Genomic DNA, 72,089 nt, shown 5'->3' on the forward strand with positions numbered 1-72,089 from the left:
GTGTAAGACAAAATATAAAATGATTTCAAAAACTTCCTGTCAGACAAGACTGAAACATATTCTCGGGCGGTGAAAGGGGGGGGGGGGGGTGTATATAAATATCGTATTAGCAAGTCGACAAAAACCCGTTATCTTGGATAAGAAACAATTAAAATATGATTGATAGAGACTGAGAGATAAATCAAATATATAAATGAATGAATAAAAGAAATAATGACTAACTATAGTAACGATCAACAGATTCTCCAATTTTCTCTGCCCTCGGTAGTTTATGAGGCAAGTGCCACAATGTAATTAAAAATAGATTTTAGATCCGCTCGCATACAAAATACATCATGTATCTGCACTTACTGGATACGACCAAGGGTGTTAAAATGGCTTCGAGGACTACAAATGTATCGGAATTTGTCCAAGTGGTTTTAAATGACGGTTTAGTTTCGATTATTTGTAGATTTTCACTGTTGAAAGTCCGTCTGAGAGAAGTTGTTGAATAATTGCTCGAATTCCTAACAATGCCCACCTGTTCTAGATACCCTACTTAAATGATTTGTCCGGTCTGCACGTTTCTATGGGCGTGGCTTGATCATGTACGGAGATCGGTAAAGTTGACTATTAGTCAGCAACTTAAAAGGAGAAAAGTTGGCAACTAGAACCCAGCTACTTGAACCAGGAAAAGTTAGCTACTAATAGCTAGTTACTAGTAGCCAGCTACTAAAAGTAAGAAACGTTAGCTACTCGTAGCCAGCTACTACAAGATATAAACGTTATAAATACTGATAGCCAACTACCAAATAAAGTTTACCGAGTTTGAAAATTATTATCTATCAGGTTTATTTCTAAAGATGGCGAGGAGTCGTATGAAGTTCCAAACTTCATGCTCAATTTTCCCCAATTATGTAACTTTCAAATGCAAAATACGAATAAACATTTCCAGTTGAGTGTTTACTTTGAAAATGATACGGATTGAATTCAGACCTTCATTCATTTGATATACCGTCCATTTTGAGATATCACCTACTTCTACAATTTGATTCGCGTTACCCTGAACTTTCAACATTTGTGTGAATACCGTAAGGAACTTTGTATTAGATATCTGACGAATTTACGACTATACATATGACAAAAAGTGATAAAGGGTTTCTTGATACGCCACACATTTTCAGACGTCTCTCATAAGGAAATCAGCTACAGTGCACTTATACACTTTGATTAGCGGTACATTGAAATTTCAAGATCTGTGCGAGTATCTACAGGAACTCTGTGTTTATATTTTTATTTACAACGATATGTATGACAAGTAGTGATATATTGGGTATCTTGATATGTCAAAAAATTCAAATATCACGCTTAAGGAAATCAGCTACTTCATCTTTTGATTCCAGGTAACCTGAAATTTAGTAAAGATGTGGAAGAAAAACTACCTCTAATTATAATAATTAAAATTGTTTAATTAATTCCAATTATCCATCACCTGATAACTCGACCACCTGTTACACCCCCTGGATCATTGGCTCTGTGATTTTTATCCAACTCATCAACAAACTGATAAACATACTCTCTGCCAACATCATCTCTAGCAATCTTGAATATGTCTTTTGTCATTGATCTCAAATTTTCTCTCCCTCTTCTGCATAGGTAACGAGTTATTTCAAACCAAACCTTTCTCTGTACACCATAGGGAGTGTTTATATCAAATACCGAGGTGTCCCCTCTGTGCAATTTCTGGAGGTTTTTCTCAGAAATAGGAGGTTGATGGTTAGTTTCTCCAAGCCCTTTTTTCTTCAGATCTGTAGAAACTGCTTTAAAAGTTTCGTTACTTTCATAACATTCTGAGTCTTTTATGATGTCAATGTTTCTTTTCTCTTTTAGAAAACCTTTTAACCCATATCGAATGTTCTGTAATGCACTTTTCTTGAAAAGTCCTCCTGATGTTTTCCTGGCACCAACATAAAAAGATTTCAACGCTTTGTTTAAATCTTCGATTGGTAAATCCGCAGAATTCGCTGTCAAACCAGAAAAATCCACCAAATAGTCACGGAAACACTTCACTGCTACTTTCGTTGCCTTCTTTGTGTTAACAGCGTCCTTTTCGTTCAATAATGAGAGATGAAGATAACGAACAGTGATCAATCTCATAACTCCTATAAGCAATACATAATAGATAGTTGGGCAAACACGGACCCCTGGAAACACCAGAGGTGGGATCAGGTGCCTAGGAGGAGTAAGCATCCCCGGTCGACCGGTAATAATGCGAAATCTTCACTACCAGGCTGATGAAACCTTGCCATATTTGTTGTCGTCTGCGTCATTCGTAGCAGTCGGGTTTTTTCATTTAACTGGAAAAGAAAGTGAAACAAGATATATCCCAAGGGGTGGAACACGACGTTTTGTTGCAGGGCAAACACGACGGTCATGAGATATTCTCGGCCAGTCAGATTCTGTTTTACTAGTGATTCTTTATATGAGGTATAATATACTAGTTTATGCTTACACTGCATCCAAACCAGGATTGTGAAAATAATTTAAGACAAGAACCAAGATGGGACACCGGTCTGAAGAAACCCCAGCCTAATTGATACATGTAAGTATGGAAATGACCGATAGAAATAATTTAGTAATTGGGTGGTGACAAGGAAATACAGTCGGATATTTCCAGATTGAAACGGACGATATAGACATTAATTTGGACCATGAGCATGGTTGCGCGGAAGATGGCATCCAAAACAACACAGGTGGACAAACTATATGCTGGTGGGGATATATAGCCTAGCAGATCTATTTTATCACGAAATTATGAAATACCATCGCATCGAAGATTGTTACATCTGGAACTTAGGAGATTTAATATTTATAGTACGTATTTGAACTATTGAATGAGTCAAGATATCTAAGTCTGAGATTTATTTTTAATCTGAAGAAAATAAAGAAAATGTGTAGGTTACTAAGAGGTTTTGACGAATTCAATGAATTGTGGGCTCGAGATCATGACATTTTAGGAGAAGATGAGGTGGAGATTTATTTACATATTTTTCATGGAATTGATGCAACTGATTTCCAGTAAGAATAAGACAAATTTTTATTTTCATTTTGAAGATTTTGTATGATGGCAGAAAGAAAGTCTCTAGCATTCAACCCCAGACCTGTTTACCCCGTCTGAGTGATGTCAGTATTCTAGAACCAAGTTTTCAGTATTTTGAACACTTTGTCAATATACACATATATAAGTTGAATATAACAAAACGTGCTAAGCGAGTTGTTAAACCCTTGTTTATATGAACAACTTGTTGTCATATAAATAGGATGTTGCTGTTTACTGTTGCAGTTACAATAAACGGAAATAGACTACCTTTAAAGGCTAAACCCAGGAAACCTGCCATGTACTACAATCCTAGAGACCGATCATTAGATCAGCGTATTATCAATACCTTTTTGATCGCAAATAAAAGATTTGAGTTGTTTAAAGTTCATAACTTACTTGTACCCAATCTTAAAACGAATCTGACTAATCTTTAGGCCAAGTTTCACTTAAATCATGCCGCGCTAGTCATTGACGATGTTCGTAACACACACGCTACGCTTTCTAACGTCGAAGTACAGAACTGCAACAAACAACATGGTAATTTCTGCACTATCGAAACATTATTTTACCCCGCTGCAACTTCTAAAGCATGCATAATCCAAATATTTCAAAAAATAACGAACGGAATGTTGCTCTGTTTCTTTAGATACGTTTCATTGGGAAGGATTTCCAATCAATAGGTAAGTAATAATGCCAAGATGAGACAATAACAGATAAAGATGAAAATAATGAACAGTGTCGAATCTCATAACTCCTTTAAGAAGAGCAATATGGAGAGCCGGACAATCACGGACCCCAGTACACACTAGAGGTAGAGCATATGGCAAATGACACTTCCCAAAATAGATCCGCATACGACAATAACTAGAATTCAAAATTCAGAGTTGTTCCCGAACTGTACGCGCTAAATTCTCATTCAATACATTTTGTTTTGAATAATTTGTATGTCATTTGTTCATTGTCATAATAGCTCCTTCCATACCTATAATTTATCAACAAACAAGAGGCCCATGGGCCTAGAATCGCTCTTCTGATACATTGTAGAACAGGCAAAAATTCTCACAAACCAAGATTCACCAATTAACAAAGTTTGATGACGTTAAGTCAAATAGTACCTGAAAATTTAAATGTAACTGTCCAAAAGTGACCTACAAACTATGAAGACTCAAGATGCATCAACTGACAAAGTTTGATGATCCTAGCTTTCATAGTGTTCAAAATATGCATCTAAAATTGAAAATGTGAAATTTGAATGTCTGCAAAAATCTAAAAGTAGGTCACTGTGACCTGTATTTTTTTAATAAATATGTTTCGAGGCCTCTAGACGCATCAACTTACAAGGTTAGATGATTCCAAACCTCTCGGTATCTGAAATAACAACCTAAAAAATGTATTCATAAATGATTAGCCATAAAATTCAGAAAGTAGGTCATGGTGACATACTTTTCACATGACGCAGTTCAAGGTCCCATGAATCATCAACTGACAACTTTTGATGATCATAGGCTCAAAAGTGTCCAAGATATGCATCAAAATCCATTTAATAATAATTACCTGCGAAATTCAAAAGTAGGTCACCATGACCTACTTTTGAGACAACATGATATTAGGTCGTAAGATGCATCAACTGACAAAATTTGATGATCCTAGGCCTTATACTAAGCAAAATATCAAAGTTTTAACAAAACAAAATTTAAGGTCAACTTTGAAGTGACCTTGAGTCCACACCCTTTGCCCCAGGATGATGCCTTGAACATTTTTTTTTTATCTACAACCCATCCTCATCCTTATGCATAAGCTTGGTGATAATTTGCCCAGTGGTTCTTGAGAAGAAGATTTTTTAGAAACCACTAGTTTTGTTTGCATTTCCTAATTGTCTCCCCTTGTTAAAGGGCCACTATCCTAGTTTTAGTACAAATGAAATCCCTAGGGTAAAGGATACCCTGTGGCAAATTTGACAAAAATTGGCCAAGGGGTTCTTGAGATATAGCCCTGTTCCCAAAAAGTTGATGCACATAGACTTGCTCAAGTCTCTATGTTGTTTTTATTACATTATTATTATAACCCCCGAACGAAGTTCTGGGGGTATATAGGAATCACTCTGTCTGTCTGTCTGTCCGTCCGTCCGTCTGTCCGGGTTTACGAGAGCTACATTGTGGGTATGAATACAAGTACAAACATGCTCTGTGGGGAAAATTGGAATTGTGGGGATATCCCCACATGGCGGAGTGTCTGCAAATGAATTGTGGGTATGTTTTCTCTTCAGAGACAAAGATATCCCCAGAGTGAAATGTCCAATGTCCATATTCAATTTTGTCTATTTCAAAAATTGTCTGTATCGCAAGAGTTACTTCCCCCTAGACCATAAAATTGTGGTTTTCGGATCTCTTCGGATTTATACATAGTACGTAATTTCTGCATCGGAGGACTTCTAGCCTTTTCAACGACGTCATACTGTGCGCATGCCCAGCCTGTATTTTTTCCAAATGGCGCCGAAACTAGTTCTAAAGGTGAGTGTTGAAATGAAAAAAGCAAATTTTAAGACTGTTTATTTGAATAACATTGGCCAAATATTTATTGCTTAAATAGTATAAACCTTTGTTCCTACATATGAAGATGTACATGAAGTACTAAAGCACATGGAATGGCGAACTTGACGAAAAAATTATGGCACGTGTATAAGTGTAATATTTCAGAACATATATAGAATTGGTTAAAAGGAAATTCGTTTCCTCAAGTAGTGGAAATTTGTTTCCTTATATCTGCCTTCAATTGGTATGACGGAGATCGTTTGTTTTCTGTAAATAGCATTTCAGAGAAAAGATAGCCTAGATTGCATAATGACGACGAAAGACGCTTCGCTTTGAGATGTTTCGCCCCTAGACGTTTCGTACCGAAAGTTTATTTTGAAATAATTACTCTTAATTGAGAAGCAATTATCCATATCATATTAACGTTCAAAATGTCTACCAGGTACCTGACATGAAAAAATCTCCGATCTTCAAAACACCTGAATTTTCTCTCTAACAAGTATGCGTTCACTGGTCGCACAGATTTTGACAAAGTCGCGTCCTAAGCAATCACAAAATTTTGAGGCAACGTTCCGTCTCTTCCACTGGCTAATGTTACTTTTTTCCATTTCAAATTAAAAAAAAATCAATTTTAGTTGCATTAACTATGAACCTTTAGGTAAAGTGTTTGTAGGTTTGTGTACATAAAGGTAGGACTAATTGAAACAAATGCTCTAGACAAAGAGAAATGCTATTGTATCAGTATAATGCTTTGAGGTAATGAGAAGTAGGTGATTTTGTTTTTGTTCATAAAAAACTGATGACCTGACACTAAAAAGTAGAATTTTTTGTTACAGTCATTAAGGGTATTCCGAATCAACTAAAAAGTAGAAGGGTATTCCGAATCACCCCGTGTTTCCCGACTCTCTCGGTAATTTACGTTATCACTGTCCTCGCACGACAGATCCACACATGTGACAACTAAACAGTCATAAATAGCATGGTATATACTTTTTACATACGAAAAATAAAGGGGTTAACTTCATGCATTAATTAAAAAAATAACAATTTAATTATTGGTTAACTTACTATTCTAATCAGAAAAATGTCAGTGTTGAAAACGTTGCTGTTTTTCCTCATTGATGTCGTTGCATTGTTGGTGTATGAAACATGACATACAAGGTATTGACAGAACTGCAATTTTATCAGCTTCCATAGGCAATTGTTTTTGACAACACCTCAAAATTATAGAAGTTATGACCGCCTTTGTAGCCCCCTACAGTTTAGTGTATTTTGAATCACGTGTGTACATGATCAAAGCCAAATAAATTGCACATGCTGCACACTTGTTATATACCAGATATTTTTGTAACATTGGTTTTCTTAAATGCAAGGAGTTTGAAAGTGATGATATGACAAAGCAAAAACTATTAAAGACTAGCACGGGTATATGTATTGTTGATCAGCGTTGATCCTTTTATTATACAAATGCAAACACGTGTACACTAGTACTGATGTACATGTACATATATATAAACGTACAAGTATGCATACAGTTATATGTAATTCTGGATAATAATTATTGTTTTAATATCTAAACATAAGTTGGTTTAATCAGAGACATATATGTCTCTGGTTTAATTCATTTTCACACATTTTTTATTATCGTCATTTGATTATTATTTTTTGCATCCTACTCAAGAGAAATTATGATCAAGTATTGTATTTTCAATGATGATTGTTTGCCTATGAAATAAAACTTCGCAACAGTTAAAAATTTAATATAATTGTAATAACAGGACAACATTTTACACTCAAGTAATTCCTGTGACCATTGTTTTGTTCGTAGGCTAATTGCTTTTCTGCGTAATCTGCTTCTGACAATGCTTTTTTATAGTGCATACGGAGGGGGACTTTATAACTTTAAAATACATAAGAAAAATCAACAAGTAAATTTTTGTTGTTGTTGAGACTTTTGGTAAACATTACCAACTAATTCACCAATTATAATGTTGTTATCTGGCCGTTTTTCACCTGTTAACCCGATGATTCGAAATACTCGTAAGTGACCCGCAATGCACTAAAAAGGTGGTGTAAATATAACCCCCTCAAGGTCACTGTGTTGAAGATAGACTCGTCTAGTAATTCAGATCTGATTTTTCATAGAACTAGCTTTCATTTAATACCAAACAACCAGTTGTAAACTTCTTAATCATATAGTTTGCAGTCAAAATGTAAAAGGTGATTCAGAATACCCTAAATGACTGTACATAAATTTTTGTTTGTGAAAGTTTAGCTTGACTGTCTCGAATACTTTCTGTATAAAATTCAAATTTTATCTAAAATTTAAATTTCTTTTCAGGAAAAATATGGAAAAGTTTGAGCTTTTATCTTTTTTGATTTACTTTTTCTTCAATTTAGTATTGCGTGTTGCTTGTGTTTTTTTCAAGTACCCCATTCTTTTTTACACTTCTCTTGTTTTGGATGTTCTTTTACTTTTCTCTTTTGGTGTTTATATGGCATTTTTATATTTCCAAAGAGGTAAGAATTTCCGAGTTATTTATGAAAATTTTAGACAAATGAAACTATAAATATTATACTAGCATTGTTATTCCTGAAATGAATTGCTTTTTTTTAACGAAATTTAGTGTGTTAGATCACATTCTTGCTACTAGTATCGCTGATTTTTTAGGGCCAAAATTCGGATGCATTCCCAATTAAAAATATGCCAGGGCTGTATTTTCCCCAAGATGTATTGGAAGTTTTCCCAAAGAAACGCTAAATATGTAATCAAATTCAGATTGTCTATTGCATGTTTCTAGATAAATTTCAAGAGGGTTTTGTAGATCAGCCATGTTGGATTCCTTCATACTCAGATAATTCCTATTGTTATTTATATAAGTAATAAGATAATTCATACAAAGAATAATCTTGATTTGTTATAAACAATTGTTTGTTATGGTAATAAAAAGGTTAAAAATTCCCAGATTAGTTAAGTTTACACTGAAATTCTCAATTCCGAGAACCCCAGCCTTAGTGTTTATGTTTTGAAATTTTAATTCACTATGATGTAAAGCCATTGTTGTAAGATTAAAGATGTATACCATGGTCTCTTTTGCAGACCCCTCTGAATAGAATATTAAAGTAAAATTTTATATTATTTAATATGTATCCCTTACCTTGCTGTATGTACAGTATAATACTTGTAGCCATTTGCATTAGATCTATACTCCAGTGATTTTAAAGTTGAAATAGATAGTACCCACTTAGTTAATGTTATGCCTGGAAACTTTCGCTCATCCCCAGTATGTAATAAATAGATACATCCCAAATCATGAACAAATGTTTTGACAATGACGGACAGATTCTATTACAGCAGAGTTGTAATTGAAAAGTTGTTTCTGCATATATCTATATCCAAGTGGAATTGTTGGTTCTTTTTTTTAACAAATCTTTTTGATTTTTTTCATGTTTGAAATTATATGAATTTGCTTAAATTTTATTTATAACATTTAAACACAAACAGGAAGTAATTTGATCACATGTCACATTATTCAAGATGGAGGACAATGATTTGCCATGTGCAATCATTCTATTTCAGTCACATCTGGATTCCTCTCAAGCATCTGCATTTTGTTCTGACATGGATATAGATGTTTTAGAAATTGATATATATGGATATAATTGTTTGGCGTTTTTCTCACAAATGGAGTTTAGTGCAGTTTTATTTTTTTGTAATCTCAATGGATTTTATATTCATAAGTACATTCAGCAGTAAACAACAGTGGGTCTTAAGGTAAGATGGTAGTTAATTTTATTTATCATGTTTATTGGCATGTTTTTCAATGCAAATGCAATATTTCAACACAGGCATTCAATAGTAGACCTAGATTGACCAGACCCACTCTCCAAGTCATTTTAACCCCATAATAACAGACACTGTCACTAAACACTCAGCGGACTCTGATTGACAGGGATATTTGAAGTTTGAGAAATGAAGGTTTTACTTCTAATGATATTGGTGACAATGATCATAATTATGCTGATCTTAGTTTTTGGTGTCACTCTCCTTTTTATCTTCTTTCGAAAGTGGACAAGTTTTTTTCAGAAGGTGGAATGACATTATTCAGTGATGAAGAGATACTTTTCTAAGAATATTTTTCCTGAAACTTTTTTTTTCTTGCTGTTTGAAAGGTAATATGATGATAATATTTTTATGGTTATTGTAATTCTTAAACATTAATGCGTACTTAAAACTAATTTTAGTAACTTTGTAGGACTTGAATGTTAGATTCTCTTGACATATGATGACAGAGAGATTGGTCCAAAATGGCAGGCATTTATTTTCTCACAAGGATAGACAAAAATTCCCACAGTGACAGACATCATGATAGGGAAACTGAGATCTGATGGTAGGAAAAAGGCCAAAATGAAAAGACCCAGAAAGACAGACAAATTGGCCCACAAAAACAGACAATACTTCTCACAAGGATAGACAAAAATTCTCACAGTGACAGACATCATGATAGGGAAACAGAGATCTGATAGTAAGAAAACCCCAACATGAAAAGACCCAGAAAGACAGACAAATTGGTCCACAAAAACAGACAATACTTCTCGCAAGGATTGACTAAAAGACCCAGAAAGACAGACAAATTGGCCCACAAAAACAGACAATACTTCTCACAGGGATAGACAAAAATTCCCTCAGTGACAGACATCATGATAGGGAAACTGAGATCTGATAGTAAGAAAACCCCAACATGAAAAGACCCAGAAAGACAGACAAATTGGCCCACAAAAACAGACAATACTTCTCACAAGGATAGACAAAAATTCTCACAGTGACAGACATCATGATAGGGAACCAGAGATCTGATAGTAAGAAAACCCCAACATGAAAAGACCCAGAAAGACAGACAAATTGGTCCACAAAAACAGACAATACTTCTCGCAAGGATTGACGAAAAGACCCAGAAAGACAGACAAATTGGCCCACAAAAACAGACAATACTTTTCACAGGGATAGACAAAAATTCCCTCAGTGACAGACATCATGATAGGGAAACTGAGATCTGATAGTAAGAAAACCCCAACATGAAAAGACCCAGAAAGACAGACAAATTGGCCCACAAAAACAGACAATACTTCTCACAGGGATAGACAAAAATTCCCTCAGTGACAGACATCATGATAGGGAAACTGAGATCTGATAGTAAGAAAACCCCAACATGAAAAGACCCAGAAAGACAGACAAATTGGACCACAAAAACAGACAATACTTCTCACAAGGATAGACAAAAATTCTCACAGTGACAGACATCATGATAGGGAACCAGAGATCTGATAGTAAGAAAACCCCAACATGAAAAGACCCAGAAAGACAGACAAATTGGTCCACAAAAACAGACAATACTTCTCGCAAGGATTGACGAAAAGACCAAGAAAGACAGACAAATTGGCCCACAAAAACAGACAATACTTTTCACAGGGATAGACAAAAATTCCCTCAGTGACAGACATCATGATAGGGAAACTGAGATCTGATAGTAAGAAAACCCCAACATGAAAAGACCCAGAAAGACAGACAAATTGGCCCACAAAAACAGACAATACTTCTCACAGGGATAGACAAAAATTCCCACAGTGACAGACATCATGATAGGGAAACTGAGATCTGATAGTAAGAAAACCCCAACATGAAAAGACCCAGAAAGACAGACAAATTGGCCCACAAAAACAGACAATGCTTCTCACAGGGATAGACAAAAATTCCCACAATGACAGACATCATGATAGGGAAACAGAGATCTGATAGTAAGAAAACCCAACATGAAAAGACCCAGAAAGACAGACAAATTGGCCCACAAAAACAGACAATACTTCTCACAGGGATAGACAAAAAATCCCACAGTGACAGACATCATGATAGGGAAACTGAGATCTGATGGTAGGAAAAAGGCCAAAATGAAAAGACCCAGAAAGACAGACAAATTGGCCCACAAAAACAGACAATACTTCTCACAAGGATAGACAAAAATTCTCACAGTGACAGACATCATGATAGGGAAACAGAGATCTGATAGTAAGAAAACCCCAACATGAAAAGACCCAGAAAGACAGACAAATTGGTCCACAAAAACAGACAATACTTCTCGCAAGGATTGACGAAAAGACCCAGAAAGACAGACAAATTGGCCCACAAAAACAGACAATACTTCTCACGGGGATAGACAAAAATTCCCTCAGTGACAGACATCATGATAGGGAAACTGAGATCTGATAGTAAGAAAACCCCAACATGAAAAGACCCAGAAAGACAGACAAATTGGCCCACAAAAACAGACAATACTTCTCACAAGGATAGACAAAAATTCTCACAGTGACAGACATCATGATAGGGAAACTGAGATCTGATGGTAAGAAAAAGGCCAAAATGAAAAGACCCAGAAAGACAGACAAATTGGCCCACAAAAACAGACAATACTTCTCACAAGGATAGACAAAAATTCCCACAATGACAGACATCATGATAGGGAAACTAAGACCTGATAATATATTGACCCCCAGGGGTAGTTTTGGACCATAACACGGGATCAAAGTTTTACATAGGAATATATAAGAAATATCTTCAAATTTTTTTTTGAATCTTCTTTTCTAGAAAAGCAAAGTCCTGAGTACTCATATAGATATGAAAGAACATTCAGATAGTATATATTCAAGTTTGTTGAAATCAAGGCCTCCAGGTATAGGAGGGGGTCACATTATGAGATCAAACTTTTACATAGGAATTTCATCAAAATGGTTAAAGAAGGTTCCATAATGGGGATTCAAAATTTAACATGGAAATGTATAAGATAGAAATTGTCTTCTGAAGAACATGGGGATAAGATGTGTAAAATTAATATGAAAAGAAGGTAATATATAACAGTTTCAATTTTGTTTGAACAATGACGACCCCCCCCCCCCCCCCCCCCCCCCAGTTTGGTATTTTTGATATACATATAGTAAAGCTAGTTTGTTACTGGATCAAAGTTGGAAGTGGTGCATGCTCAGGTTACAAGCGATGTGGTCCCTCGGCCTCTTGTTTTATATCCTTAACCAATAGAAAACTCATCCATGAATATTCTATGAATATAGATTAATTTAGTTTAAGTGGATTGCAGTACATATGATATATATCCGTGAACTAAAGATGCATTCGAGTCTTAAATATTTCTGTATATGTATTATAGTTTGATTTAATGTAACCCACACCACAATTGAAAAAACAGAAATATAACTTGACCCACAAGCTGTGATTTTTCTACAGCTTTTTTAATTCCGAATTTTGGCCCTTTCCCCTAACTTGCAAAAATTACAGATTTTTTTCCAAATTGAACATGTAACACCCCCCCCCCCCCCCTTCAAAAAATGTACAAGAGACAGAATTAGAACAAATCAATACAACTTGATTCATAGCTTAACAGTATTTACAATAATACTGGATTTCCCCAATTTGACCAAAACGATGGTAATTTCTTGCAATTCAAAGGCCACAGGCTCCTGCTTGAAAATGAAGAAAAATCGCTGCCCACAACAAATTCCTGATTAATATGACAATATTGATATTCTTCTTAAGCAGGAGATAAAATCTTTTGGAATAGTAGAATTCTTGTTTTTGTAACCATTTTGGTTTTGTTATTATTAGGAACAATGATTTTAATGTTAATTCTTTGTTATTTTTAAGGAACTGAACAGTGATTACTAATTATGCCAGAAACAAGGAGAAAGAGGAAAGGTACATAGTAGCTAAACATTTTTTGTCTGGTAAAAAATTCATGTTGGTCTATTAAAACTAGTAAAATTGTGTATGTATCATTCAAACTGTAAGTAATAATAGATTAATTGGAACATGTCAGGCCTCACTGATTAATTTTGACAATTTTGTTTACAAATGGATGGTGTTTAGAAAAATGCAATTATGTGCTTATTCATAATTAATTCTTTCCCAGTGCCCTCCATAATTTCTTGCAATTGGATTTTGGATTGTGTATAACTTGGATGTTCTGAGGCCAACAATAAAAATGATTTGTTTGATGTACTTGACCGACCCATGAAAATCGCCCCTACCCAATAATTTATTTCGGTACTTTGAATTTTTGATTTTTTTTTTGTTTCCAGGGAAATACACATTGTTTCATTTTAAAATAATTCTTTAGGAATTTTTTTTGAAAAACGTACAGTGAAACTTGTCTAATCCAAATGTTGTGTATTCCTATATCTTGCCTTATCCGATGTAAACTTGTCCAATCCGAATGTTGTCCCTTTCAGGAAGTTACATTGTTTAAAATGTTGTTTAATCCAGAATGTTGTTTAATCTGGCCAATTCCTATGGAACCAGTGGTGTCTGGATTAAATTTGTCTTGTCCAGCATTTAATGAAAACATCAATAAATTTCTAAGTCTGCATTTTTTTGTGAAAATAATCAATGTGTGTTAGATACTGCAAAAAAAAAAAAAAAAAAGAATACCCAGCTTCCTACCCACCTTGAAAAATGTGGGTTGGAGTACATCAATCAAAAATATTTTTAATGATGGCCTGAGTTGTTGCATGGGAAAAATCACATATCATGATATATATATGCTCTGAATCTTGGTCAGCTAAACAGACAACTTGGCTAAGTCTAGGCTATTAAAATCAAACATCACTATTTTGTTTGATGAACAGAACAATGAGTGAATATTACTTCTCAATATGAATGTCTAAGAGCCCCACTTTTTTTCTTTAATTTTTTATACAATATATATATATGTATATTTTAGAGAGTAGGAAGACTGAGGTGGTCACCTATATTAATGGTAAGTGTTAGGGTATTCTGAATCACCTTTTACATTATGATTACATCTCATGATCTTTTTTGAGCTCTTGATAATACAATTGATCTAGAGTATTGTTATAATATGATGCTTCCACGTGAATTCTCAGCTACATGGTATTCAACAAAAGCAACGCATTAAGTTAAAGTCCATTGTATTAAAATCGTAGTTAAGCATAATTGAACATCTTTTGCTCTTACTGCACTATCGAGATGTGAAGATACTGCTTAAGGAAGTTGTAATTTTTCTGTGTAACTGATTAAGATAAATACAAGCATTTGTGAAATTGTTCATTTTACAGGACAAATTGTATATTGCTTTTGGAAAGGGATCTGGTGGCCTGGTTTAGTAGAAGAGGTCATGAAAGAAGATGTCTACCAAATTTCTTTCTGGAACGAAGAGGAAATGTAAGATTAAGTTTTCCCCATTTTATATAAATTTCTTTATTTTCTTATAAAATGGATGCAGATTTGTTTTGCTCAAAATGTATGTATTGAAGCTGTGTGTAATTTATAAAAAAAATTTAATGTTTAAATAAAATGTTAGATTTTGGGTAAACTTGAATTTAAATGTACCTCAGTGCTTGAGCAGAATTGACAACAAAAAAATGTTGAAATTCACTGCATTAATGATAAAGGCTACAAAATTTCAAAAGTTTTGCTAACTTTTTTGAAGTTTAAGTATCCATGATAGAGGAAAAATTCATCTTTGCTAGTAAAGTGTTTTCTGATCCTCACAGACCCTTGGCATATAGTGCTTTCAGAAGTCCAAATTGCTTACATGATCTGAATTCATACAGATATCTTGCGTCACAGACAAAAAGAAAGAGTAAATATAATTGAAATATATCAGGAATATTCAACAAGCAGGTAAAGAGGGATGTTTAGTGTATGATTCTATCTGCACTGTAGACACTGATCAAATTATATGCACATCAAAGATAAAGTTGGATGATACCAGTGCTATTTTTAGTGTTTTGTAGGTAATAGTGTACACGTGAATTTCATTCTGTAGACTATAGAGTTAAGAGAAATCCTGAGCGGAGACATGGTTACAGTACACTTTTTGATTAGCTGAACAAAATCAATCAACTCCTTTCACATCAAGAGGAAATAAATCCTGAATTTTGATAGTAAGATAGGCCAAGGGTTTGGAAGGAGTTGGAACATATCAGAAACACTTTGCTTGCAAAGATGCAGGAGTCTGGAAAAGTGTATTACTGAAAATTCGATAATTGTCCAAGACATGTACTGATGCCATTTTTCACAAGTGAATGAATATCATTGCAATTTCCAGTTGACATTGTTAAAAAAAATCTTTATTTTCATTGGGTTTTTTAAAATGTAATTTTAATGTCTTTATTGAGTTTTAAACTCTTTTTCTTGCAACCAAAAGGTAGACCATGAGTTACAAATTCTTGGTTTAGGTGTTAACGATCTCCAATCCTCAGCAATGTTTGATAACTCTAAAATATCTGGAAATTATTTGTTTGTATCATAGATTTGGCTTTTATATGGAAAATTTTAATTAATCTTGCAGTGTTTATATTACATACCATTATTCAACAAAGTCTTTGGCTAAGTGGTATCACAGAGATCAATAAAATATCATGTATGAAGGTTATGGGTTTGAGCCATGGATGCACCAATCAAAAGTTTTACACAAATCTCCACTTTTCATATATTTTCCCATTATAACTCAGCTGTGCAAATTTGCCTACTTTGTAAACTGCCTTGACCGTATAACATTTTTAAATGATAACGATACTTTGAGGCTGAGGATTGGGGAACCTTAAGTTCTTTCATGTACAAATAAATTTATTTTGGTGTGTATACACAATTGCAGAATATGTCTGTTTTTCATATCTGTAGGATAACTTGTAACAGCAACAATCTTCGTGACTTTCAAAGTGACTCGGATTTAATTGCTTCAAGCTTAAGTAAATACATTTGGTTAAATCAAGTTCTTTTGTTAGAATGTTTTATTTAATTAAACAAAATGTCCAAGAGATGGATGTTCCTGTTTATTCATTCTTCAACAGCGAAATATTGTACTTAGTCCATTGAGTGAAATTCATTTTTTCACACTCAGAGACAAGTTATTTTCATTATAAAAAAAAAGACTCCCACCCCCACCAACCCCCCTTCCTCAATTTTTTTTTTTAGAAAAAAAAATTCCGATAAACCACTAAGTAAAAAATGTTGGCCTATAACTACCAATTTAAAGTTTCACCTAATTGTTAAAATCCATGTTTTCAATTTTCGATCTCGCAATGGTTTAGCTATGACATCTGACACCTGCTCAGTGAGGCAACGGGGTCAAAAAAGACAAACCCAAGAAAATGTAAAAAACTGAAAATTTAGTAGTCTGGGTGGAAATTGAAATAATTTCACCAATGGGATAGGATTTTTTCCTCTTATTTTCATGCATGCTACTATCCTAATTGTGAAATAAATTCATCATTCACCTAAAAAACATTGAATGTAGATAGTCTCTATTGAAATGTAAATATTAATCACACTGTTTGTTATTTTCCTACTAATGCATGCTTTGGAGAGAAAAAAAAAGAAGAAAAAAAGGCAAGGTACGACAATGAGAAAAATGAAACTAAAGTGTGACAGGATATATCGATATAAAAAAATTGCATTGTAAAATTTGCAATTTTTCTCTTTTTCTTTGGGGGGGGGGGGGGGGGGGGGGGCTTGAATTTAATGATTACTTTCAATCATGAATCTTGTCCTGGCAAAGCTATGGATTGTCACATTCATTTCAGATAGACTTTTTAATTGAATAGGGTTAATAAAACCATCTTGTCCTACCTTGTTCCTATGGGAATGTGGTAAAGAACTGTACAATTGATCCTCTCAAGTAATGATGGATGAGTGATTATAGTTAATGAGTTAATAAAAAACACAGAATTGTTTAAGACTAATTTTTGTAATGATTTAAAAGTACTTTAAATGCAGGAAAGTGGTACACCTTGGTGACTTTAATGAAAGACCATGCTTTCCCCATCCTTGATTTTCATTAAGTGGTGATCACTACATATTTTGCACATGCACAAATTTAATTTACTTGTATAAATAATAAAATTACAAGCATGTATGTGTATAATGTAAATGCAAGAAATTCACGATACTATTAATGATTTCAGGAAAACTGAAAAGACAGACTGTTTTAAAAGAAAAATTTATACAAGACGTCAATCATGCAAAATCCTTAATGAATCAAAAACATACACAAAACTCAACAGCAGGAGAAATAGAGCCAGTGTGTGAGGAAACTCCCATACCAAGTACAGAACTACAAGAGTCAACATTATCCACCCTAGCTAAGACACCCATAGCTAAGACACAAAACTCGACAGTTGGAGATATGGAATTGGAGATAGTATATGCGGATACTCCCATACCAAGTACAGAACTACAAGAGTCAACATTATCCACCCTAGCTAAGACACCCATAGCTAAGACACAAAACTCGACAGTTGGAGATATGGAATTGGAGATAGTGTGTGCGGATACTCCCATACCAAGTAAAGAACTACAAGAGTCAACATTACCAACTACCTCTGGTTTAGCTGTTAGAGATGAAAAGTTACTAAGAGACCTCCTTCAGTATGTGGATTTCAGTAGTGATGAGAATGATTGGATTGATGAAATGGATAAGGATGATTCAGAATATATTCCATCTGAGTCGGACTTGGAAGAGAGTTCTGATGATGAGAATATATCCTCCTCAACTTCTGTTAAAGGTGTTACCAAAAAGGAGAGTTCTGAGGATGATATGCATGTAATTTCATCTACAACAAATTATGGCACAGACAAGGATCTAGTACAGAATTCTGACAGTGAGTCTGACACCACTTGGGCCATTATGTAATCCACAGGCACATGAAAATGACAACAGTGTATCTTCTTTGGATTCTGATAGTGACATGGACATCGTTGAGGAGGAAATTATCAGAGACATCACTTATCCGCAAATCTTTATCAGAAAAATCATCACTTCAAAAACGACAAAATGTGGAAAGTTAAAGAAATCTGATCGTGTTTACAATACTAGACATTTCTGTCCATTTTGTTTTAAGTCTGTATCCAATTTTGTACAACATTTAAATTCTAAGATACATAGTGAGGAGCCAGAAGTTAGAAAAATGAAGACCCTTGTTGGTAAAGAACGCCAGAGGAAAATTACCATGTTGAGGAACAAAGGAGACCATATTCAAAATGGAAAAGCAATATCCAAAAAAAGGGGTGAGATAGTTCTTGCAAGAAGAATAGGACCAAATGAACACTTGAACATTTCTGAATATGGCCCTTGTCCCCTTTGCTTGGAATGGCTTAAGCTGGATGTTTTGTATAGACACCAGAGTAAATGCTTGGAAGGCTCGTCAACTCATTCTGGTCATTCAGGCTCATTTCTGTCTTAGGGTAACATTATGGTACAAAGTGCAATGATTGCTGGAAGGCTGACAGAGACTGCATGTAAAATGCTTGTTACTGAAGTTTTCGCTGTAATGCAAGATGATAAAATTGGGAATGAAGCTAAGAACGACAGTCTGATCATTGCCCTTGGCAACCATTGGTTCAAACGAAATGTAGGCAACAAACTAATGAGGAAACATTATGTCTCTGCAGTAATGCGACTCACAAGCCGCCTCCTTATTGAAATAAGAAACTTAACTTCATCAGAGAATAGACTAGAGCACTATCTGCAGCCCAAATATTTTTCAGAAGTGGCACTGGCAGCATTAAAAGTGGCTAAACAGGATGTTGATAACAATGACAATTTGGAGGCCCCTTCAAATGCCATCAAACTTGGCTATCATTTGAAGAGATTATGCAATTTAAAACTTGGCTTGGCAATAAGACAGGGCAATGATGACAAAAGGAAAGCATAAAAAAACTTCCTAAAGCTAATGGAGTTAGAGTGGTGTTCAAAACTTGCAAGAGTCAATCTAGGAGAAAGAAGAAGAAATAAGAGAGTTGAACTTCCTCTGCCTTCAGATGTAAAAAAAAACTTTCTGAACACTTGAAGACTGAATTGGAATCATTTGACAAGGGAAACCTCACATATGAGAATTTCAAAAAAGGGTCAACACTCGCTGAGGCAGCCCTTATTACTTATAACCGGCGGCGTCCAGGGGAAGTTCAAGCGATGAGGTATTTATAAATGCATTTAAACAAATTTGTAAGAGTATGATTAAAATGAAATTTGGAATTAAGTAAAAAATATTATGTTATAATGGACATTGTCTGCATACTACTATTTTTAAGCTTTGAATAGGGATTAAAGTCAATGTTACTTATAACATTAATATTTAACATAGGTTCCCTTGTCACTTGAGGGATATGACATCCACTCTCTTTGCAAGTTTATGAGGTTAAACCATACATTGTATACATTATCATTGAATTTACAGGTTGATTGATTACCAGAACAGGAAGACTGGCATTGACTCTGGCGTTGGAGAGGAGATAGTAAAATCGCTTACAGAATTTGAAAGAAAACTTGTAGAAGAACAAGATGTGGTTGAAATAAGGGGAAAGGTTAGTATCGTATATATGTTAGATGTGGCTGCAAAATGTTCTGAAGAATTTTAAAAGCATGTTGTGTCTGGTGCTAGCAAATTCTTTTTTTTTGTTGCAATTTTTCAGCGATTTGTAGCTGTAGATATTCAATGAGGACATGAATGTTTTGATAGTTGATGAAGTCAAATATGTTTCATGCAATCTTGTACATGTATTTTTCATTATTCTCTATCAGTGTGGAAAGTGTGTTCCAGTGATTATTCCAAAGCATGTACGAGGAATAATGGCATATCTTTGTAATCTTAGTGTAAGAGGGGCTGCAGGAATACCAAGCTCAAGCATCTATATCTTTGCAACAAACAGTAAGTTTAAGACAAGTTCCAATTGATCTGGAATTATCTTGTTGATATTTTGATGCTTCACTGTGAATATTTATTCTTTTCACGTAGAAACTTAACAAACAATGAGTTCATTTTAATAATATAAAGAGGAGATTTTGACTATTCTTAGTTAAGAAATACATGGTAAAGTTAAGGGGTAATCTATAGGGAAAAATGGATGTTGGGGATGGAGGCTGTAATAAATTATGCTATTTGCATGTAATGTGTCTGTGTCAATGTCCAAATCCCCCCCAACACATTCAAAATTGAATGCATATTTATTGAGACCCAGGGATATTCCCTACCTAGAACCTTAGGAAGGGTCAAATATACTTTCTATTCGATATGCTTTTAATCCTTATGCCCTCGAAAAAGTGATAGTTAAGGCTCTTGACTCTCTTGTTGAAGTCAAGCACAAAAGTTCAGAAACCAAATGCTTATAACATTCTTTCCCGTTAAAAGATACAGACATCATTGAAATTAATGAATAATGAATATTATTTGTAGGGGCAGGTGTTTTACGAGGGTATGATGCAGTACAATTTGTGACACAGAGTGCTAATCTTCAATTTCCAGACCGTATAAGAGGAACCAACATGAGGCGTCTCATGGCAACTTTATGCCAGGTAAATTAGTTTTCTGTCACTATTTAGTTCATTTTTAAACTATACGTCTTGTGCTAAACAGTGTAAAACAAAAGTCTTGAAAGTGTTTAACATTTCTTTATTACCAATTTTTTGTCGCGTGAAAGTAAAAGCAAAGATTGAAAAGTATCTTTTTCATTTTAGGCCTTGGATGTGACACCTCAACAACAAAAGTGGATTGTTGATCACATGGGCCATACTCTAGATGTCCACAATATTCACTATAGATGTACATCAGACATAATAGAAAGGGCAGATATTGCCAAACTTTTAATGCTGATGGATAGAAAGCAGGTGGGATACTTCAAAAACAAAAAGCTGGAAGAAATCAGCCTTGAAGGTAACAGCTTAGCAGCTGTTTTATATTACATCACACAGAGAACCATGAAAATTTATCCCATTTACGTGACGAATTTTGATAATATTCCAAACTTTACATGGCACATTTTTCTTTTTTCATGTACGCATACTTCTCATTGAGTGAGAAGAATGTTCAAAATGATATGACCTAACAGTGTTGGAAAGATACTAGCTGATTCCTTTTAATCTCAGAATTAGTTGAAGAACCAGATGAACCAAATGACATACATGTAGATGAGAATGATGATAGATCTACAGAAAAGGATGAGTGTCAAGCACAGGAAGACGAGTTTATCCCGAACCTGTTGGAAGAGGAGGAAGAAGAAATTCCATTTGGTAAGTTATATGAATCCATGATTATCTTTTTTGTGGCCCATCAATTCTTATCTCTGGCCATCTATCCATGTAGGCATGTGTGTTTTTCAAACAACTATTTTGAGAATATTCATGCTAGCACTGTAGTTGGAACGTGACCTTTCTTAAGCCTAAGAAAAAAATGTTTATCTATGGTTACCTGACCAACCCTAATTTTATATGTCAACCCAGCTATTTTTTTAGATGTAAAATCAAGAAATTGCATGTTTATGTTTTCCTTCAAACATGATGGTTTATAGGTTGTAAGGTCACTTTTTAGTAGCAATTTTTAGAGCTGTCAGGTAGATTGCAAGAAAGAATATTTCATGACGAGAAGAGGAGAGCTTCAAACTGTCTGTAGGAAATTGTATGTCAAAGTTATGCCTTAACCCTTTAACGCCCAGTGACACCTTTTATGTGCCGATGTGATTAAATTGGGGGCGTTTTGTTGATAGTTGGAATACAATGAAACAAATCATATTTTCTAAAAGTAGGGTAAAAACTAAACAATTTTTCTACTCAAAGTTTTTCTGTGCGATGTTGGGAACTAGTTGAAAACATGCATTCAAAATCGCACATCGTTACCGGAAAGTAGGAAATTTAAGCCGAAATGACAAAAATTGTGTTATATTCTGTTAATAAAATCTTTTCTAAAAAACAAAATATTTAAAAATGTATATCATATTCGGAAAGGTTGAAACATTTGCTTCATTTTTTTCTTAAGGTCTTATTTATGTACGGGCAAGTGTCATAGACTTATTTCTTCATGAAAGTAATGCATTTTATAAGTTAACATTTGACATTAGCGTGCGTGTGTATTGCGCAAATAGATTATATAACGATACATAACTATATTTACGTGGAAAAACTAAATAAATTTATAACGGTAAATCTGTGATTGGGTTTTTGTTTTTGTTTTATGAATTAGAGCTACTGTTTTACAACCTAAATACAATGTACATTTATTTCCCTATGTAAGCGTGTCCGCCTTCAGCCTAGGTATACGTGTGTGAACAATGGCTAATAGTACCTTAACATTCACGGATTTTTCTTACGGATTCTTACGTATTCCACAAATCCATAAAAGTACACGGAATGTTACGATTTAGACATGGATACCGACGAGTGATTTACGAATGCTTGTGATTGACTACGAGTCGGAGATCCGTAAGGACTCGTAATAAAAATCTGTGAGTGTGAAGGTGGTATAATGCGCACATAATTTGTGGGGTTTTTTTCTCTCTATCTTTTTCACATACATGTCCGCATTCAGCCTAAGTATATATGTGTGAAAAATGGCTAAAGCGCACGGGATTTGTGTTTTTTTTCTCTATCTTTTTCACGTACATGCACTATATAATCTAGAAGAATAAAGTTTTGTTTACATTTGAGTGTCTCGCATGCATGAATTTAAAAAAAAGGTATATATGTATATTTTCATTAGATGAATAGGCAATAAATATGATGTAGGCTATGGAACGGACTAAAATGTACATTTTTATAAGTTAATCATTACGAGCAAGTTGTCAGTGTGTGCTAGATGTAAGTATGTATACTCATTTAAAAATGTTAGCGTTTAGATTATGATTTTTCCGTTTATTTGCAATAATAATCTGTTAGAATTTAAAGAAAAATAACTTCAGTACAAGTAAGTCAAATGAGTTGTTTTGACTAAATATTTTCATTTCTTGTTACGTTGTCATGACTGTAACATAAACAGCGCATAATTTAATCATGGAGTATAGCGCTGAAAGCGATACAGGCTCAGTTTTGTTGTCCGTTGGGTCAACGTCAGACATTGGTGTAGATGACTACAGTTATGAAAAAGTTTCTATAATAAGGACAATGAATCAGAATATATAGAAACACGGTCACCAGTGTACACTGGACAGTCATTTGAGTGATATTACGGACGAGGATTTCTACTTCTAGTCGCATCAACTCCATAGCGTAAATATTGTAAAGTTCCATGAAGATGTTGGTCCTTCTCATGAACTTGACTCCTTATATGAGGGGGCGTACAGGGGGTGGTCCTCTCCCCCTCTCTTCCCCTGAATAGTGATGAATTGCATATTCATTTGGGTACTAAAGCGTATTGCATGCCAGTTTACTACCCATATGCACGGCATCGATTATGATACATATAGATATAACAGGCTAACGTGATATTGCAAATGTATTCTTTATATTCTGTATTTGTTAATTGTTTCTTTTATCTGTGAAAACACAATGGGCACGGCATTGAATACGTATAGCCGTTGATGCAGATTAGATGTGAAAAAGGAAAAACGAAGGAGTTATAAGAAAAGAAGTATAAGAACCTCCCCACTAAACCTCTTTCTCCTCTTCCATGCACCTCCTTCCTCTCATTCTGTCCGCCTCCTCTTATATCATGTATACTGTTACTTTCTGCTGATATTACCTCTTGCCAGTTTTGGGGAAATAGCCAAGGATACAGATATGTAAGGAACAGAAAGCAGATCGAGTACAGGACAGCCTTTCCCCAACTGGACCCCGACAAACGAAATGCATATCTTTGATGGGAATTAACCAATTACCCGATATCAAAATATACAGAGACATATAATCATTTCTATGATATGTACTGGTCAGATGACAATGCATCGGTAATTTTTTTTTAAATATTTTATGACAATGGCAACATTTTTGATAAAATTTCCGTTATTTGAAAAAACACCATAAAACACACACACACATACACGTGATTATACAGCATAAAATATGCATATATGTCAATACAAAATATTGCAAACATTTTGAATTATGTCAGAGAAAAAGTACGATTGTGTACGGCGCCGACGAAGACTTTCTGATCTACATATAGTACTAAATAGTGATGCTTTTAAAAGTACCCTTAAAATATTAGTAATCAATTATCACTACATGTAAAATCATGCAAGAAAATGTACTCTATTGATTGAATATTGTTTAATGTCCCTCTCGAGAATTTTTCACTCATATGGAAACTACTTTGTAAAAAGGGATTGTATTTTGTACGGTACATACTCAGTACACAAAGACCTGCAGGATAACCGCATTACGACATGCAGGTATTTTATACAGGACAGCCACGTGCATGTATGTAGCATAATTTTTCAACAGGGGGAGGGGAAGCCGGAAAAAATCCCTACACCATTGTCTAAATTTCTTGACGAGCAAATAAAAATAAATAAATGGATAAATGAATAGATAAACCAAAAACATTAAAAAAAAAATTCTTCTTTAGGACAATCAGCACTTAAATTCTCCAAACTCGGGGTGGGGATGCGGGAGTAACGTGTTGCACGTTACTCCCGCATTTCAGTTTAAAAAATTCCGAAAATAAATTTTAAATTCAGGGGTGTGACATGTATTAGCGCCGACTCATCAATAATCCCAAACTTCGACTTCTTAAAAAGGGGGAGGGGGTTGCGCACCTTTCAATACATGTACACAAGTTCAATTCATAACTTCGACTTTACATTTTTATATTTCAATACTATTATAAAATATGGGAGGGGTCACCAAATATATCTTTTAACATTAAAAGGTGTTGAGAAAAGTTGGGGGGATGGCAACACCCCCTCCCCCTATTCCACGTGTCTGCAGGAAACACGTTTTATGTTCTATGGTTGAACACCCCAGGTACCGTGAAACCTCACAGGCATTACTCTTTAATGTGATTTCTCACTAGACGTTGCCCAGTGTCTGATCGGAAACTTCTTCAGTCCGATGAGAAACGGCTTGAATGTGAGACACATCAGCGAAAAAAGCGTCGGTGCCGATGGTGTAGTTTTCTATGCGTGATGGAGGCGAGACAGTGTACGCATTATTTTTATAATATAAATAGAAAAAATTCAGTAACAATTAATTTAGATCATATAACGCTGTAAATATATGGTGCACTGTTTTATCAATATATTCACCGTCGCAAACCGCGCCTAATGTATATACATACGGTACTCCCGGACTTAGTAAGCGTGACTTGCGCGGATGCAATGTACATGTATTTGGCTTATTGTATTATAAACGAACTAAGCTATTGACGCATTTATGATCTACTGAACAATATTATATTAGAATTTGGAGAGGAAAGGTATTTAATTTCTATAGGTATATGGTTGTATGTATTGTAGGTTTATAAATCTTGCGTGTATATTTGAACTTGTACTGCTAGTTTTCATGATATCATTACGTACATGACGTAAATATTGTGATAGTTTATTGAACAATTTTTCTATTTCATGGGAAGAAAAGGATGAAAAACTCATTTTAGCGATTTATGGGTTATTGTGTTCCCATGGCAACCATAACATCAGATCATACTACATAATTGAAAACTTAGTGTAGCAGTTTACTGGTCAATTTGTATTTTCATGTGAAGGAAGGAATGAAAAATCAACAACAAAAATGTACCGGAAAAAAACCAACACCATATTTTTGCCATTCATGGACTCATTTAGTTGCCATGGTAACTGTAAAAATTCGTTACACTGCATAATTAGAAACTTATTTTTTCATTTCGAAATTTTTATGAGTTATATTCTAAAAATATGCGTAGAGAAAGTTTTAATTTTCATTAAAAAATTTCTTCAAGTTTTAAGGAACATTTTACAATAATTACAGGCAGTCTACTGTATCTTATGCGCATCTTGTACTTCAATGTTTATGTACATATATAATTATATTTACAATAAATGACAATTTCATGAATGCATGTAATACATGTATATGAATACAACTATTCCTAAAATTTATTTAAATGATGGCTGATAAACATTCAATTTGTGTGTTTTAGATGACGAAACAGGTGAAAAAACACATTTTTGGGGATCTTTGGGGTATTTTTGTTGTCATGGCAACTGTTACACCACATTTTAGTGCATAATTAAAATCTTCAAGATTTTTCCTTTCAGAATATGCATAGGTTATATTACGAAAATGTGACTAGAAAATGCTTTAATTTCAATTTGAAATATTTGTATCTGCTTTGAAGGAAAACTCTAAAATTTCTGGTAGTTAAAGGGTTAATGTAAAATAAAGAAAATTTTAAAAAGAAAAACAAAATTTTACCTATTGATCCAATTTTTATTAGCATGTAATAGTAAACAAATATATTTTTCTTAGGCCTTATTATTGATTTTTGCAACATGGGATGGAAAGACATGTTCTGTTGCAAAAAATATATTTATGAAATTTCTGTCCTCTGTCATGGAATCAGTGTGCGCCAAAAACTTTTTTCGGCACTATCCCAGTCGGGCTAGCAATGGTAAAATTTTACTACCCCGAATCGCTTTCTACTAGCCCCCTTAAAAGTGTGAAAAATAAAATGACTCAAGAGTTTTATTTCATTTAGATTTAATCAACAATGCTCATTTTTAATTTTAAGAATTAAACTTCTATGGACCGTCTGTTCTGTCAATTTATTGTCACATCCTGGACACATCTGTTCAAAGATATATTTGATCCTGTAATAATACTGTCTTTGCTTTACATACGGATGTAGTGTCATCACAATATCTTCATAACTGAATCATGGCTCACTGCCCTTCCCTCTTTCCATTCGTTTGAAACTTGCAGGTTTTATTATAGTCCAAAGCATAAATACTTGATGTCAGTGACAGTCTCCGTCTATACTTTTTCTTCCATTCTTATCCATTTAAATATGGCGACCGGAAACAACAAATTATAAATAACAAAACCAAGCAAGGAGAGATAGACCAAAAAAATCATTGAGAGAGTCGTATCAATCAAGATAATTTATTTTTTAGACAAAAATGTTTTTGACATATTTTTTAATTATTGAGAAAGAAATGAATAAATAATGAATAAATATCACGAAAAATTCTACTAGTCCGATCGGGCTACTACCGACCTACATTTACTAGCCCGACCGAATTTTTACTAGTGTTCGGGCATCGGGCTAGTGCTTTTGGCGCACACTGTGGAATGCGCATAGGGGTATGTTGACAGGGGCCAGCAGTATTTTTATCTTCATTGTGTTTATGTTGGTCAATTTATTAAATATTGATCAACAGATTTTAATTGTCAATTATTCCACAACACCTACTCAGATGATGAATTGTTAAAGTAGTTGACTGATGCATAAGTTCAGCACATGTAAGCTTCCTGTAGTGATTCACCTTAATACTGCTGCACTTTCAGGACAGAACTGGCAATCATAATTAAATTTGCTAAAAATACAGTCCAATTAAATGCACTTAAGATGGGATCAGAAGCCCATCCTTTACCAATATCTTCTTTTTACTTCTGACTTAACACCTATTGTATGATGTAACTAAAGACGCATGTTGCATTATCAGGTGACTGTTAAGCCTATGGGCCTGACGCAATATTATGAATTGCAGTTGGTAAATAGTATTCGACAAACCTACCATTTTAATCAGCCTAATGATGTGAAAAATTGTTTCAGAGAAAAAGTCAGTCAAGAGGAAAAAGCAAAAAAGTCTGACTAGGAAGAAATGGACACCAGCAGAAAAGGAGGAAATCAAGAAAAGATTTCTTGCACAGGATAAGTGTCCTGGTCAAAAAGACGTCGAAAAAGTGATGGCAAAAAGCAAAAAATATGGGGGTCTACTCCATGCACGACCAAGGGACAACATAAAAAAAAGTTAGCTGTATGCTTGTGAAAGCTCGTAGAAGGAATAAAGATGTTGAATGACATTTTAATTCTTGCAGAAAAATTTCCAGATTCACAGTATTTCGCGAAGAGTTGACATCAATTAAAACTGGTGTTAAAACTTTAGACAAAATGAGAACTTTTAGACTACTATATCTACAGGCAGAACTTAGATATTCTGGGTATTCCAACCCACTGTCTCCTTAATGGCATAATTTTTTACTTAAATACTTTGTTTTAAGTTTTCCATTATACATATTTGCTGTTTGGGTCTCGCATATACATCCATTATGAAATGTCGGTAAGTTTGTATATTTTAAGCAAGAATGATGACAGGTGTTCAGAAGTCTTTTTATATCTGGTTTGTAAGCATCCAATTAATGCTTTTGGTTATGCTTATTGCTTTTTCATCATTCTTCAATTTCTTGTACATGTGTATATTTCAAATATCTGTAATACACGAAAACCTTAGTTGAATGGTTATTTAATTACATGGGAAGAGATTTCAAGCAGAATCTTACTTTTGTAAAGTTACTGTTCTCATTGATATCCTTAGGAAATGGTAATTAAGGGGAATATCCTTACTACAGGCATTTTTTACTTTGAAGGACTGGAAATACAAAAGAGGGGGAAAGAAAGAAAGTATATTCATGTAGCAGTGTTGTAAATAAATTGTGGCAGGTACAGATTTTTGAAGTGTTGTTTTAAAAAGATGTTACTTTTTTGTAATGTTCAGAACTCTTCTGATTTGATGAGAAAATCAGCCTTTTAAGGAGATTATACCATTTATAGAATTAAACAAGATAAAAGTATTATTAACATTTTTCATGCGATACCATTAATATGGCGGGGCATAAAGTGTTTGTCATGTCTGTCTTTCGTCCTTCTCCTGTCTGTCCTTCCATCACACTTCACATTTTGCTCATTTTCAAAGATTTTTATTAATCTTCATATGCTGATACATATTTTTGAGAGCTGTGCAACTTCATCTACATTTTTTGAGCTTGACCTTCACTTTCATCCTGACCTCACTTTTCTTAAATTTAATACATGATTTGACTAGAATCTATCAACTGTGTCCAAATTGTTTTTACCTTGACCTTCCCAAAGACCTTGGACTTTATTTTTTATTGTGTGTAAATCTCGGTTTTAAATAACCTATTCAAGATATTTTCATCAAACTTCATACACTACTACAAATTTTCATGTTGCTTTATTAATGAACTCATGTCCAATAGATATACTTCTTGTTTACCATTGCACTTGCAAACAGTTGTTGACAGTATGTCAGTAAATGGTATTATTAGAATTAAGTGAGTGTGCAGGCTCTTCTGGGTAGCTGTTGTATTGTTCATACTGTATGGCATGATTTGTGAAGTAATGAGAGCATGTGAAGTATAGTAATGGCATGTGCTTCAAATACACATCTTTTAGGTCTATGTATGTGGTCTTTTGTTTCCAATTTTCTTAAATAAAGAATTGTATTTCTGAAAGTTTTTCTGTTATTATATTTGAATAGGATTGATTTTTTTTCTTGTATATAGAATACATCCTGCATAGTGGCACAAGTTTAATCTAATTATGCTTGCAAATGTGAAGGCACTTGTGTTTGTAGTCTGCACTTTATGTTATCTCATCAAAGGGCTTGAACAAGTTTCTCTGCTTTAAAAACGTTGTGCTTGCATGCATAATATGTAGCTGTTTACATTTCAAAATTTCATTAAAATTATATCAAACTAAGACTTGTCTTTCAAAGATGTGAAAGCCACATTTTTAAAGAAAATTGTTCAATAAAATTCAGGTGTATTTGGGATGGAGCAACAATAAATAAGAGTTTAGTAAAGAAGATAGAACAAGGTGTCATTTTGCACAGCTGAAAGCTTATTCATGAGCATGTGAATTTTGATATGCAGTGAGACACAAAATTTTGTGTTGGAACAGCCTGTGTTGGATTGCACAGTGTCAAGAACATAGACAATGTAAATTGCGAATTAAAATAAAGGTCAGAATTCACAGTGAAATGGATTACATAGAGGTTGGATTAGTTTTCACTGTATATTGAAGTTTCGTGTAAGGGGCTTGTAAGTGAAAAGGAAATCGAGGGAAAATACTTGGAACAACTACATTTTAAACCTCTGTATGCAAGTATTATTATCAGGCTTAAATCCTGTTCTCCCCACCCACTGTGGTTTTGAACAGGAATGATCAGAGACTGACGAAATAAACCTTGAAATAAAAATCTGGTAATACACACTTTCACTAAAGATCCAAACTTTATATCTATGGTGTAGATTTATGTTAAACTGTGATTGGGGGGAGGGGGGGGGATGAGGCTGAAAATCTGATAAAACTTGAATCAGCTACAAAGATAATCCCATAGTACAGACACAAAGACGGACATGCAATTTGTACTTACGAATGTGGTACCCACAGGGAACAGACAAGAAATTTACATAACTACCAAATGTACAAACGATAAAATTCATACCCATAATGATTTTTTGTACCAATCATTCATTCCCCACAGTGTACAGACAGCAAAACTCCCACAATGTACCCTATGTTGGTACGTCCGTCTGTGTAGATTCGTGTCCGGGCCATAACTTCTTTGTTCTTTGACTTAGGCATACCATGTTTGGCACACAGGTAGATCACCATGAGACGATGTGTCGAGTACCTTCATGACCTCTATATGACCTTGACCTCAAGGTCAAAATTAAAGGGGTTTTTTTTTACAATGGATTCGTGTCCGGGCCATAACTTCTTTGTTCTTTGACATAGGCATACCATATTTGGCACATGAGTGTATCACCATGAGACGATGTGTCATGTACCTTCATGACCTCCATATGACTTTGACCCTTGACCTCAAGGTCAAAATTAAAGGTTGTTTTTTTTTTTACAATGGATTCGTGTCCGGGCCATAACTTCTTTGTTCTTTGACATAGGCATACCATATTTAAACATGAGTGTATCACCATTAGACGATGTGTCATGTACCTTCATGACCTCCATATGACCTTGACCTCAAGGTCAAAATTAAAGGTTTTTACAATGGATTCGTGTCCGGGCCATAACTTCTTTGTTCTATGACATAGGCATACCATATTTGACACATGAGTGTATCACCATGAGACGATGTGTCATGTGCCTTCATGACCTCCATATGACCTTGACCTCAAGGTCAAAATTAAAGGTTTTTACAATGGATTCATGCCTGGGCCATAGCTTCTTTTTTCTTTGACTTAGGCATACCATATTTGACACATGAGTGTATCACCATGAGACGATGTGTCATGTACCTTCATGACCTCCATATGACCTTGACCTGAAGGTCAAAATTAAAGGTTTTTACAATCGATTCATGTCCGGGCCATAACTTCTTTGTTCTTTGACTTGGGCATACCATATTTGACACATGAGTGTATCACCATGAGACGATGTGTCAAGTACTTTCGTGACCTCTATATGACCTTGACCGCAAGGTCAAAATTAAAGGGTTTTTTTTTTTTTACAATGGATTCGTGTCCGGGCCATAACTTCTTTGTTCTTTGACTTGGGCATACCATATTTGACACATGAGTGTATCACCATGAGACGATGTGTCGAGTACCTTCATGACCTTGAACTTTGACCTCAAGGTCAAAATTGATGATAGGGTTTTGACATAGTCATACCATAAGACATGGGTGTATCACCATGAGACTATGTGTCATTGTACATTCATGACCTCTTTATGACCTTGACCTTTGATCTCAAGGTCAAAATTATAGGTTTATGCCATGGATTTGTGTTCGTACTATATCTTCCATTTTCTTCTACAAATGCATACCATATTTTTACACTCAGGAAAGAGGTAATTTATACCTATTAACAACACCCTTTGGGAGATTGGGGTAAGCGGGGGGGGGGGGGGGATTCTTAGTGAGCATTGCTCACAGTACATCTTGTTTCATCCAAATTTTACTGTGTTTCTCTGCTCTCTACCATACTTAATGTCACCAAACATAGAGACTTGTAAACCCTGCACAGGGCTTATCAGCCTCCTAATTAAATCTGTCATCGTGTATCCCTCTGCAGGGCATTTTATTACCTTTCCCCAATTCAAAATGCTTTGGCTTATAGCTGTTACATTCTTATTGTTTAAAATTGGTGAATTCACATGGCAGTTTCTACACCGAGAAAGTTTTTCAGTTTTATTAAATATACACCAAGAAGCAAAAAAAAAATATGTTAATTGTGTGGAAACAAAACTGAAGACAGCAGTTTGAGAAGAAAATTATTCCCAGGATCATCCAAGACAGAATATTGTGTGTTAATTGAAAGATACTTGCACATTGACATAAATCCAGACACCAATACTGATACAGTTTGCCGTAAGTGTGTCAGAGAAGTCAATAAGGTGAATGAAAGTGTTTTAAAACTGAAGACAAACTATGAGCCAACTATAAAAAGTTTATTGGAATCCCATGAACATGAAACATCCAAGAGATTAGCTTCAGTAGAACCAGAAACATCTAAAAAGAAGAGAAATTTGTTCCTAAGTGAAAACCAGGCTGGATCTGAAGATTTAGATCAATTTTTTCATCATTTCTCTGAAAATGATGACAACAAGGTTTTTGGTTTAAAACTTTTAATTTTAACATTATATTTACAAGATAAAATACAAATATGCACTTTGAACATTTACATTCCTAATTAATCTGACCAACTCAGCATTCGAATTCTTTTATTTAAACAACTTTCTTTTATCAAGTTTCCACAATTTCATTTTTTACGTTCTTAAATGTCAGTTTTGTTTCTCTAGGAAAACAACGATCTTCCTCAAAACCGCGCAACGGAGCTTGTGCGTTTGTTAGAATGTGGAAACGTCGAATAATTTTCAGAAAAAAATATTGATATTCCCAATCTCACTTACTGTCTAAAAAATAAATTTTTCCAAATACTACAATCAGAAATAAGAAGAATTGTGTCAAAGGGTTTTAATTCTGTACTTAGAAGAAAAGATAAGGAGGCAGTACGGGCGTTTTCCTTGGAAACGGTTTTGCAGGAATGGCAAACAAAAGCCCCGGTATTCCTGGAAATACTTGAGACAATAGTATCAAATCCATCACAGACAAGAAACAGATGTAAAAAAGATAATGCTTTACTGCCAGGTATTGTGTCAGTGGGGATCAAAGTTGCTCAGCATTCACAATCAAGAGCTCAGTCTTTTTCAACATATTAATAGCATCATCTTGATGAAAAGAGGTTGTAAAAAATCTGCATTTCGAAGGTTAAATTCTACTTTTGATTGTTTCTTATCCAACAACTTTGGCGATAGCAGATAGATATGGAAAAGACTGGGATAAAACAATCAAAAATTGGAAAGTAGCTGTAGAGCAGGATAAAGCAACTGAAGATCGATTGATGGAGAGTGTGCAGGTTTATGAAGAATTAGCATCAATGCGCCGAAATGTTGATGAGGACACTGAGGTCACACTTGCATTGTCCAATGTCAGACAGGATTTAGATCAACATAGGCAAAGCATGCACCCAGGATACTATTTTGTTGGTGACAATGTAAACATGAGAACAAAAGTAAGGCGCATGACCATTACCAACCAAAATAAGGATCAGCATATGTTTCAGATTTGTGCCTATGAAAATCGAGTATCAGGAAACCATCTCGATAACAGTAGACCAATGACTAACATTGACACATACAATTTCCAGAATTTGATACCTGGTGACCATGAAAAGAAATGCCTTTTATCCGAATTCACTTTCTTGGTGTCACAGCAATGGTCAAAGTACATTGCTCACGTTCTTCCTTACATCAATGTCCTACCAAAATACATCAGTCACGAGTATCTGAAAGAAATGAAAACTCGTACCAACAGGGCAAGTAGACATATTTCTTTTAAAACTTTAACCATACTTGGTGAAAATAGATCAATGCATTAATTAATCACCTATATGACACTTAAGTAGACAATTTTGAGTATTTACATAATTTTAAAGAATATCAATGAACCCTGTTTTCCAGATTAACCTAGGTGTATTGATGAAATGTGAGCAGTATAATGAAGATATGACAGACATCTGCGAATTCCTTCACACTCTCATTCCTGGACATGATTCAACGGACGATTGGCAAAAGAAACCAGACAAAGTTCTAAGTGGAGGTGACTATCTCACATTTGAGCGCCACAAACAGGCCCAATCTTCTAAACGAAATGGTCGCACCCCTTCCAAGCGTTTACAGGGCCTAATTCCGAAAATGGAAGAGTTTCATAACCAAGCTGAATTGCTTAAAGAGACACTACAGCTCATTTTGCGCAAAAATCATATAATGACAATTTTACCACAACTTTTTATAATTTTGTTGCATAGTTGAAAGTATAAACTTTGCGAAAATAGTACATTCATAAAGTTAGAAATTCTCGTTTTATGACTAAAATTAATACTTTTTGATGGCCTATACAATAAAAACAAAGAAATACCGACAGACTCCGCCTTGGTATTCAGACGCATGCGCATAGAATGTAAACATATCAGAATGGCGTCTATCGAGAGAAAACGTGCGTTGGGAAGACCCCGAATTTTAACGGACTCTGCTAGGAAAAGGGCGAAAAGAGAGCAAAGTATAATTCACACACGAAGTAGGGTTTACCTGGGGGACCAATATGATCGTTGGTTAAGAAAGAAAGAGGAACTTGGTGAAACACACGCAGGACTAGCGAAGAGGCTGCTCAACAAGTAAGTACAGTATTTGTATATTTTATTTTATATATACAAGATTTGTATAACGCTGTTTCAGTGTTTGATCGATTCCCAGATTGGAAATAGTAGGGTTACGGTTCAATTATTTATAAATAATCAATGCGCTACCAGAAACGTGAAATAATCCCAGCATTTAAAACGGTCCGTATTTAAGTGGGGCCCCCTAAGGGGTACTCTTTAACATTGTTCCTTTAAAAATAACAACACCGACTTTGAAATTGTAAGGCAAGACTTAAAGAGGAATTTTATCATTTAATGTGTAAAATTTATTTATTTCTTCAATCAGTATTATGAAATGATAACAATGCAATACATTTCAGGTTTATGACAGAGAGTGAAACCGAGTCAGCTGATCAATCATTGAAAGAGAGATTCTCTACTCCTGTAACGGACAAGAGTAAAACTCAGTTTGTTCGTCCTCCAGATGTGTCTGAAATCTCCTCTGCTTTAAGGTAATACAAAAGCAATGAAACCAGTAGTTAATGGGCATTATATTATCTTATGATTCCTAGCTGTTCTGTGTGTATATGCAAATTAGCACATTGATATCCTAATCAGTATCTGATCTGAAGAAACCTGTTTTAAATCATTGTATTTATAAATCTATAGTGAGAGCACTGATATTGATGTACCTGCACCATCACAAAGCAAAGAAGAATCCCCAGGGTAAATGAATATATTTTACAGCTTTTTTAAAACAAATTATAATCTTATAAAGCTTTGAAATAGTTTGATATACATTTTTTTTAACCAAGATAACTTTAAGAATTCATTCAATCTTATAAAGAGAGATATTTAAAGGTGATCAAATTTATTATTGAAGTCTTATAAATCATCTCCTTCATAGGATTTATGAGACTTAATTATCCTTTACATTCACTTTTCATTTTAAAAACCATCAGGCATGATTCTCTGCTGGTGAATGTTCTGTACCCAAGGATACTTGTTGCATGAATATACTTGTAAACAATTAATAATTATAGGAATTATGATCGATCAATGTCTGTTTAATATCTGTTGTTTTTCTTTAGAACAATCCAAATAGAATTAAACAACAACAAAAAAAGCTGAGGAAAGTTTGATGTTTATGTACAACAATTTAACTTTATCCAAGGTGTTATGAGTGTAAATACCGTATTCAAAGAGCAGTTCTGAAATTCTGTCTTTTTCTAGCCCAAGCCAAAAACGGAGAAAACTATTCAGAAAGGTGGTGAAAGAGACATCATATGTAAATCCATTTGAGTAAGTTGGATTTTGTCAAAGTTGATTTTTTTTGTCCTTTGTTTACCATTATGGACTGTTGTCCTCATTCAATTTTGTTTTTATGATGAAATTTCTTTTAATCTTCAAGAACATGTATTGAATAGCAAACAGTGCTCCCTGCATGGAGTGCTTCATTGTGTTTACTGTCGTCTTTGCTCATCTATACTAAACACTCAAGTGAGGCTTTTTTATCACATTATCCAGCACCCAATCTGCCTGTTCATCCATAGCATGTTTGAGCTTGGAATATATGTGACCTATATGAAAGCATCACTGTCCATGAGTTATAATATTATAAATCAAACATGTCAATGTAGGGCAAATTCATATTTGACAATGGTTGGACTTGCTTAGGTATTCGGGTACAGGTCTGGGGTAATGGTAATGTAGTGACAGCCTTTTTCAGTGTAATAGGGGTGTAATGTATAATTGGCATTTTTGCATTACAAGTAATGTTATGCATTCCTTGTAGAAAATGTACTGTAATACACATAACATTTACATTACTTCAAATGTTTGATGATATTATGGAGGTTTAGATCAATGATTTATATTAGTGATGGAAATGTAATGGTAATGTAATGCAGGCCTGTTTGAGAGTAGCCAGACAGGCCACACTAAATGATATTATTCTCTAAACATTCCCATATTGTGTGAATTCAAAAATTTCTCGTGGACCTTTGGGTTTGGGTGGGTCTAAATAAAAATGGAAATAAAATTTTATGTAATACATGAATATATAAGAGAAATTCATTGAAATCTTTAAGAACAATTTCTCCATAGCAGCAATGCCATGTTTGTCCAATTGATATTGCAAGTGGAGTTAAATCATAACTCCATGGAGTTAAAATGAGGTCAAAATATGTCATGGGAAGAAAGAGCATAAAAATTAATTTTGATGAAGTCACCGGGGTCATGGTGACTCGGGTGAACATTATGGCTCATGGGCCTCTTCTTTCATTCTTATTAGTTTGTATACCAGGGTTGGGCGGTTAAAACCACCCCCGGTTTTAACCAGTGGTTTTAACTGTCCCTGTCGATACTCCCCAAGTGGTCAATTCTGATTCAAACTGTCCATTTTCCTATTTTTGTAGATGTCTTGCAGCGATAGTGATAAATTAAATCTTCTCATTATATGGATCAATTGTTGATTAATATTTTTCATTAGATTCATGAGTTTAATACATTTGGTTTCCTGAAACTGTGAACGAAATATCTTCAGTACTATACTAGAGGGTCACAGATAGCATAGCTTGACAATTGGAAACATACCTGTTTACATGTACCTGGACATATTAAGAATAAAAGGTAGCTGGACATTACCTGAGCACAGGAAGTAGAGTTGACAGGTGTTAATTAGCATACTCTGGGACCAGAGATGACCAGTGTGCATATCAACAATCCACCCCCTCAAATGTTTATTTAAGAGTTAAAATGAAGATTTAAAACAATAGGTAGTTCTTGTTAAACTAAGGCATTTGAACAGAAAACCTTTACATCTTCTCCAATATAAGAGAGTCATTTACATTATTTATATAATATTATGAGTTATAAGTATATCATAAACTGATAGTGCATGTTATAAATTACAGTATTTACAATAATCAAGATGATGGCCAATTAGATATTTAAAATAACCAATAACACAGACTATGATGACAAAATAATTTTCAATCAACCAGTATTGACCGGTTTTAACCAGTATTGACCACCGGCCCAGTCAATACTCATATTGACCACTTTTTTGTCAACCCTGTATTGTATACCCTTGATTGATATGGCATATATCAAAAAATTCTGTAATACAGCAATAATTGTAAAGGACTACTTACATTTCAGTGTAACGATAGATATCTCTGAGGAAAGCTCTAGTGACATTGATTCAGATGAAGAGTATGAACCAAGTGTCAATGTTACCATCAGGTAAAAAAAAATTATTTCTCATAAGATTCTTGTAAATTTTGTGTTATAAAACTGAAGTAATCTCTCATGTGACTTGACTTAATTCCTTCTCTCCTCGTGGAAAATAGGGACATGAACAAGTCCTCTCCATTTACGACTTCTTATTGACTTGTTCATAGTTTCCGTAATCAACTTCTTTTTATGAGGTCGGGTGATTAGCCCTACGCTCAACCTCGTTGAGGTGGTTTTTTCTGTTGGGGTTTTCCTTCCCTTAGATGACGGTCTTTTTAAGACTATTGGATGCCATCCTCCAGGTTTTACATCGGAGTGTCCTTCTCCTAGGTAAGCTGCCATCCCTGGTTGCGAATCTCACCTATCCGGGTTTTACATCGGAGGTTTCCTTCTCCTAGACAGATAATCATCCCTGATTTTCGACATCATGTCTTGCCGGCTATATTCCCATAGTTGGGGCAAGGTTGATGAGTGCTAGGGCGTGTCCACACGCCGGTGGGCCTACACACTGCATCTATGGGGCCCTTGCTGCTCCCAGATCCCCATTAGTTCGGCCTGGTCCCGAGAGAGGCCAGTATCCGTGTGCTGCCAACGTGGAGGCACTAATGGAGTCTTGGTAATGTAGAGGCTATGTACTGACAGGAGAGGCTGACGCACTCGGCTCTCTTTTCGCAAAAGGATGCTAGTCAGCGGCAAATACATGCACTAGACGCATATCACTACCCTGTGGTATATACCATCTCTCATGTAGGGATTGATTTAATTTTCACATATTAGACCAAACAACATGTGCGATGTGGAAGAAATAACACTTGAGGAACAAGAATTTGGAAAGGAGGAAACAAAAGGTGATTACGAATCAGAAATTCTAGAGAAGGCAGAGGACACAGGTCCAGGGATTATTAAAATTCTGTGTGAAGATGATGTCCATTTGTTGACAGAGGATGAAACATGCCTGGTATATAAGAAGTGTTTACTACAGTTGGCCAATACCAGCATCAGCAAAATGTTCAAAGTCAAAGGATGCAACCTGTCTATTGGGAACCGCTGTGAGAGTGTTGGATCGGCTTTATATATATACTGGGTAAAATTATTATCCTCCTATTTGACACATAAATCTTCATTGCTTTTTCGCTGAAGTGACCTTTTCTGATCGCCTGTTGTCCGTCTGTCTGTAAACTTTTTACATTTTCGATTTCTTCTCCAGAATCACTTGGCCAAAACCATCCTTGGGTGAAGGCTTTCAAGTTTGTTCAAATGAAGGGCCATGTCCCCATCAAAGAGGAGATAATTACAAAAATAGGGTGGGGTCATTTACAAATCTTCTTCTCAAGAACCACTAGGCCAGAAGAGCTGAAATTTACATAAAAGCTTCCCTACATAATACAGATTCAAGTTTGTTAAAATCATGGCCACCGGTAGTAGGATGGGGCCACAATAGGGATCAAAGTTTTATAAGCCGATATATAGGGAAAACTTTTGATATGAGCCAAGGTGACTCAGATGGGCGGTGTGGCCCATGGGTCTCTTGTTTCAATGGTCCCATTAATCTGTATTGATTCATCTGACCTTTTTTCCTGATCACCTGTTATCCATGATCTATCCGTTCCCCACCCCTCATCTGTCTGTAACCACTATGCCAATATCAGAGAGACTTAATAGTATAAAGCATTTTTAGGAGTAGCGCTTTTAGATTTGTTCTTTTCAAGTTCCATGCTCCTCAACAAAGGGAGATAATTAACAATTGATCATAAAAGGATGGGGGTCATTTGCAATTATTTATCCCCATTCCCTCCCCCCTCCCCTATCAGATTTTGGGGCCATATCATTTTTATCCTGTCTATCCAAATCACCTTGCTCACAACTTATGAATGGTGAGTGACAGGGCTCTCATATTTCATATGTGGATTCCATGTGATAAGACCATTATTTTTGTACCAAAGTGTTATACCTTTTTGACCTTAGAACGTTTTTTCTGTTGCCACTTGAGGCATTGTGATTCACAGACACATCTTGTTTACTCAACGACTATTGAGTCAAGAGTCATAAAACTTAAAAGAAAGCATTCTGATAGAGTGTACATTCAGTTTTCTTAAAATTAACCCCCCCCCCCCACACACACACACACAAGGATTGGGGACCTTTAGGGATTAAAGGTTTTTATTTTTAAATTCTGTATATGGAATTATCTTTGGAATGCATCTTCCTGAGAACGGTAAAGGTACAATTTGTCATATTAATTAAAAACATTCTATACATGTATATTGTAAATTCAAGTTTGTTCAAATGCTGATGTCAGGATGGGGCCACAATAGCAGAAAAATAACTATGAACAAATTTCTATCCAGAACAGCAAATATAAAAAGAATTCCAGTGTAAAACAAGTTAGAATTAAATGAAAGCATGCTTATATAGTGAAGATTCAAGTTCTTAAAATGATAGTTGTCAGAATGAGGATGGGGCCACATGAACTAAGAGTTAAGACTTCAACACCTGTAAAGGTGAGCAATGTTGCACATGGGCTGCTTGTTAATAACCACCACTGAGCAACTGTAACAACACAACATCCAGGTCCACTTTTTTAGTCTCCGCCATTGAAGATTCGGGGTTATATAGTTTTGGGGCTGTTTGTCTGTCTGTCAGTGGCAAAAAACTTTAAACTTGGTCATATCTTTTACACCATAAGAGGTAGAGCTTTCACATTTGGTATATGTATCCCTTCAATGTGGTAAGACCTTTCCATTAACACCAAATATTTTGACCTTGCGACCTTAACATTGATCTTTGATCTACTTTTTAAAAAATATGAATGTAAGCCATATCTTTAAATCGTAAGGCACTGGTTTCATATTTAACATGTGCATTTCTTGTGAGAAGATCTTTCCATTGTACCAAATTTATTGACCTTGTGACCTTCAAATTGACTTCTGACCTACTTTGAAAATTATTCTCTAAAATGAGTTCCACTTTGGTGTAATCCAGGGGCATCAATGTTTCACAAACACATCTTCTTTTACATGTATGTCATTCATATGATATCTATGAAAAATTTATTTATTTATTTACTATTTTGACTTTAGGAATGTGAAAATAAGCATGTAGCACACAAGTGGTGCTCTCAACCTGTGTTGAACAGACGCTTACATGGAGGAGATTTACAAATAACTTCAGCTATTTTGGCTTCAGGGAACAACTTTTCAAAAATAGCTCTGTTTGCGAGGTTCCTGAAATTACATTTCCAAGGAACTGTTAAATTCAGCAACATACAAAGGACATATGTGGTACCAACAATCAACACCTTTTGGAAAGATCAACAGAGGGAAATCGTTGATCAGATAGGAGGCCAAAGTATTGTTGTTTTAGGTTTGTACAAGTATTATAGAGAAGAAAATTATCTAACATACTTAATTGCAATGTAATGAATTGTTATACAGTTACTGGTATTCCATATTATTGTTTAATACACTTTTAGGTGATGGCAGAAATGACAGTCCTGGGCATTGTGCACAATACTGCACGTGCACAATGATGGAAAATTGTACCAAGAAAATTGTATCCATCATAACCATGGATAAACGAGAAACGGGCAAGAAAAGCACAAACATGGAAAAGGCCTGCTTTCTTAAAGCCATGGAAGAGATGCAAGGTACACATGATCTTACTGTGGATGAAGTAGTCACAGATGCTCAGTTGCAAATTGGAGCTTTGATGAGTAAGTTTACAAGTTTCATAGTGTAGAGAGAATAAATCAGAAAAATTGCATACCGCATTTGAATTTGTATTAATTTCAGGTTTCTTATGTTATTGTAGAGAATAGATTTCCAGATATAAAACATTCACACGACATTTGGCATGTAGCCAAAAATCTAGGAAAGAAAATTGTGGCAGCAGGACAGACCAAAGAATGCAGAAGCCTGATTGATTGGAGCAAAGACATTGTTAATCATTTTTGGTACACATGTTCTTCTGCAAGGAATAGAGACAGATTCATGGTAATTGCATTTAAAATATGTTTCCTTAATATCATTTTGAGGCAAGTAATAAGTTTCTAAAGACTGCTTAATACGTTTTAAAAATGTGGAATGTGTATCTTTGCATTACTTATTTTGAATAATTGCAAATAATTATAACTGCCAGGGTTGGAAACAAATATTGAGACTCAATTTTATATAGTATAATTAGGACCATAGAGTAACTTATTCCTGGTATTGTTTATTGCTGTTCATAGAGTAACTTATTCCTGGTATTGTTTATTGGTGTTCATAGAGTAACTTATTCCTGGTATTGTTTATTGGTGTTCATAGAGTAACTTATTCCTGGTATTGTTTATTGGTGTTCATAGAGTAACTTATTCCTGGTATTGTTTATTGGTGTTCAACTCTATTGTTATGTTTTTCTGCAGGAAATTTGGTGTGGAATTGTCCACCATGTTGTCAATGAACATGAGTGGGGCATGTCCTACAGCAGCAGCTACTTTGGTGCCAACCAATGTATGCATGGTCCCCTGCAAGACGAACATAAAGAGTGGATTGTTAAGGGCAGTGCAAGTCACAAGGCATTAATTCAGATCGTTTTCAATAAACGATTCTTGAACCAGATTCATTACTACCTGAATTTTAGGTAACATTGTGATTTTATTTTTACAAATCACGAAAAAAAATCATTATAAAAACCACTGTCATTGGAAAATGTATTTTAAGTTTTACACACATGATCACTCCCAAGGCCCATTTTGCTCACATGACCATGTTTAACCATTAGCTTCAATGAGGTACCATCATGATCCCAAGTGGCCTGCATTTATCAAACAAGAATTTTCAGATGCTTTCATACCAATTAGACACTTTGTGCATTTACTGTTCCTCAGAAGACTGTATAATCATGTTAAACTCCATCCTCAATATTTAGGGATGTTTTAACTCAAGCTTTGCTATATAAAGGCTCAGTGGTTCGTGAGAAAATTATTTTTAAGTAACTCTAGACCATTTTCACTAATTCTCGTTATTTGCATGAAGAAATGAACCATGAAATAAATAATTTTCAAATAATGTTGCCCAAGGATGCCTCATTTTATTTGCATTTTGTCATCGAGATATATATATATGCATATATTGTAAAGTAATTTTTTGGAACCAATTGAATTTTACATTTTACCCACTCAAACACACATGAGGGTGCAAGTTAAGTTTTCTAAGGATGCTTTGTGCCAAGTTTTGTTGAAAATTCTCAAGTGGTTTTGGTGAAGTTTAAAAGGCAAAGTTTACAGATAGATGGACACTGCACAACACAAATTCAGCAAAACCTTCTGCTCAATTGTAAAACTGTTGTTTATCTTCAAAGTCAATATTTACTTTTTTATTATTTCTTTCAGGAGTACAGGAAAAGTAGAAAACTTCAATAACTTGATCCTTATGTACAGTGGGAAGAGGTTTGTGTACTCAACACCTGTTTACCGTGTCAGAAGCCAGCTAGCAGCTTTGGACTACAATGCACCCATGGACAGAGAGACAAAAAGGAAACCTGATGGAACCATACAGTAAATATATTTCTGTATCTCTTGAATATACTTTACAGGTATTGATTTAATTGTTAAATATCTTGACTAAAATCGCCAACAAAATAACATATTGTAAATTGATGATATTTTTTGGTTTTCTTTTTTATCAGGCAGCACAGAACATTCAATAAGAAAAGTGGTAGATGGAGTGTGACCCCTGTTAAGTTGGAAAAAAGTTATGAGCATGTTTCCAAGCTAATGACAAACATAGTGGTTGCCAGGATTTCTGATGAAGAGGGCATGAGTCACCAAGTTGTATTAGGTATGTATGCTTCATGGGGTACATGTCTGTGCTCGAACAGGGGTAGATGGAAACATGGTCATTTGAAGGCAGTTACTTCCATATTTGCTTAGCTGGACCAGTGTTTAATCTTGAATAAATTATGACTATATTATGAACCATATTAATGACTTTTCTGTGTTAATCAATATGCAATGTTGCATCTCTGATATACCTGTACTTGGATTGTGGCATTTTTAAACAATAGTTGGCCCATGTATTGCCCAATTTATGATGAAATAAAAGTGAAACTATGGAGAAAACTTTAATTTTAAATTATATAACTAATACTGTCATATAATAACTTAGTTGCTGCAATTGCCAGTGACATTAACACGTCTCTGGCAGTAAAAAATATAGTAATAAAAAAAATTAAAAGTGGATTAATTGAAAGGAAAGGAAATTTTATTTTCATTGCAATGGGTCATCCTTGAATCCTGTGTATTGTCCAAACTGATCTGGGAACTTGTCCCTTATCCTCCATATGCAGCAACTTGGTAATACTCTCCGGTCCCCTGCCCCAAGTCTCCCATGATGCCAGAGCACGAATTGACGGTAGGCAGTGTGGCGATTGGCTTTATTTCTGTCTCCATCTTCTGGTTGGGCTAAAATGTCTTGTCTGTAGAGCCTAGCCTAGGCAAGAACAGCCTCATTCAAGATGAGGATATCAAAATTCTGCAATAAAGATACATTTATACAAGACTTTATCAAAAGAGAAAACTTTTTGTAACCCGATGATAGCATATGGATAATAAACCAGACAGAAACTTACAGGAAGTCTTGAGATGCAGCCATCTTAGTTTCTCTGGCAACACAGTCTTCCTCTCTGTGCAGGCATTTCTCTGCAGAAAGTACATATACACCAAGATGGCTGCTCTTCAGGTGGAGAATATCCACTCCCTCCAGGCTGTTGTGATGCCTCCAAGATGTTGAAAAGGTACTCGGGATTTTCTCTTACAACTCTTTGTAATGTTGCTCTCATTTCCTCTACTGATAGGTCATTTACTCTCCTCTAAAAAAAATTGTAGGAAAGAAAATATAAGTGGAAATGAATATTGATGTTACTGTGGTCAATTATAAATTAAATGGAAGGTATTGCAGTGTTCCCTCGATATATTGCCAACTTTTGTTCAAGATGAATTTGGGCAATAAAGCAGGGGTGGCAATATAGCAAATTCATCATTAATGACAATTCACTGAGCAGTGAAAAGAAATTTACTACCAAAAAGTTATTTGGACTCCATCCCATATAAACATTTAGATTATCTTAAGCAATTATTAGTAATTAACCTGAATACCTTACTGTCACACTTCAATGCACCTGTATCAAAGTACAGGTGAGATTACTGATGGGTGTTAGGTAATTGCCATTATTATCAAGTTTAAACCCTATAAAATTTGACCATTTGTTGGGAAAATAAGTGGCATATGGCATTATTTTGGGTTGGCATTATAATGGGGATGTTAACAGGGGCTGAAGTCTGTTCTTCAGGATTTCTAGGCAATAAGCAGGGGGGGGGGGGGGGGGGGGGCATTGTAACGGGTAATATATCAAGGGAGCACTGTATTTAGATATACAATTCTTTTCATAATATACAATATTTGAATGAAGGTTTAACATGTATGTAGGATAGTATTTAGGGCTAAATGGACCATGAATATCATCACAGCTCAATAGTTAGAGCACTCGACTAGGTAAGGCAAGGTTTCTGGATTTGATTCCCGGTTCATCCAAAAGTTTTCAATATGGCTGCAATTGCCATGTGTGTGTGTGGCAATATGTGCATTGAACACTTCGTTGCTTTACGTCCCATCAAGATTGAACACTTAATGTAAAGTAAAAGTGCATCTAAAACCAATATTTATTTTATATATATGCATTTATATGGCTACCTCGATATTCCTCCTCCTCTCTTCTAGAGCAACTTCGGCGTCAGGAGTAGTGCACAAATGTCCTCTTTGTCGCCTTCCTCGAACGGATTGTCCCGTACTGGCCCTAGGCCGTACTGCGCCAGTCTGTCGCGATCTGGGTCGCCCTCTACCTCCTCTGGTTCTACGTGGCCTACCACGTCCACGGCCCCTTTTACTCTCGTCTACCTCCCTCCGCGGACTTGAAGAAGCGTCCAATTCACTCTCAGTGCTACCATCTGATAACTAGTAGAATATAAAACAATTATGGAATTAATTTTGAGACGCAGTAATATATTATTCTGAGGATAAAAAGAAAGCACGGCCTTCCGAATGATTAAAACATCATTATAAAAATGTAGATTTCTATATTTAAAAAAACAACAACAACTAATTAGCATATTTATTAGCGATTCTTTCTTGTAAACATTAACTGATCTAAGATTCTTAGCACCTGTACAGAGACGATATTTCGTAAAAATTTCCCGCGTAGATGTCCCAATTCATTCCCCGTCGTGGGACCTCACTACACATTTAAATACTTGACAAAACATATATTCAGCTCAAGCAAGTAGGAAATCCATAAGATTTCGCTATTATTACGTCCATTAATTTTGTTTTGTATAACATTCTATTCTCATTACATTTTTTCTGCACATATTGTTCATTCTTACCTGCAACTCCGCTGTTCGGTCTGCCGACATGCTGTCATTCGAATTGTCATTCAAAGTCACGTGGTGTAAACATGAATTTAAAAGTCCGAGTCAGTAGGAAGAAACCTTTGAATTCCGGACGATATTTAAACGGCTGTCAAGAGCTTATTAATGAATTTACATTCCTCAAATTTTCAGCATTGATATGATTTCTACCATTTTATCAATGAGTGTTAAAAAAACCCACTATGAAAACATGGACAATGAGCTGTAGTGTCTCTTTAAGGTAAATTTCAATTGCATTTCATATGTTAACTCAGTTTTTTGTTTTTACAAAAAATGTATTAAGATATAAAACGTATCAATAACAAACTCATGGTATTTTCTTCTATTAAGTGATATGGTCACAACTCTACAACACCCACTCTGCTCGCAGCCAAGGAACTTTGTATGCTGCACGAAATACTTTAAACGCTAGGAATGTCACTCAACACTCGTCACAGGACTTTTATGCATGTTCCGACCTGGTAGAGAAAGTTACAATAGCTTATATTGCGACTGGTGGTCTCTGGTACTTTGGCATGCGTTCTCTGAAATTTGTGCCAACAAAAAATGTGTATGACGGTCCCATTGGTGACAAAAAAAAAAAAAAAAATGTGTGCACACATTTTATTCCATGCATCTGAATTTGCAAAGCAGTACTGTGTTCCTGATACACCTCTTTTGCCAGAGTATGGCCCCCAGTCGAACTCTTTGATATATCGTTACTGCAATAAGGTATACAAGCGACCAAAATCACCAAGAAAACATGAGGCCGAGGTACATGGTCACCCAGACCCTTTATATGGAAATACCCGGGTTACCGAAATTACAACATGTGTATCGGACGATGGGGTACACAACTACACACGATTAATGCTAAATTTGGGACTGTTGAGAATGAACCACAATGATGCTATTTGTATGGGAGATGGTGAGCGTATAATGCGAATAAACCAGTTCCTTGTTTTGTTTTACAAGGCTTGTAATTGTCCCAAATATGCATATGGAATTTTGGAGACAATAAGCTCAAACAAAGGTCCTTTTGACTGAGAGAATGGCATGTAGATTAACATGGAACCGAGCAGTTAATCACAGAGGAGAATGCGATTCAAATCATCCAAATGATTTAGACTTGGATGAGACATGCCCCATTTACATTTTAATCAAAGATAAACTATTGTCAATGGGGGATGAGGAATTTTGTGTGTATGTTGAAGGAGTGAAAGTTAAGGATTGCGACAATTTTTTCCAATATTATGTTATTTTGGTGGCAGCGATATATGTTTTCAACCTTGTATATCCAAAAACTTGGATGAAATCACTGACTTTCGTTCAGAATGTTTTAATTGGATTGAAGGACCAACAGGGTCAGGGCACATTAGACAGAAGAATTCTGAGTGTTCTGACTGCTTTGAATTCTCTTATACCACAACAACAAACGTGTATGGATAATTGATCCGGACATGCTGTCACACTACAAAAGCAGCAATATTCAATGACATTTTGTACATTTCATTTCATATACTATTGGTATTTTAAAGGATATTACTTCAATGTTTAAGTTTGTTCATGCTTTTACAGTTTAAACACCATTTGCTCAAAATAAATAGTATGTTGTATGTGACAGCAAGGTAATCATACTGTATCTAGAGTCATTGTTAAAAATCTTATACAAATGCTTTCTGTTCTTTTGTCAAGTTTTCCTCTATTCAGGGTCAAGTTAAGGGTCACACCCCAAAAAAGTTATTGAGTCGCTTTCTGAAGTACTTTTTAAATGAAATTTATAATGCCAGTAGAGCTTCAGGTCCTCATGGACCTTTCATTGTAAATGAATGTACTTTGTGTATCATAAATTTCAATTTCACTTTTTATTATAAATGTATAATTGAAAATGTCAATATGTGTATTGTTTTTCTTTTCTACTTTGAGAAAGAAGGTTTGCAAAAAGTAAATTTTAGTAGTTAAGATAAGTTAATATTACTGAAAATCTAGTAATTTGAACTAATTAAGAACTCATTATGTTAGTTGAATTTACTTAGACGAAAGTGAAAATTACTAGTTTGGGCAAGTAAATAGAACTTGTCACGTAGTTGATTTTACTAACAACTAGTACTAGTGAAATAGTAAATTTTATTTTAACAACTAGTGATTATATGGACAGTAAAATTTACTAGTTCTCCTAGTAACTTTTACTAGTATTTTCTTTCAGTGTGTGGATCCACGGCAGACTGGGTGCGGGACACAGAGAAGTTATACCAACCTGCTGTGTTTGGCGAATAAGAGACACCTTCCCAGAACCATCAGGACAATATGTGGGATATTTAGATGGTGTGATGGACTTGAAGGAACAGTTGAAATAAATTTAGTCACAGATATTTCAATGAATCTTGATTTTTTTTTCTCTGTAACAAGTTGAGATATTTTATTGAAAGTAGACATGAACGGCAAACTGACAACTCAACTGTCTGACTAACGACAAAAGCATAGGCCGAGACTTTGGTGACAATTCCAAGAGAGTTATTTCCTCACGAGCGGGAAGTTTAACACTACACCAACTAATGTTTCTCTTAATAACATTGTGATATAAAAATATATTGGCTGACACCCCAAGGGGTTTTATTGTGAAGTTTAACTACCCTTCGCACCTGGGTTACAGAGAGCAAAAATATTAAATGGTGCATTATCAAACGTGTACAACTTACGCAATGATATATTTCACAAAATTCGTAATCTCACAGGCCTCAACACCATAATCTGAGAATAGACTTAAATCAAAATTTTGATTGCTTATAACTTAATATTTATCAAGCATTGATGTTTATAAAAGTGCTTGTTTACAGAAAAGTTAAATGCAATCATATGATGAAAAAATTTTTTTTTTACGAATATTATTTCAAAGGTTAGTTCGATTCAAAAGTTAGACTTAAGTCTATTCTCGAGGCCAGGCTGTTGCATTTCACTTCGCAAAATATATAGCATTTGCACGAATTAATATTCTTTACTACCATACAAAGATGTTAAGTCGTACATAATCATATTCGTGGCCTGGTGTTCTTCAGCTTTAAATACTATCTTTATCCATATATTGTTAGTTAGCTCGCGGTCTGATCATTCACGACATGAAAAACTTACAGTACTTTTGTACTGTACAGTTATTAGTTGAATGTTCTCAGACACCCTATATCGTACGTGACACGAATTTGTCAAAGAACGCGTGAATAGCACACTTCGCGTTCTGTAAATTTAAATAATCCGAATGGAACAGAAATTTCCGCATTGCGCCTGATAAGCGGTTGTCTTCGCACAGAATTTCATTTAAACTGCATATTGTAAATTGCATTTGCTAATTTAAGTAAAATTTTACATCATCAAGTGAAAACTTAACACGGAAAAATAGTTTTACAGATCAATCCCCCTCAAGGAACCTCCTGTCAGAATTCCAGTCTGGCAGTTTGAAATCCGATATTAATAGAATCCAGATGCTGATTCAGGCTATAGTATTCTGGGAGGGGATCGAACGATGAGGGTGAAAAACTTTCTACATTTTTGGGGGATTTTTGTTTAATGAAATAGTACTTAGCGACATGTATTGTAAATGGATATGAACATGGGGATATTTTCATTTGCAAATTGGTATTATCGTAATATTAGCTCTTGGTGCTTAATTAAACCCAGTACATTCTACATGAGGGTGAGGTCAGGATGACCTTGTAATGACTGCTGTGGGCTGTGGAAGAGATGTGCACTTCTCATTTGGGTTATGGAAGCCGTCTCTCTCTTGATTTTCCTTGAGAATTACTAAGTGTATATTCATGTAATCTGTCGACAGGTTAAAATATTAATTGGGTAGGGCAATACAATGCATGTCAGCGTTTTACAACATCACTGTTATATTGCCAAATATTTTGATTTCGTAAATCGCTTATCGCACAATGTGAAGAACATTTAAATATTTAAAGCAAGTGTGTATTGCAACTAATGACGCTGACACAATGTATTGAGACAGAAAGTCCCCAAGTATAAGAACATCTAAGTGTTAAATCGGGGTATTTCCTATACATCGTACATATTATTCCATAGATGTCCTCTATGACAAATGATCCTGATACTTCTTTGGGCGGTAAACGATACCCGTACTGGAATTGTGTAATTGAGTGGCATAGGTGGAAACGAAATGCGCATGTGGTTGTGTTCCATTTATTAAATATGTTGACTACGCATTAATTCAGTATTTTCGCCTATAATTCAAAAATTTGATCTTCAACCCCCACTTTTTTTTAGTCGCATTTTAAATTGGAAGATCAGACCTTGAAAATTATGTAAAATTTTAGAAATTGACATTACTCTCAATACGTCCTTTTAAACTCTCAATTTTGATATCATGAAGTTTTTCGTATATCAAATGCCAAAAGGTCATTATTTATTTCCTTTACTAGTATTAATTTCTTATTTCATCTGTATTGTTAGAGGACAATATTATGTATTTATTTTATGTAATGATTAATTTGTGTTGCTTATGTTGTGTTGGCACTAACAGAAAAATCCAGTTTAAATGAAAAAAATTTAAGTGCAAAAAGGTCATGCTTAGAACACTATAGCTCAATAACAAGCGTTGTGACCCCAGTTTTTCTTTTTAATTTCCTAATTTTCCTTTAATGTAGAAATCAAAAATACACTCCTTAAGAGCAACATTCCCCAATATTATATATATATTTTTAAAAATTCATATTATGTATATTTTAAAAAAAATTTCAGACCCTCTCCTTTCCCCCTATGCCCTAGAATAACACAATTCCACCCTATATACATCCCCAAGAATTTTAAAGAAAAAAACTATTTATAAACTGGCACCACTTTCGTGGTCAATGAAAGAGGGGTAAAATTCATAGTTTGTAACCTAATAAAGACAGAAACCTTCTTCGACTTTTATGAAACTTGGCACAGATACTCGTACAGCCATACTACACATCCCTATGAATACGCAAGTTCCGAGTTACCCAAAAGTTATTTCCCTTTGTCGAACTCTTTCGCATTTTATGACGTATGATGGGTACACAATGTATACATTATACCGTAGACTGGCATTGTACATAACGATTACGTACGATTAATGTAATAAAAGCGTAACTTTTGTTTATATCAATCACTGGTATGCATATTTTGGCCATATCAAGCATAATTTGTTTGAATAAGATCATCAAATTGGCTATTGACTCATTATTCGTTTTCTCTTCTACATGAGTGACGCTTTTATCAAAGAAAGATGGTAATTAACAATATTTGTTTGAGCCATTTTGTTATCCAATACTCATAAACTCACTAAAGTTGCCTTTTCCCCGAGATAGGATGGTCTCAGAAACTCTGGATATCATCTTTTAAGAAATAATACAACGATAGTAATTAGCAAATGTACCCACTGTCATCATATTTTACGTCATAATTTACGGAAGAGTTCGACAAAGGGAAATAAGTCTTGGGGGAACTCGGAACTTCCGTATTGTCATCTGAACAGCAGAGTGAAGGCCCTTTGAAGTGATGAGCTAAAACAGAGGGTGAAAGCATCAGACACATAATACACAATTTTGAAATGCTCACATATGACATATGCTGCAACAAATTTCTTGCGGACGACGTATAGTGGACGAAGAGAAAATGATGGAGATGATACATCAAACGATACAATTTCGTCAGTCTAACACCTGTACCTCTCCGAACATCACTGTGCTGCACTCGACAAAAGCAGGAATTTCATGGAAATACATACTGACCTGTGTAAATTGCCAGTTCAATTCACCCGAATTTGCCTTATTCCAAGAGCTCCATCAAGAGGGTCCTGCTCGCAAAGCATCGGCATCAAACATGACCCTGGCACATGCCCTTCAGGACACTTCACTGGGGGCTGAGAAGGCTATAGAATTCCTGAGCTGCCTAGACATCCCGCCTCCCATTAAGGCCTCTCTCCAGAAGCTCCTGTTCAAAATAAGCACAAATATTACAAACTTAACACAAAGAAGATATGCATCAAAACATACATCAAGTGAAAGAGATCAACACGATCCGTTGCCACCCAGAAAATGTCATAAACATCTTAGCATATGCCTGTTATGACGGTAACATCATGTTCAGCCGCAGGACCCTCGGACAGAATGCTAGTCAAGCCTTCACCTTGACAGTTGAAACCAACACTTACAGAAAATATACACTTGCCTGTGCTCAGCAATACAAACTCTGCTGGGCAGGTACATGGCTAAGGGACAAGGCAATGGAAGTAGTTTGTCCAGGCGGTCATCCTGAGTGTACTTCCAATCTACCACGGGTAGCACAATTTTCAGAGTGAGATGGGGAAGGACATTGGTACACAGCTGGCCTTGCAAGATGTATTAGCCCAGTATATTACCACAGACGGCGACGCTCAAGGTGCCAAAGGAGTGGACGAAGCCATGCGAGCTCTGTATCCCCTATGGAAAGTAGAGCGTCTAGCTGAACCCGTCCATCTCGGACAGTCACAGTTCCGTGCCAGCAACCGAGCAGTCTACAGCGAAGGCATGTTCTATACCAAGACCAAAGAACAGAAGAAAGGGCTACAAAGAGTATTTAGCAATGATCTAAAGTCAAGATGTGCTTTTATAGTCAAGGAAGTGTTCACCAAGTTTGACAGAGACCTGCAGAAGATGAATGATCTCTTACCTAAAATCCTTGAGGCCACTGTTCTGTGCTATACTGGAGACTGCTCAATGCGTGCAACATATTCCCTTGTTCGTGATGGAGGACATGTTTCCAACTGGTGGAACTTCAGTCGTAATATTTGGCCTGCAAATGAGTGAAAATGACATTAGAATTTTAACAGAAATCCTTAAAATGAAACTAAGTGTTGAGGTAATCAATGCCATGAAGCTGCTGACTGATACAAACGGCCAATGAGTCTTACCACCGTAGTGTCAGTTGCAACATGCCCACGTTTTCCCGAACAACGGATGGTCGTCTCCACTCCATGATACATCGTCGGAACAACTTACCCGGTACATCAACCACACTGAAATGCGAATCTGCTGAAATACAGTGCTCTGAGCATGGGAAGTACCAATTCGATAGACTGGACCAAAGTTCCTGTCCAATCAAGCCTATCACAGAAATGAGAGAGTAAAGAGTAGAAGGAACCTACTACTGACCAGGAAAATGGCAGAGCATCACTAGTACCGAGAAGAACATAAAGGAACTTGAGACTACCGGTACTGCAAAGGCCAGATTGACTTCAACTCACCTGCCGTCCGTGATCATCCTTAACACAAGAGGGGAGGATTGCGGTACCATTTCAGGCATCGCCATTGAAGAGAGTGACTGATTGAGTTGCTACGAACTCCTCATTAGCAATTAATAACTGCTCATTTATAAATACTTATATGTACTAATTAACATTGTGAGGAGTGACACATGCCTCTCCCACCTTCAGCGGTTTAACATAGTTATAAATTGATAAACTTACCAAAGATTGTTGTTGTCCATATGTAGCTCCAGACGATAGTGAGATGTGTTTCCCTGGATTTGCAGGTCTGTCGCTGGCTATTGATAACGTGCGGCTCCAGAGCAATATGCTCTGGTACAACACAATGTGTTGTGGCCCAAGTGAGATGCATCAATTGATGCAACTAACTCATGGTGACGATGATGTAATATGACACTGAGTCTATGCACGTGCAGCGTCTGTCAGCTGTTCTTTATCGGATGCTTGTAGTACATAACACCACACTTGTTGCTGCTTCTAGCCCCGTCCAAATTCGACAATGACCATTTTAACCTGGGGCATAGCCTGAGTGCACCTTCTCCAAATACTTGGCAAAAAAAGCTTCCATGCTCAGGAAATGAAAGTAAGCCACCGACGAAAATAAATTTAGACCAGGGCCAAATTCATTCGTTTTACTAGCATCGTTTATACCACCATGAACCCCTTTTTTTATGAAGGATGAATACTCTGCTTACTGATGTTCCCTGGCCTCCTTAATTTATATCCAGGTATTGGGCGAGTGGCGAAAACCCCACCTAAATGAATATAAAACATATGTGAGTTAGCCAGGTATAAATACCACTCTTTATTTATTAAACATTCTATCATGAATCACTTCTAATACAATTACAACAAAATACATTTTACAATAAAATATATGGTAAACATCTGTATGCGGGTATACCAGTTGCGCTTCTTGAGTAAGAACATTAACTTCTGACTTAGTAATCTTCCTTTATCTGTATAATTTCGGAAATGAAAGTCTCGTTTGTACCAACATGGTAATCTGAGAAGGTTGTGATTTTTCCGCTAACAGTGCAACTTGTCTCAATTTCTCCATTGTTTTGGGGTTGTGAGTAACAACTAAAGATTTTATATCACTTTTCAAGCCATTCATCGTAACCGATAACAACATTTTCTGGGACATTTCTTATTCATGGCCTGTTTAGTTATTATCATTAAATAATCTCCCACATAAACCCGTTAACTGTCTAGAAATCTTGTTCAATTTGTACAGATTCCAAACAAATATTGGACGTAGGGTCTTCTCACTTAAGCATTGATTGAGATAAGTGCTATAAATTCTAAATCTCCTAATCTCTAGATGCAAGCATCTCCGAGGGACTATTTTTGCGTTAATCAGGCGTTTTTTTTTTCATTATTTCATGCTTGATTAAGTCTGGTAAATGACTGGGATATATATCTCTGCTGGCATATAGTCTGTCCACCTGTTCTGTTCTTGATGTCATTCAAGAAAAACAATAAAGGTATCGATGGGTGCATCAATATCATATCAGACCTTTCCCATTGATCATAACAGGCTTTTTATCTTCCGAAGTCTTTTATCGTAGGAAAACTTTCCACTTACGGTAAATAAATTAGAATAGGGATGAGTAACAGAAGTGAGAGATACTACACAATTCGCCAACGCATGTCCTTGTGTACCATCCCAGAGCTAGAACTATCACAGACTCCAACCTTGATTACTATTGGACCTCAACTAACGGGGATATCTGAGTATGTTAGAATCGCTGAACTCTATGCCTGTTATGTCATCCACTCCTCAGGACCGATTGAATTCCTTCGTTTTACTAGAACCGTCTATACGATCATGGTGGACCCTTTCTATTAAGCATAAATACCCTGCATACTGATGTCTTCTGGCCTCCTTGTGTGGGGTGAGTGGCGCAAAACCCTACCTAAATGAAATATAATATCAAGTCTAGTTGTGAATTAACGAGGTACAAATACTACTTTTTATTTATTGATCATTATATTATGAATAACTTAATACAATTAACAATGAAATATATGATATAAACATCCTTATAACACTTATGCTCAATATGATAATTCTGAATGCGCACGACTTACCTAAATGAAATATAAAATCAATGCGAGTTGTGAGTTAGCCAGGTACAAATACCACGACTAACTTTCCACAGAAGCGGGTTCTATATACACAATCGCAACGCTGATCTGTTTTTAAATTACCTTATTTGTAACGTTCTCAGATATATGCACCTGCATTAATCTTTAATTTAAAAACAATTTAATTATTTGATTTGAAACTTTGAATTCGTTCATTGCACATTCAAATTCATCTTGCATATTGTTGCATTTTAATTTTAGATTACTGATTCATTCCAACAATTGACCTCTTGACCTGGTCTGGTGGTCTTATCGATATATATTGCTACTGTAAAACACCCACCACCTATTTTACCTAATTTTTACACATAGTTAACTTTAGGTCAAAATGATTTCATTGGATGAAAGGTGAAGATAACGAACAGTAACTAGCTGTGATCAATCTCGCAACACCTTGGATACTAACCGTGCTTCTTGAGAAGCTTAAGAACGCAGAAAATATTTACAACAGCGACCCATCATCGATGTGTTCCAACGAACACACACATACATATAGCTAATGTATATATTTACAATCCAAAGATATCTCTCCTGTATGTCTTGCACACACATGTGCAACAACAATTAAAATCATTTTATAATAAATATCCCAGGCCTCATTAGCCAGGTTTGGTGATAATTGTTTATTTTCTTTGTTGACGTTTTCACTAATAATGATACTTGAGATCTGGATCGGAATTGTCTTGATCGGACATCGAGTTGTCACTCTCATCTTGCGATATTCCCATTATTACACGTAATTATCCTTGTATAACTAATGTAGTGTGACTTTCTTCATCTTCTACGTCAATATCCGCTTCTTCATATTCAAATTGTAAATATATTATAAGATTTCCCGATCGAAATCTGTCCCATTAATTATATAGGTCCGGCATATTAAAACTCACCAGATGGCCTGAAACTTCATTTTCTGAAGTTTGCCTCCTCGTCCTGGTTCTTACTCTGCTTCAGTTATCCTGGTCACGACACCAAAATCATTCTTATGTAGCCGGATTATTTCAGACTTTTTCTGCCCACAAAGTCTTAACCTGTAGACTTACATGTATACCGACAAAATCTTGTAACTCAGACTTTTACCAACAAAGTCTTAATAATACTCAACTCGCGTTCTGTTTTCAGAGTTTATTACTAACATAAACTCAACAGCATTCAAATATAGTACCAAGTTCAATTTTAAAGCTAACCAAAAAATCTATAAAACTTTTCTGACTGACAATTTTACAAACATATATAAATGGTTACGTTATCAGCTGCATTGGCAATGTTGCGCCGTAACAAACCTACTACAGCAGCGTACAGTTTTGTGAATAGCAACACATTGATCAACTGGCGATTAACAATAAAATGCTGAATTATATATATTTAAATTTTCTTTTATAACTTATCCACATGACTACATGTACCATAAATTTACTAAGTAAATCAGGGAAATTATCTGCAATGATACATGAGATATGATTTTAACATGGAATAGGTATAGGGTTACCGTATACACATGCAAAATCAGACTTGTGGTAATCGATCTTAAAGTTATCCCATTGAAGGGAGTGATCAGGCCTGCTACTTGTAGCTGCACTGATCTCCGGGGTGGAGGGCTCCTTGCTGGTGGTTCTAAAGAATTTATTATGACATGGTAATGAACAATAATCTAGAGTGGGGATCAAAGTAAATTAAGTCATTGCAAACCATCACTTACCTTCCGGTCACTTGGGACGACTGTGCAGTCATTACCACGACATGAATTTCCCTTCCCCTGGCCATCTTGTGTGCATGCACAAGATGCGTGTCCAGGCGAAGGACGGCTTTTCCACACTTGGGGCAGTCCTTTAGTCTGAAGACGGAAAAATGGATTTGAGAAAGAAAATGAAAATTAATAGTACCTTTCGATGCATGAAGAATGTGATTGTTCGGTTTTAATATGCTGCTGGTTCTTACTTAGATTTGTTCTTCCTGGCCTCTGCCCTGGACCTCTTGTGTACGGTCCGAAGATGGCGAGGAAGGTGAACAACCTCCACTCCAAACTCCGGACAGGCGGTCCTGGTTCTCGCGCCGTCCCCCTTTCGGCCACCTTCCTCTTCTTTGCATGACTCTTGATGTTATCGTCTGTAGATGAAAAACCCATTGAATTACAATCCACACATATTAATAGTTTATGGTAATAATTCTACCAAATGCTAGAAATGAAGTACGTTACCCTCACCCTCTTTCTCTTCCCCCTCACTGGAGGAGACTTCTCCAGATTCTGGGAAAGGCATGAAGGTGGGGTCGTCTTCCGCCTCCCTCCAATTGAGCTGCAATTTACTCGTCGACAAAAAGTCTTAGTCCAAATTCTACCGTTTTCATATCATAATTTTTTTATCGTTTGGACTACCATAAATTTTATTACATATTCTTTCTTCTCTCAACGAGACGAACAATTTGATGTAAATATGTTGGGCTTTAGTACGAATAACAAACCCTAACCCTAACCCTGACTTTTTGTCAATAAATGCATACCACATTCTCTTCCTCCTCTTCTATCTCCTCGATGAGGGGACCCCGTTCTTCTGTTGGGTTGCCTTCTATCATCTTATGCCAAAAACAATATGATATTAATCATATGAAAGAAAATCCTTGTTACGGTTTATGCAAATACCAAACAAATATATGCATACCAGTTGGTCTTTGTTCCTCATGACGGTTTTTATGGCTCTCGTGACCTTCACCGCGTCCGCCTTCCTCTGGGTGAGGATATAAAAACTATCCTGAGTGGCGGACCGGTGATTCATCTGAGCCGCCAACTTTTCCTTTGAAAGGGGGAACCTGTCTCTGACCTGTAAAAGAGGGTAGAAATGTTCCATATCTTTACCTATGCATTCCTAGTTCCATTCTTACGTTTTTTGATCAAATGACTTTAAAATGTACCGATGTGGCGGTCCCCTGCCTCATCTTCGTTCCTGAGATGTCTTTCTCGAGACCAGTCGCCTTCCAAATGGATTTGATGGCCTTGTCCATTGTTGATGTTGTCATTGGTCCGGGCGATGGTGTTCTGCTGGGGAAAGTCACGAAGACAGGTGCAGAGTCTCCCTCCAGGGAGCTGTTGTATCCAGGCAACCTGGTTCTCCCCTTCAGGAATCCCTGTACCTGCCTCCAGAGACGATCCTCCAGCACCAGGGTCACTGGCGATATCTGGCCAGTCTTGTGGGCTGCGATCTGAAAGATAATCCAACACTTTGATTATACTCTTGTGTCTTTCACATTGATAAAGGTGACCTTTTATTTGTGTCATGGAAGAAGACTTACCACACACACACGGCAATCCTCCTGCAGCTCGGCATTTTTCAAATGCCGCAGCTTAAAGTTGACAAGGGCCCCCACCCTCTGGCCGTTGTCAATGATAATGTTGAGGATGAGGAAGTTCCGGTCCAACACAAACTCCCTCTCCAGCACGACTTCCTGAGATGGCTTTTGAAAGTCCTCCAGGATCCGTTCCGCCTGTTGGTATATCTCAGACTCCTGGAATCGCTGGATCTCCTCCGGCTCTATCCTTTGCTCTGTAAATAAACAATACATTGAAGATAATGGGAGATAAACTACTACTCTACCAATTACCAAAAGATAGTATTTAATGTACCATTGTTAGTGACTATTTTAACCACACACCGCTTGTTGATCGAGGTCTGTAACGACCTCGCCCATCTCTGCAAGCGTGCGGCCACCTGTGTGTAGGGCCCGATCTCCAGCTCCTTCACGTCCATCAGGTACTCGTAGAAGTCTCTAAAAGACCCTAAGAAAATTAAGAAAGCAAATTCTACAAAAATGTCACTAAAGGTTCAGATTCATAATTCCAATACAAAATCAGATTGTGCATTCATAATAGTTTACCAATATAACTTCTTATAGTCCCTGGCGCATATTTATTCGTTGCCCAGGAAAACCACTGATTTCTTACGCGGACCACATCCACAACAGCGTAGGGTCCAGATGTCGCCACTGCAATGATACATGAGATATGATTTTAACATGGAATAGGTATAGGGTTATCGTATACACATGCAAAATCAGACTTGTTGTGGTAATCGATTTTATAGTTATCCCATTCAAGGGAGTGATCAGGCCTGCTACTTGTAGCTGCACTGATATCCGGGGTGGAGGGCTCCTTGCTGGTGGTTCTAAAGAATTTATTATGACATGGTAATGATCAATAATCTAGAGTGGGGATCAAAGTAAATTAAGTCATTGCAAACCATCACTTACCTTCCGGTCACTTGGGACGACTGTGCAGTCATTACCACGGCATGAATTTCCCTTCCCCTGGCCATCTTGTGCGCATGCACAAGATGCGTGTCCAGGCGAAGGACGGCTTTTCCACACTTGGGGCAGTCCTTTAGTCTGAAGACGGAAAAATGGATTTTGAAAAAGAAAATGAAAATTAATAGTACCTTTCGATGCATGTATAGGAAAAACACCAGAATTGCCTAGCTACAGGGCGCCGCCATTGTGGACACCCAAAGTTGTGTGGAGAAGAAAAGTTGACAGGAGATCTGATTGGTCATTAACAGGAGATCTGTCCTATACTGAGGTAGCGAGAACCAGTTTATGAGGTAAGTGTAAGAAAGTAGTGCATGTTTAGCGCCATTTGTCAGTTTTACAATAAAATGGATGCATTTTTTGATAATTTGAAAGAAAAAGTAAATCGTAAAAGTGTACGGGGCCCCCAAAGGGGCACCTGCATCATTTGGAGGGGTAGGATTTCCCCCTCTGGCTATGGGCTACAAACTGTCTACTGGCCAGAGGAGGGAAGAAAGGTGGAAAAGGCCCACAGAGTTGCCCTTATGGCAGAGTGGAAACTGACTCGGAGTCAGTTTCCACGTGACAATGTAGAATGCAGCCACCTCTGCCATACCAAGCTGTGTGTGAACCCCTAGCATCTGGTAGTGGAGTCCCACTCTATCAACCAGGAGAGGATTCACTGCCAGTTGCAGGGGGTGTGCAGCAAGTCACACATGCCCGGGTGCATTTTATGTAATTACATGTATTTTACATGTAAATTTCATTTCATTTAGCATATTTAGATGGTGGTTTTGAATAGCTGTGCTCAATTTTTTTGCATAATTTCTGCTCTTTGATGATTTTGAGAGCATCAGATTTTTTCTATAGTTTACTTCTTCCTGATGTTGTTCATAAAGTTTATACAATTTTCTTCTTCTAATTACTCTGGTATTTCTATACTTTTTAGATTTTTGGTACATTTTTTGTCTTTCATAATTATTTTGAATATTTTTCAGAGATTGGCTAACCCTCCTCCCCCCCCCCCCCCCCCCCCCCCTCTGGGATAGGAGCACCCACACCAGCACATAAGGCCTTTAGGGATTCCCCAGGACCATTATTTGTACTGTGAGCTGTGACATTCTTGGGTAGTGAACGCCTTAGACGTCGATTAAAGCTCTCCACTTTCTGTGTATTGTGGGAAAGTTATGTAGTAGTTTATTTTTCTCTGCTTTTGAATTTCTGGGCATGATTTTCTGTACAGATTGGTCTTTTTTGATGGCCTTTCTGACATTTTCGGCAAGATGCCGTGTGTCGAGAAAATGTCTAGGTTTGTCCTGCAGCTTGCCTTCAGCATGCAAAGACTCTGCGGCCTTGTATATCGTGCTGTCAGGATCTGATGTTATGTCCTTGACACATAAATCATTCTTGAGAAGGTCTTCCATGCCTTCCTTGGCCCAGGTGAATTCATCACCGATGTTTTTGGCCTTAGGTATATTCGCCCCACATGTCTGCTCAGTGCACACATGACTGGGATTGTTCTTGAGATGTTGTCCTTTGGGGCATTTTTGTTTTTAGTTACTAAAGATATTATTTCGTGACTACTGGTCACATTCTCTGCAATTGAGAAGACGGTTTGTGTAGCTGGCTGGAAGGGGGTTTCCCCTACCCCAGAATATAGGGCGTTATTATACATCCCGTCGCACTGAATTCCTATGGTTTTTGGACTTTTGGTCCCCCTCAATTTATTAATATCAACTAATTTCTTACATCTTTTTTTTCATATCAGACTTGTTTAAGGTGATTACTTTTTGCATAATGGTGTTGCTTGTTTTTTGTAGAGAAGACTCGGCTGGAGGTGGGGTGTTGGTTGACATGAGGATTTTACGAAGAGAAGAACTGCCAATGGGGGTTTGACTGAGACCTATTTGTAGGCCATAGTTTATTGCTGCTGCTTTGCTTCCCCTGGAACCGGATTCTACTTCGACATAGAGGCTATACATTTTGGACACGTAGGTGCAGGTGTTACATTTAAGCCGTAACCTAGTGCCCAGGCCACACCTCTCTTCAGAGTCCAAGTCCCAGGTTAGGTCACCATCACAGCCTGGATTGGCCCACCCATGTTCTTTGAACTCTGCGTTGAACATGCCACATGTCTTTTCCAGATGCAGCAGTCTGGAGGAGTCATTTTCACACCTGCCAAAATCAGTTATGTACCTGATTACTTCCTAACCAGGCAAGTTCATTTTCAGAAATTAGAGTTACTTCCCTTTGACTATACTTGTTCTCAAAGTTGAGTCAAGAGGCTCATCACAGTCCCTAACAACTGTTTTTTGTAACTTTCTCTTCATATGAATGAACAATTATTGTAATGTTGCTATAATTTAGAGAGTTTATTAATTATAAAATTAATTAAGCTAATTAAATTTACAGGATCTTAGGGATACCCCTTATTTCAGCCAATTTGGCCATATATGGGCCTATTCTGAGAATTAGAAAAAATATTTTCTACTCAAAGAGGTTTTGTTTCATAATTTAAGAAAGTTAGAAGAATTGTAATCGTTACCCTGAGGATTCAGCCTGATTTAAAGTCTCATGGTTTCCTTCCTTTTTCAGGGGTCTTGGCCGAAGCAGTCGGTGGCACCCAGGCCTGAGCATCATTTCCTGCTCCTCGCACAGAGAGGGTGGATGCGTCACCAGTTGTAGGGTTTCCCTGTCAACTCTCGTGAATGGTGCAGGTGAGTTTTCTTTTTTTTTCATGTAATTTCCCCTTGTTGTGAGGCACATATTTTGGCTTAAAACCATCATTATTCCCTTTTTTTGAATTTTCCCATCTTTGAAAACTGACATAATTCTGCTAGGAATATTCTGTCTGAAGTGAAATTCACTTGTGATGTGCTTTTTCCAGTGCTCTATCAGCATCATGTCAAGTTTAAGTGATATCGTGTAATAATTTATTATCATGATAGGAATTAGCAAGCAACCCTCACTGCAAAATGTATCTGAGTTAAAGAGGGTAGTGACAGTTTTACTGTTACAGAGAAACAACACTACTAGATCAGATTACCCCTCATATGTTTTGATAACCTCCTATTAATTGGCTGTCAGCAGCTTAGTGAATTGATTCTGAATTGGAAAAGTAAATGCATTTTGAAAGCATTTTTCCTTGATAAATTAAGATTTGTTGGCCATTTTTTTCAAAAACCGGGTAGAATGTACCCTGAATATGTAAATTACATGTGAATCCTCACATCCTCTTGAAAACATAAAAAATAAGACAATAAGACTGTTATTTACATTTTTACTTCATTAAGCACTGTAAAAAGTCATTATAAAGTTGACATTCAACACAGCTTCATGTCACAGTTGAGTTCATCATGTGTGAGGGGTTACATTATATAGATAGTCATAATTTACATGCTTTTTCATGTTACATATTTTACATGTACTATGTGCATGTTATCTAAAAATGTCAAATTGGCCACTTTTTCACTTTGTTTTCCATTTGGTTATAGGAAAAACACCAGAATTGCCTAGTTACAGGGCGCCGCCATTGTGGACACCCAAAGTTGTGTGGAGAAGAAAAGTTGACAGGAGATCTGATTGGTCATTAACAGAAAATCTTTGTGATGGAATTTAATAGTGAAATATAAGTGATAAAAATGACAGGTGACATAACAGAATATGTAGAAAGATACAGAAGTTATAAGGGAAGATCTGAGTGGAGAGGTGATATTTGGATGGACAATTTCATTCAGTGCGGATCTACACCAGTTGTAAACAGGCCAAAATTTGAAGGAAAAACGCAACGGCAAGCCGTATATTTTTTGGTGGAATTTTGAAGGGGAGATGATGAACTTTGCTGAATGGTGACTGATTTTTTGAAAATTGGCTTAATAAATAATTGACAGTGATTGGAATTTGTATGGAAGTCTATGGGAAAACATTTGGTGGTGTTTGTCCATGAAGAATATGATTGTTCGGTTTTAATATGCCGCTGGTTCTTACTTAGATTTGTTCTTCCTGGTCTCTGCCCTGGACCTCTTGTGTACGGTCGGAAGGTGGACAACCTCCACTCCAAACTCCGGACAGGCGGTCCTGGTCCTCGCGCCGTCCCCCTTCCGGCCACCTTCCTCTTCTTTGCATGACTCTTGATGTTATCGTCTGTAGATGAAAAACCCATTGAATTACAATCCACACATATTAATAGTTTATGGTAATAATTCTACCAAATGCTAGAAATGAAGTACGTTACCCTCACCCTCTTCCTCTTCCCCCTCACTGGAGGAGACTTCTCCATATTCTGGGAAAGGCATGAAGGTGGGGTCGTCTTCCGCCTCCCTCCACCTCCATCACCACCCTCCTCCACTCCTCATCTTCGAGAGGCTCGTCCTCCGATGTCTGAAATAATTGTAGTTGTTATTGAATATGCAATCTAGAAAGAGAACGAAGTGACTAGAAGCTTTAAGTTAAATACTTACATCCTCCTGGTCAGAGACCAGGGCTGTCTCTACAGCTTCTTTCTCGCCAGATGTCTGAAACAGTTGTAGTTGTTATTGAATATGCAATCTAGCAAGAGAACGAAGTGACTAGAAGCTTTAAGTTAAATACTTACATCCTCCTGGTCAGAGACCAGGGCTGTCTTTAACTTCCTGAAATAGCCTCATATGTCTTAGAATAAATGTTAGGAGTTAGTAGGACTTCCGCAAAACACCAGAATCCCAACTCTGCCACCAATTTTTTAAATTATGTATATTTTTTTTATCCCACCGCTGCAACTATTTTGTAACTCTAACCCTAACCTAGTGTCTCAGAGAGCATTTAAAGAGAAAACTGTATTCTTGATATTTACCCCTGTTTCCTCCTCCTCCCTTTCAAGCATCTTCTGCAGAGAGTCTTCCCAATCGTTCTTCTGTTCTTCAACGTCCATGGGCAGCATCTGGAATAATTTTAATTGCTAATGAAGATAGGTATATGTATATATGTACTAGAATATCGGTACCTGTATGTGGATACCTGTTTCAAGCCCCTGTATGTGAGTACCTATATGTTGGTACCTGTTCATAGGTAACTGTTAGAATGTAGGTGTATACCTGTTCCATCTCTTGATCATCCAAGATCCTCATCCTCTTTTACTCTATGTAAATGCACTCTCGCATTTTTTTTCACTATCGTTTTTCAGTAGAGAAGATAAATTTGTAAAGCATTAAGTCTTTGTAATAGATATTTACCTCCTCATCACACCTTCTTAATTTAATCTTGAGCGGCCTCAGGCCGCTAAATTGCCTTTCAATTGGGACTCCCCTTCTCTAAAAGAAATAAGTTTGTAAACAGAGGTCAATCTCAAAACTCCTATGAGAAATTCAAATTAAATAATTGAGATTGTGAAGGATGAAATGTTATCTTCCCTACTTTGACCCTTATGATACCATCTGGCAAGTGTCGTTTGGTGGTGGGGTATGCCTTCGCCTTCATTCTAAACAGGTTTGGATAACCCGGGTTAATTTCCCATCCCTCCAATATCGGAAACGAAATATTGGAGATAAATAAATAGATGAGCAGATAGATAGATAGATAACACAGTTGGCCTCCTCAACAGCTAAATTGTTGAAAGAATGTTACCTCGAACTGGGGATTCACCGTCAAGTTCGAACGGATCCTCTCGACTGCCTCATCCACAACCGCCGCCTCTTCCTTGTTTAGACGTGCATTCTGAAATTATTTTAATGGTTATTGCAAACAGGTATCCGTATGTGGGTACCTGTGTGTAGACACCTGTATGAACGTAGCTGTATGTGGGTACCTGTATGCTTTAGATGTCCTTGCAAGTAAGTCCCTATATGAATATTCATTAAAGTATCTCAGAGGGGATTTAAAGAGACCACTGTATCATTGATATTTACCATTCTTTCTTCATCTTCCTCCTCACGCTCCTCCTCCCTCTCCTCCTTCTCCCAACTCTCCTCCTTCTTCCTACTCTCCTCCTCCTATGCCGACCCTGATCCGTACTTTCATCATTCTGCAACATATGAAATAATTGCAATGGTTACTGTATGTGGGTACCTATCACAATAAAAAAATCACCGAGCGGACCATTCCCGCCCCGATAAAAACTCCCCCCTCGCCCTATCACAATAAAAAAACCCGGAGCGGACCATTACCTCCCCCGATAAACACTCACCCTATCACAATAAAAAAAAAACCAATCGGATTTGTTTTAGAAAATGGACGTGTACGACTTCGTCAGCTCCGATGAAGAGATGCCAGAAGGTTGGCTGCGATTAGAGGTAAATAATCTTCATTATATTGATTATGAAAATGGTGAAGATCAGGGCTACCATATTGTTAGGAAAGCAGGTAGAACGTATCATATGCAAGGTGAAGATAACGAACAGTGATTAATCTAGCCCCTTTAACGGTGAACTCACCCCCTCCACTGTTTCTAGAATGTCTAGTACAAAGGAGGGTTGCTTCGAACAAACTAATCTCACAACTGTTCTCAATCCCTCAGTGTCCATTGTTGAAATACATTCCTACAGTGATGTTTATTTTGGCGATTTTGTAATATATATGATATGATAATGATAGAAGAAATAAAATGAAGTTTGAATGTTATTTACCTCTATATGTGTTTGTTTCTCCTGTCTGACTCTGATGGGTAATTGTTGTTTATCTAGTCCTTGATGGACATACCCACCACTTACACGTCCTCTATTCCGATTTCTGGGTGCCTGTAATCATATTTACCGCATGTGGGCGAAGCAGACGATATTCGGGAAATCAGAACAGCCAAAAACGGTGGTAGAATTGTCGTGACTAGTCCCAAGCTGATCAGTAAATCAATCTGACTAAAGTACAGACCTATATTATTATATATATAGGATCTGATAACTCCCCATAAGAGATCATGTTCTGGTGAATTTTGCATTGGCCAATGAAATCATAACTTCCTTTTGCTTGTCTGGTATTTCGGAAGTCATTCCATTTTCATACGTATGAGATGATACCCGATGAGTTCCGATAAGCAAATAACACAATTAAAAATGGCGTCGATAAGTGCCACGCCGAGGAAAACATGTCTTTTGTCGGATGCGTGTATCCTCTGTGGGTTTTGTTTTAAACAAATTGAGAAAGCAAGTGACGGTAGTGAAAAAATCCAAAAGTTTAGCGAAATTAAACTGCGTTTAAATGAAGAAAGGTGGGGGAATATCAGGAAACTGACGGGTGTGTTGACAGATTTGGATGAAAAAGGCCTTGGAGGGGTTTGCAAAAAATGTTATCGACAGGTTGAATCTGTTTTAAAAATTGAAGCCAAAAATGCAGTTGTTAAAGAACGTTTTCGTGAAATGGCAGTGCGAACTTTGAAAACAAAAATGTTACAACTGCCGTCTCCCCGAAGAACATCAATAACGAAAAGAATGCTTCGGAGCCCGGATACACATGTGCCCTCTACGAAGAAGAAATCTTTCGACGTATCTGTTGTGAAGCTTGTACAACTGACGCCCTTTAAAGATCTGACGAATACAAGAACGGATTCATCGAAAGCAGGGGTAAGTTATCTAAGCATATTGGTGTAATATTAACATTTATATGTAAACATGGTAAACATTTACAAATTGAAAACAAAAATCTCTAGGCTTGGTCTTAAACACAGATACCACTTGAAAGAAGTGTTACTGTCATCACACTCTCGGGCACAATCCAAGACAATACAATTAAAATTATATCCTTAGATATGCTAATTACTATCAGGTGTATTAATTAGTGGATCAAAGGAAAATTTAGGAATTCAATACACCCCAGTCTTAGGGTGACTGTCAAATGTCTGTATGTGTCAACATACCATTAAATATATAATTAGATCATTAAATATATAATTAGATATTCAAAAATTATCTTAAATCATTTTTAATTGACAGCTGTCTATGCCAGTATATGCTGCATGTATCCCTATTGCACCACAGGAGAAACAAGTTGGTATGTATAAAAATATGTGAATCATAATTGATAGAATGAATGATTGATTTAAATAGAGCTTTCAATAATCAAGGTGTGTCATGAAATGCAAAAAAAAAAACACCTTACAGTGTGTCCACCTGGCAGTCGTTCTGTTTGAAAACAATTAACTTCTGTGACATGAAAAGTTTCAAGACTGAAAGTGCATGCTTTCATTATATATACTAACTGTTGTACTTGACTTTTTTAGGGATATACCTATGGGTTTGTTTTACATTGTGTATCAATGCTTATTTATCAACATTAACTATATACGAAGCATTTTAAAGGTACTATATTAGGCCAGTAAGAAATTTAAGTAATTGCAGGAAACATATGGGACATATAGGAAATATGTGACAACATGGCAGTGTGTTACATGTGTCTTTGAAAGCTATCTGAATCTCAATGCAGTTCAACAACTCGCACATTTTTATACACAGCACCTGCGTTATCCTACAAAGCATCTTGAGAACCTCAATCAGAATGTGACCAGAAAAGGAATTACAGAGTCATAGTTTGAAATGTTGTCCTACTAAACAGCATTGTACTTGATTTTAAACACAGTTATGGAAACAAAAGGTTATGTCACAATACAGCATAATGCCATACAATGATTATTTCATTTGAAAAATATTTCTGAATCCATTTTTGGTCTAATTATTATGAAATCTAAAGCATATAATACATTAACATTTAGACATAAATTCTGTTCGTGTTTTTTTAAAGTTTTACCAACAATTGCAGAAATATGACAACTGAAACTTTAATATCAGCTTAGAGCACTCCATTTCCTTAAATATTATCCTTTGTCAGAATGGAATGAAATCATTGAGTGTGGTGTTCCTACAGTCATATAATGTGTTTGACTGTTCAGGAAAACAAAATCAAGACATTGAGACCAGAAACTGCAGATATTTGTATTTTTAATGGTGTAAAAATTGACCTTAGATGATTTTATGAGAAATATGTAGAAAAGTGATTGTTTTCAATGAAATATAGAACTTGACTCATTTATAGCACTATACTGTAGATGTATAATGTCAACAGTTGTATAATAAATGGACAAAAGATGATTAATTTCATGAAAATGGATTGTAAGTAGTCTATAACATTACCTGTAATAACACATTATTTTCATTGGATGATTTGAATCTAACATATATAGATTTCAATAAAACATCCTTATCAGAATGAAAAGAAAATGCAAAAATTCCTGTATACAAATACTGGATTTTATCTTTCTAGAGGGTGCATCAACAAATAAAAAAGGATCTAAGCGATCTTTAGATTTTGAGACTAATAGAGACCAAAGCGACATTCAACCCACACCTTTAGATGGGTCGATTGAGGTTAACTTGTAAATTGAAAGTGTAGCAAAAGTTTTTACTGATCAGTTCATTACTAGATGTTCATGTTCTACTTAGTCACTAACATAGTATTTCATTAATCATGATTCAGTTTAGCTCACCTTAGCTGAAAGCTTAAGTGGGCTATTCTGATCACATCTGTCTGTCCAAAAACTTTTCACATGTTTGACTTCTTCTCCAGAACCATGAAGCCAATTTCATTCAAAATTGGCACAAATCAATTCTTGGGTAAAGGGGATTCAGTTTGTTCACAGGAATGTTCTCTTCAAAGGGGAGGTAATGAAGGAAATGCAAAAAAAGAAAGAAAGAATGGATTGATCTAAAAATGTTCTCAAGAACCACTGGGTGAGAAAAGTCAAATCTTACAGGAAAACTTCCTGGCATAGTGTAGATGCAAGTTTGTTAGAAGGGTTGGGCTACAAGAAGACTTTTAGGAGATCAAAGACCCATAGGCCTCTTGTAAGGGTTGCTCATTACATCAAGACTTATACTTTTATGAAACTACATCACAAGATGGTGATTTATGTTTTTTAAAAAATTATTTGTATCAATCAGTTTGTTTGTCTATCATCGTAGCTCAGTGGATAAAGTTACCGGTGAGTGACCCACAGATCACAAGTTCAAATCCACCAGTCTTCAGTTCATATTTACTGATATAAATTTTTGAAAATCATGTTTTTTTAAAATCCCAATTGCATATTTTTGGCTTTTTGACATATGTACTCATTACGTATCATCACATCTTTCATAATTAAATCAGTTTGCGCCGATTTTATAAGCTTTTTCATGTTGTAGTGAACAACCCAATCTGACTAAAGTACAGATCTATATATTTTAGGACACCTGAGTAAACTCATATTGCAATTGGTTGTTGTCCATTGTTGTTTGATAACAATTGAACATATTTAACTTCTTGATAACTACTATACTAATTCTTTTCAAATTTGGTGTGAAGCATCTTTGGAACAAAGGGGACATAAATTGTAAATTTCAGGATTCCTGCACCCCTGGGGCCTTAGGGGTGGGGCAAAAACTGCCCAAAATTGACAAATTTTCAAAACTCTTCTTTAGATCCGCAAATGTTTAAGAAAAACTAAATGCATAATTATGTAGAGCGAGAAGGCCTTTACCAAAATTGTAAATTTCATGATACCCAGGGTAGGGGTTCTGACTCCAGGGTGGGACTAAACTTTGTATATATTGTTTATGTGTAATTTTGCTGGTACTGTATAAAATCTAAATGCATACTTAGGAATAGCAGAAAAGGATGTACGGTGAATTTCACAAGCCTGGGTTTTGACTCTAGGATGGGTCCAAATCAGTCATATCTTTTAATGCTTTAATGTTAATACACCTATTATTTCATCAGTGTATGCACTTTTAAGGGCGCTTAAGTTGTAAGAACACATCTTGTTTTATACTGTTGCTGAACATTAGAATTTAGTCAAAACAGGAATTTGTTTCCTCTAGATTTCATGGCCCTTGGGAGTAGTGATACTTTTTTACTAGTACTCACATGACCTATAAGGCCTGTGGGCCTCTTGTTTGTAGTTGATGTAGCTGTGAATGAATTTGAAAATAAGTTGACCTTTTGTATTTGCTAATTATGCATGTGCATGTTGTTCTTTCAGATTATGCTTCAATTCAGATTTTGGATTTTCTATAAATCTCAACTATGATAAAAGGTACACAAATTAGAAAATCATTATATTTAACAAAATTTATATCAAAATAAAGATATAGAAGTTTTTATCTCCTATCCAATGTTCTGAGATGAAAAACAAAGGTTTGATGAAAATTATATCCAACTAACAGATTCTCTGTAGTGTGTTTGCATACCTTAGTTATTATTGTCATGGTCTTAGGCTTAGAATGAAAAGGTGTTATTTAATGTACATGTACTTAAATTACTTGCAGATTAGTATTTACTATCCAAGTGGTCGCAAAAGTAGGTTCATCACCGATGAAAAGGAGAAGAAGGTCTGCAAAATTGTTTTTAGGGGAAAAGACATAGGCAGTGGATTGAGGGACTTTTTAAAGACAAGTCATCCAGAAGAACTAATTGAGGGTTCTGTAGCAATTTTAGGTATGGACTTGAAAGTCTAGTGATCAACTGTTTTTAAATCTTATTTAAGAAAGACATGTATGAAAAATATGGTAGCAGTCATTAGCAGATTTGTAAGCTTCTGTGTATAAATGTATGTTAATAGATTTTATTGATTAAATTTTGTATTTTTCAAATAGCATGCCTTGCAATTTTTGTCATGTTTTGCAGGTGATGAATGCAAAACCTTGTGCAAGA

The 72,089-nt window shown here is 35.9% G+C and overlaps 3 protein-coding genes and 2 pseudogenes across 7 annotated transcripts in view; 4 read left to right on the forward strand and 1 right to left on the reverse strand.

Moving 5' to 3' along the window:
- Positions 1-18,888: 18,888 nt before the first annotated feature.
- Positions 18,889-30,059, forward strand: LOC125663057 (uncharacterized; annotated as a pseudogene).
- Positions 30,060-34,801: 4,742 nt separating this feature from the next.
- LOC130049537 (uncharacterized) lies at positions 34,802-36,370 on the forward strand. The gene is made up of 4 exons (XM_056147331.1): positions 34,802-35,100; positions 35,445-35,576; positions 35,734-35,790; positions 36,298-36,370. The coding sequence occupies exons 1-4, from the start codon at positions 34,874-34,876 to the stop codon at positions 36,368-36,370; spliced, it is 489 nt and encodes a 162-aa protein (XP_056003306.1). The 5' UTR covers positions 34,802-34,873.
- A 2,718-nt stretch (positions 36,371-39,088) lies between these two features.
- On the forward strand, positions 39,089-44,212 carry LOC130049661 (uncharacterized). The gene is made up of 7 exons (XM_056147547.1): positions 39,089-39,385; positions 41,382-41,664; positions 41,774-42,013; positions 42,112-42,293; positions 42,704-42,921; positions 43,673-43,837; positions 43,969-44,212. Exons 1-7 carry the CDS (start codon positions 39,089-39,091, stop codon positions 44,210-44,212), a joined length of 1,629 nt encoding a protein of 542 aa, XP_056003522.1.
- Positions 44,213-44,522: 310 nt separating this feature from the next.
- LOC125677313 (P2X purinoceptor 7-like) lies at positions 44,523-45,146 on the reverse strand (annotated as a pseudogene).
- Positions 45,147-61,486: 16,340 nt separating this feature from the next.
- LOC125667416 (uncharacterized) overlaps positions 61,487-72,089 on the forward strand; it is a 14,643-nt gene continuing 4,040 nt past the window's right edge. For 2 of the 5 annotated variants that reach the window (XR_008798078.1, XR_008798079.1), the window contains exons 1-5: positions 62,690-63,160; positions 63,938-67,972; positions 68,342-68,399; positions 71,705-71,873; positions 72,063-72,089. The exon at positions 72,063-72,089 is cut by the window's right edge. Coding sequence is in view for 1 of the 5 variants with exons in the window: in XM_056147325.1 (XP_056003300.1) it covers positions 62,543-62,658; positions 63,039-63,160; positions 63,938-64,062 (363 nt within the window). In the remaining 4 variants the exon portion in view is untranslated. Of the gene's footprint in view, positions 62,659-62,689; positions 63,161-63,937; positions 67,973-68,341; positions 68,400-71,418; positions 71,473-71,704; positions 71,874-72,062 lie in introns of those variants that run through there. The other 3 variants (XR_008798077.1, XR_008798080.1, XM_056147325.1) reach the window with 3 other exon arrangements.

The sequence above is a fragment of the Ostrea edulis genome, chromosome 8, assembly GCF_947568905.1.
Source record: "Ostrea edulis chromosome 8, xbOstEdul1.1, whole genome shotgun sequence".
NCBI classification, from domain to species: Eukaryota; Metazoa; Mollusca; class Bivalvia; order Ostreida; family Ostreidae; genus Ostrea; species Ostrea edulis.

Coding starts and splice junctions, on each gene's coding strand:
- LOC130049537 (XM_056147331.1), top strand. CDS start 34,874: ATGCGCATAGAATGTAAACATATCAGAATGGCGTCTATCGAGAGAAAA. Junction 35,577..35,733: donor GAAATCTCCTCTGCTTTAAG/GTAATACAAAAG, acceptor ATAAATCTATAG/TGAGAGCACTGATATTGATG. Junction 35,791..36,297: donor AGCAAAGAAGAATCCCCAGG/GTAAATGAATAT, acceptor GTCTTTTTCTAG/CCCAAGCCAAAAACGGAGAA.
- LOC130049661 (XM_056147547.1), top strand. CDS start 39,089: ATGTGCGATGTGGAAGAAATAACACTTGAGGAACAAGAATTTGGAAAG. Junction 42,294..42,703: donor GGAATAGAGACAGATTCATG/GTAATTGCATTT, acceptor GTTTTTCTGCAG/GAAATTTGGTGTGGAATTGT. Junction 43,838..43,968: donor AAACCTGATGGAACCATACA/GTAAATATATTT, acceptor CTTTTTTATCAG/GCAGCACAGAACATTCAATA.